The sequence below is a fragment of the Helianthus annuus genome, chromosome 9 (assembly GCF_002127325.2).
Source record: "Helianthus annuus cultivar XRQ/B chromosome 9, HanXRQr2.0-SUNRISE, whole genome shotgun sequence".
In the NCBI taxonomy this organism is placed as follows: Eukaryota; Viridiplantae; Streptophyta; class Magnoliopsida; order Asterales; family Asteraceae; genus Helianthus; species Helianthus annuus.
In genome coordinates this window covers 174016382-174086932 of record NC_035441.2, presented here as the reverse complement: position 1 = coordinate 174086932, position 70551 = coordinate 174016382, and the positions used below count along the sequence as shown (strand labels likewise).

Sequence of the window (70551 nt, the reverse complement as noted above, 5' to 3'; positions counted from 1 at the left end):
GCGAGTCGCAACCGCGTGGTCTCGAGTCATCACGCTGTGGTTGCGAGTCGCAACGGGTGATTGCGAGTCGGTAAGCTGTCATTTTCACGTTCACGTGTTGATGCAGGTGTAATCAGCCAAATAGTACAATATAATCAGGCCCAAATCCGGAAATGACCAATAGAATTTCACTAACATATTTCCTAATCAGGCTATTAGTCAAATGTGGATCAAAATCACAAGGGTTTTCAATCTTCAACTATCATTCAAAGTGTTCTTCAAATATTCAAACCCATCTTCATCAAGTTCATAACATTTTAACCACTTATTCAATCAACACTATGAACAAGCATCAAAACACTAAGCATAACACATAACCCGGTTTTCATACAAGTCCGATTTCATGACATATGTAACCCGATTTCATGTTCATCAACATAAGTGGTTCAAACTTCATTTAGACACAACATATCACATCTTGCCATATAATATATGTTAACCGGTTATCAACATGGCGCATATTAGAATCATCATAAACATCAAGAACATCATGTAATCTCTAACTATAGACATCATCTTATGCATACATCCATTCAAGCACAAACACAACAAAAATTAACCATAAAAATACTAACCGGTTGGTGATGTGTGTGTGTGTGCCGATCCAAAGTCCAAATCCGAGAGTTTCTTGTGTCAACCGAGTGGATCCGAGAGTCTTGGAGATGTGTTTGTGTGCTAGAGTTCTAGTGGGAGAGAAGATAGAAGTGTGTGTGTGTTCTAATGTTCAACAAAGTGGTAACAAGTAACTAGGGGTGGTGTATTTATAGTCAAGTTCCAAGTGTGCACCCTTAGTGGGTTTCGAGTGGGGGTTCACGGCCCAAAGGCCCAACCGGCCACTAGGTTCTCGGCCCAAGGCCCAAAACCGATTACTATTCACTCGAGACCTCATGGTCTCGAGTCGGGTTCCTTGTTGTTTCGTGTCGGGTTCTCGGTTCACTTATAATACATATGAATATATACAATGCACACATAACAAACACATATCATGTAAAAAGGTTCACGTTTATCATTAAGTTCAATCGGCCAACTAATCACATAACATACAAGCAAGTTACAACGAAGGGTTCTAGATTTCGAGTTGTCACATCATCCCCAAGTTGAAAGAAATTTCGTCCCGAAATTTGATAGCACTCACTGAGGAAGCTAGTTAGGTTGCAAGGTTTTCCCGGTTTTCCTGGGGTGTCACATCCACCCCCCGTTGATCTGGAATTTCGTCCCGAAATTCCGTAGCTTCAGCCTCAGTAGCGTTAGTACTGTTCTCAAACAGTTGGGGATACTTTTGTTTCATCCGATCTTCGCGCTCCCAGGTAAACTCTGGGCCGCGACGTGAGTTCCAACGAACTCGAACAAGAGGTATTCTAGTGCTCTTGAGGACCTTAACATCCCGGTCCGTGATCTCGACAGGTTCTTCGACGAATTTCAACTGTTCGTCGATCGTGAGTTCCTTCAGAGGAACTACGTGCGTCTCATCTGACAGACACTTCTTCAGATTTGACACATGGAAAACGTTGTGAACTGCACCGAGTTCTGCTGGTAATTTCAGTCTGTAGGCCACCTTGCCTATTTTCTCGATGATTTCAAAAGGTCCAACGTACCGTGGTTTGAGTTTCCCTCGTTTACCAAAACGAACCACACCCTTCCAGGGTGAAACTTTGAGTAATACCCGCTCCCCAACCTGGAGCTCAAGTGGTTTCCTGCCCTTATCGGCGTATGCCTTCTGACGGTCACGAGCGGCCGCCATGCGTTGTCGTATTTGAGCAATCCGCTCAGTAGTGTCTACCACATGTTCTGGACCAGTGATCTGACTATCCCCCACCTCTGCCCAACAGAGGGGTGACCGGCATTTACGTCCGTACAATGCCTCAAACGGAGCAGCTTTAATGCTGGTGTGGTAGCTGTTATTATACGAAAATTCCACGAGTGGCAGATGCCTTTCCCAGCTGTTGCCAAAGTCGATTACACAAGCGCGAAGCATGTCTTCTAGTGTTTGGATAGTACGCTCGGACTGCCCGTCCGTCTGTGGGTGATATGCTGTGCTCATATCTAAACGTGAGCCAAAAGACTTGTGCATTGCCTGCCACAGTTCCGAAGTAAAACGTGCATCTCGATCAGAGATAATAGAAGTGGGCACCCCGTGCCTCGAAACAACTTCCTTGAGGTATATCTCCGCTAGAGTGGAGAACTTATCCGTCTCCTTGATTGCCAAAAAGTGTGCGGATTTTGTGAGTCGATCCACGATCACCCAGATAGTATCGTTTCCGCGCTGGGATCTAGGTAGGCCAGTAACGAAATCCATGGAAATTTGCTCCCATTTCCATTGTGGTATCTCTGGTTGCTGAAGTAGGCCTGAGGGTTTCTGATATTCCGTCTTGACTCGCGCACAAGTCAAACACTTGCTGACATACGTTGCTATGTGGGCCTTCATGCTAGGCCACCAATACGTGGTTTTAATATCGTGGTACATTTTGTCCGAACCAGGGTGTACCGAGTAGCGAGATTTGTGCGCTTCATCCATCACAAGTTCTCGTAATTTGCCATAGAGTGGGACCCAAATGCGTCCTGTTACATAATAAGCACCGTCTTCCTTCTGTTCTAAGCGTTGCCTTGACCCGCGTAGAGCTTCTGCTCTAACGTTTTCTGGTTTCAGTGCTTCTATCTGAGCAGCTCGTATTTGCGAAGGTAGACTAGAATGTATCGTGAGTTGTAAAGCTCTTACACGCTTAGGCGTAGTGTCCTTTCGACTGAGGGCGTCTGCCACAACATTGGCCTTGCCCGGGTGATACCTGATAGAGCACTCGTAATCATTCAGCAGCTCGACCCATCGTCGCTGCCGCATATTCAGTTCCTTCTGTTTGAATATGTGTTCTAAACTTCTGTGGTCGGTGTAGATGGCGCACTTGGTTCCGTACAGGTAATGCCGCCATAGTTTAAGTGCAAAAACAACAGCTCCCAGCTCTAAATCATGTGTCGTGTAGTTCTTCTCGTGAACTTTAAGTTGTCGTGAGGCGTAAGCTATGACTTTATCTCGTTGCATCAATACACAACCAAGACCTTGAATTGATGCATCACAGTAAACCACAAAATCGTCTGTGCCCTCTGGCAGTGAAAGAATAGGTGCACTGCAAAGTCTATCCTTTAGATGCTGAAAAGCTAACTCTTGTGCATTTCCCCAATGATAAACAACGCCTTTCTGCGTTAGTAAGGTGAGAGGCTGCGCGATCTTAGAAAAATCCTTAATGAATCTCCTGTAATATCCTGCCAATCCCAAAAATTGGCGAATTTCCTTTGGTGTGCGAGGCGCAGGCCAGTTCTTAATAGATTCCACTTTGGATGGATCAACGTGAATCCCATCCTTGTTCACCACATGCCCTAGGAAATGGACTTCACGAAGCCAGAAGTCGCATTTCGAGAATTTTGCGTAAAGCTGTTCCTTCCGAAGGAGTTCCAAAATAAGTCGTAGATGTTGTTCGTGCTCTTCCTTGCTCTTAGAATAGATCAGGATGTCGTCGATGAAGACTATAACAAACTTGTCCAGATACGGTTTGCACACTCGATTCATCAAATCCATAAAAACTGCCGGTGCGTTCGTCAGCCCAAACGGCATGACCAAAAACTCATAGTGCCCATATCGAGTCCTAAAGGCCGTCTTAGAGACATCCTCTTCCCGAACTCTCAGCTGGTGATATCCCGATCTCAGATCGATCTTTGAATAGTAGCTCGACCCCTGCAACTGGTCGAACAAGTCGTCAATGCGCGGTAGAGGATAACGATTCTTCACAGTCACCTTGTTGAGTTCGCGATAGTCGATACACATTCTGAAGGTACCATCCTTCTTCTTCACAAAAAGCACTGGAGCTCCCCAAGGCGATGAGCTAGGACGAATAAAACCCTTATCCAAGAGTTCTTGTAGTTGCGTGGAGAGTTCTTCCAACTCTGATGGCGCTAAACGATAAGGTGCACGGGCTACAGGCGCGGCTCCAGGAGCTAAATCAATCTGAAACTCGACTTGGCGATGGGGCGGAAGACCAGGTAATTCCTCAGGGAATACCTCAGGATAGTCGCGTACAACGGGAAAATCTTCTAACTTCTTCTCCTTTTCTGTGGTATCAGTAACTAAAGCCAAAATCGCAGTGTGGCCCTTTCGTAAGCATTTCTGGGCTTTAAGAAGAGAGATGATGTTCTCAACAGCACTTCTCTTGTCGCCACGAATCATGAGAGGTTCACCACCTAAACCAGGAACACGAACGATCTTCTCGTTGCAAAGAATCTCTGCTCGGTGTTGGGATAGCCAATCCATCCCAATGACAACGTCGAAACTACCCAAGACAATAGGAATAAGATCGATAGAGAAAGTCTGGTTAGCGAGAATAAGCTGGCAACCCTTGACTACGTGTGAGGCTTCCAAACTCTTACCATTAGCTAGCTCGACAGTGTGCTTGTCGCTCAGGGGTGTAGGAATACGCTTAAGCATCTTACTAACTTCTAGTGACACATAGCTAGTATCGGCACCCGAATCAAATAAGACTGTAACATAAAAGTCGTCGAGAAGGAACTTACCCGTCACCACGTTGGGATCATTCCTCGCTTCACCTTGACCAATCACGAACACACGTCCCCTAGCACCATTGTTGTTGTTGTTCCCATTGTTACCATTCCCCTGATTGTTGTTGTTCTGGTTCAGTTGGGGACAATCCTTCTTGAAGTGGCCTTCAGCTCCGCACTGAAAGCACCCTTTGTTGTTACCCTGCTGCTGTCGCTGGTTCTGCTGAGGTTGCTGACGATTCTGGTTGACGGGGTATGCGCTTCTGCAATCCTTTGCAACATGACCAGGCTTGTTGCATCGATGACAGTTGCCCCTGGTGCATGGCCCACTGTGGTGTAGGCTGCAACGATTGCACTTGGGGTGATTTCCTTTGTACCCACCATGACTTTGACCACCAGACGATTGCTGACTGGGGCTCTTGTGATCGTCCGTCTTTCTCTGCTGAGACTGAGTTTGCACTGAAGTTGAACCCCTGCTTGAAGTTCCATCCCATTTTCGTTTATCCCCACTAGAAGCACCAGAAGTAGTTGCAGCACCTATGCGCTTCGGTAACTTGTTCTGCTCCACCGCTTGGTCAGTGAGACGGTGAGCCAACTGTACAACCTGCTGGATAGTAGTCAACCTCGCTGAAGTCACATGACTTTGGATCTCTGGCACCAAGCCCTTGAGATAGAGTTCAATTCGCTTGTAGGGAGGATCCACCATGGTAGGACACAACAAAGCAAGCTCATGCGATCTCTTAGTGTATGCCTCAATTTCTGACCCCGACATCTTAAGATTGTAGAACTCATCTTCCAGTTTGTGAATGTCGTCACGACTGCAGTATTCCTCCCTGATCATTTCCTTGAAAGTTTCCCATGGGGTGGCGTTGGCAGCAACCAACCCTAACATCTGCACCTGAGCATTCCACCACGTGAGAGCCAAACCCTCGAGAGTACCAGTAGCATACTTCACCCTGCGCGCTTCAGGGCATTCGCACATTTCGAACACAGACTCCAGTTTCTCAAACCAGTGTAGGAGACCTACTGCTCCTTCAGTGCCGCTAAAAGTCGTGGGTCGACAGTCCATAAAGGTCTTAAAAGTGCACACCGGTGCCTGAGCATACTGACCTAAGGTAGGTGGAAGAAAAGACAGAGTTTAACACAAAGGTTGGTTCACGAGAGTAGGATCCAAACGATCCTAGAACAATTTCGGACTGCAGGATATACCTCCTGCGCGTGCAGCTGCGAGCGCTGCGTCAATTCGCTCGTTGATCAAAGCCGTCAACTGGGCTTGTGTCATGTTAACGCGTCCAGACATGGTTCTTCATAATAAAAGCAATACGTGTGAGAGAGGTTCGCGAAAGCACGATAGTAAGACAGAGTAAGCACGCACGTGTTCAAACAACAGTAGCTATACTAATCAAGCATACCATGAGCAATGTACTACGCAACTAACAAGTAGGCAATATACATACATCATATTACCTAGAACGTCGAGCCTTGCATGAGGAGCGAAGTGTCGTTGTGGACCGTTGAGCACTAAACCGGTTATAGTCTGGTTTTAACAAAATCGTTTCTCCTTTATTAAAACCAAGTTCACTATAACCAATGGCTCTGATACCAATCTGTCACACCCCCAAAATCCCACCTGCGGAGTACTACCGCATGGAGGCGTGACTGACCAGGATCCAGCCACCAATCATACTGAACAAGCATATAAGTAGTTATAAAAGTTTAACCATCACGATTGGTGTTCCAAAACAAATAAGTTTATGTTGCAAGCGGAAGCATAAGTTTAAAGTTATAACATAAGTTCCAAAAGTTTCAAGTTTAACATAGTCTTGTAGCAATCCCTGTCCCACAACGATCCTCCTCCATGCAAGCTCCCACTGAGTACCTATGGTCCTGCAAAGCATGTAGTAACGAGTCAACAACTAGTTGAGTGAGTTCACGGGTGGGCGTTCGTTTTAGTTGTTTCGAAAACAGTTTACATTATCTGGCATCCTGCCGTGGGGGTTACCCCATAGTTTAAAAAACGTGACCAGTTCGTTCCCAGTTACTCCGGCACTCCGGCCGTGGGGGCTACCCCATGTAGTTATCAGGCATTTCGGCCGTGGGGGCTACCCCATGTACATCATCTGGCTCTCCAGCCGTGGGGGTTACCCCATGTGTATACTAGACTCGTTACCGTATCGATTGCTGACTGTAGTCATGTTTATGTGCCCTGAAAACATCAATGTCTATCATCATTGACGTGCCCCAGATCCATTAGTTCACGCCCGTCCTCTGCGGCACGGTGTGAGGCTTGTCAGACCTAAATAGCGCTATCTAACTAATGACCCGCTCGCCATTGGCCCGGCGATTAGTCGATACAAAAAGGAGGGACTTCGTGATAGAGTTTTAGTCTAGTACGTTTATCCGTCCATCCGGACGAGGAATCACATTCCTGAACCACTGACGTCCTACCCAATGGTAGACGAGGAACCCATGTTCCTGAATCCCATTCCCAACCCAGGGAATCCCATGCTTTGTAAAGGGTGTGAACTCACCTTGGTTTGCTCGGCAGTCAAACACAGAAAGTCAATCAAGTCGCAAGTAGTCAATAACGTCCTAACACGGATATATAATCAGATTCGAACCAAGTAGTGCACAAATGTTCAACACGTTTGGCAAGCACGTTTAGTAGTAACAGTTAACAGTCAACAGTAGCACATACGGTTCACAAGTTCAGCCCAACTACTTAGGCCCAAACACGTAAAAGCAGTTAACACAGAAGCCCATCAGTCTGGCCCATTAACTAAGGCCCAAAAGTGTGGTCTCGAGTCGCAACCGGACTCGCAAGCATGGTCTCGAGTCATGCTGTGTGTTGATCATGGATGGTTGCGAGTCGCAACCGGTGTCGCAACCGTAGTCTCGGTTCATCATGCTAAGGTCTCGAGTCGCAACCGGACTCGTAACCTGTGGTTTCGGCTTGTCCTGTTATGGTTGCGAGTCGCAACCGCGTGGTCTCGAGTCATCACGCTGTGGTTGCGAGTCGCAACGGGTGATTGCGAGTCGGTAAGCTGTCATTTTCACGTTCACGTGTTGATGCAGGTGTAATCAGCCAAATAGTACAATATAATCAGGCCCAAATCCGGAAATGACCAATAGAATTTCACTAACATATTTCCTAATCAGGCTATTAGTCAAATGTGGATCAAAATCACAAGGGTTTTCAATCTTCAACTATCATTCAAAGTGTTCTTCAAATATTCAAACCCATCTTCATCAAGTTCATAACATTTTAACCACTTATTCAATCAACACTATGAACAAGCATCAAAACACTAAGCATAACACATAACCCGGTTTTCATACAAGTCCGATTTCATGACATATGTAACCCGATTTCATGTTCATCAACATAAGTGGTTCAAACTTCATTTAGACACAACATATCACATCTTGCCATATAATATATGTTAACCGGTTATCAACATGGCGCATATTAGAATCATCATAAACATCAAGAACATCATGTAATCTCTAACTATAGACATCATCTTATGCATACATCCATTCAAGCACAAACACAACAAAAATTAACCATAAAAATACTAACCGGTTGGTGATGTGTGTGTGTGTGCCGATCCAAAGTCCAAATCCGAGAGTTTCTTGTGTCAACCGAGTGGATCCGAGAGTCTTGGAGATGTGTTTGTGTGCTAGAGTTCTAGTGGGAGAGAAGATAGAAGTGTGTGTGTGTTCTAATGTTCAACAAAGTGGTAACAAGTAACTAGGGGTGGTGTATTTATAGTCAAGTTCCAAGTGTGCACCCTTAGTGGGTTTCGAGTGGGGGTTCACGGCCCAAAGGCCCAACCGGCCACTAGGTTCTCGGCCCAAGGCCCAAAACCGATTACTATTCACTCGAGACCTCATGGTCTCGAGTCGGGTTCCTTGTTGTTTCGTGTCGGGTTCTCGGTTCACTTATAATACATATGAATATATACAATGCACACATAACAAACACATATCATGTAAAAAGGTTCACGTTTATCATTAAGTTCAATCGGCCAACTAATCACATAACATACAAGCAAGTTACAACGAAGGGTTCTAGATTTCGAGTTGTCACATCATCCCCAAGTTGAAAGAAATTTCGTCCCGAAATTTGATAGCACTCACTGAGGAAGCTAGTTAGGTTGCAAGGTTGGAAGAAAAGACAGAGTTTAACACAAAGGTTGGTTCACGAGAGTAGGATCCAAACGATCCTAGAACAATTTCGGACTGCAGGATATACCTCCTGCGCGTGCAGCTGCGAGCGCTGCGTCAATTCGCTCGTTGATCAAAGCCGTCAACTGGGCTTGTGTCATGTTAACGCGTCCAGACATGGTTCTTCATAATAAAAGCAATACGTGTGAGAGAGGTTCGCGAAAGCACGATAGTAAGACAGAGTAAGCACGCACGTGTTCAAACAACAGTAGCTATACTAATCAAGCATACCATGAGCAATGTACTACGCAACTAACAAGTAGGCAATATACATACATCATATTACCTAGAACGTCGAGCCTTGCATGAGGAGCGAAGTGTCGTTGTGGACCGTTGAGCACTAAACCGGTTATAGTCTGGTTTTAACAAAATCGTTTCTCCTTTATTAAAACCAAGTTCACTATAACCAATGGCTCTGATACCAATCTGTCACACCCCCAAAATCCCACCTGCGGAGTACTACCGCATGGAGGCGTGACTGACCAGGATCCAGCCACCAATCATACTGAACAAGCATATAAGTAGTTATAAAAGTTTAACCATCACGATTGGTGTTCCAAAACAAATAAGTTTATGTTGCAAGCGGAAGCATAAGTTTAAAGTTATAACATAAGTTCCAAAAGTTTCAAGTTTAACATAGTCTTGTAGCAATCCCTGTCCCACAACGATCCTCCTCCATGCAAGCTCCCACTGAGTACCTATGGTCCTGCAAAGCATGTAGTAACGAGTCAACAACTAGTTGAGTGAGTTCACGGGTGGGCGTTCGTTTTAGTTGTTTCGAAAACAGTTTACATTATCTGGCATCCTGCCGTGGGGGTTACCCCATAGTTTAAAAAACGTGACCAGTTCGTTCCCAGTTACTCCGGCACTCCGGCCGTGGGGGCTACCCCATGTAGTTATCAGGCATTTCGGCCGTGGGGGCTACCCCATGTACATCATCTGGCTCTCCAGCCGTGGGGGTTACCCCATGTGTATACTAGACTCGTTACCGTATCGATTGCTGACTGTAGTCATGTTTATGTGCCCTGAAAACATCAATGTCTATCATCATTGACGTGCCCCAGATCCATTAGTTCACGCCCGTCCTCTGCGGCACGGTGTGAGGCTTGTCAGACCTAAATAGCGCTATCTAACTAATGACCCGCTCGCCATTGGCCCGGCGATTAGTCGATACAAAAAGGAGGGACTTCGTGATAGAGTTTTAGTCTAGTACGTTTATCCGTCCATCCGGACGAGGAATCACATTCCTGAACCACTGACGTCCTACCCAATGGTAGACGAGGAACCCATGTTCCTGAATCCCATTCCCAACCCAGGGAATCCCATGCTTTGTAAAGGGTGTGAACTCACCTTGGTTTGCTCGGCAGTCAAACACAGAAAGTCAATCAAGTCGCAAGTAGTCAATAACGTCCTAACACGGATATATAATCAGATTCGAACCAAGTAGTGCACAAATGTTCAACACGTTTGGCAAGCACGTTTAGTAGTAACAGTTAACAGTCAACAGTAGCACATACGGTTCACAAGTTCAGCCCAACTACTTAGGCCCAAACACGTAAAAGCAGTTAACACAGAAGCCCATCAGTCTGGCCCATTAACTAAGGCCCAAAAGTGTGGTCTCGAGTCGCAACCGGACTCGCAAGCATGGTCTCGAGTCATGCTGTGTGTTGATCATGGATGGTTGCGAGTCGCAACCGGTGTCGCAACCGTAGTCTCGGTTCATCATGCTAAGGTCTCGAGTCGCAACCGGACTCGTAACCTGTGGTTTCGGCTTGTCCTGTTATGGTTGCGAGTCGCAACCGCGTGGTCTCGAGTCATCACGCTGTGGTTGCGAGTCGCAACGGGTGATTGCGAGTCGGTAAGCTGTCATTTTCACGTTCACGTGTTGATGCAGGTGTAATCAGCCAAATAGTACAATATAATCAGGCCCAAATCCGGAAATGACCAATAGAATTTCACTAACATATTTCCTAATCAGGCTATTAGTCAAATGTGGATCAAAATCACAAGGGTTTTCAATCTTCAACTATCATTCAAAGTGTTCTTCAAATATTCAAACCCATCTTCATCAAGTTCATAACATTTTAACCACTTATTCAATCAACACTATGAACAAGCATCAAAACACTAAGCATAACACATAACCCGGTTTTCATACAAGTCCGATTTCATGACATATGTAACCCGATTTCATGTTCATCAACATAAGTGGTTCAAACTTCATTTAGACACAACATATCACATCTTGCCATATAATATATGTTAACCGGTTATCAACATGGCGCATATTAGAATCATCATAAACATCAAGAACATCATGTAATCTCTAACTATAGACATCATCTTATGCATACATCCATTCAAGCACAAACACAACAAAAATTAACCATAAAAATACTAACCGGTTGGTGATGTGTGTGTGTGTGCCGATCCAAAGTCCAAATCCGAGAGTTTCTTGTGTCAACCGAGTGGATCCGAGAGTCTTGGAGATGTGTTTGTGTGCTAGAGTTCTAGTGGGAGAGAAGATAGAAGTGTGTGTGTGTTCTAATGTTCAACAAAGTGGTAACAAGTAACTAGGGGTGGTGTATTTATAGTCAAGTTCCAAGTGTGCACCCTTAGTGGGTTTCGAGTGGGGGTTCACGGCCCAAAGGCCCAACCGGCCACTAGGTTCTCGGCCCAAGGCCCAAAACCGATTACTATTCACTCGAGACCTCATGGTCTCGAGTCGGGTTCCTTGTTGTTTCGTGTCGGGTTCTCGGTTCACTTATAATACATATGAATATATACAATGCACACATAACAAACACATATCATGTAAAAAGGTTCACGTTTATCATTAAGTTCAATCGGCCAACTAATCACATAACATACAAGCAAGTTACAACGAAGGGTTCTAGATTTCGAGTTGTCACAATTGATTCAAGTGGTTCAGATTTTGAATCAGATCAATCCTACAAGTGGTTAATCAAGGTCATTAAATTGAACTTGAGTTAACTACATGATTTGATCCCCAGTACCTACAAATGTTTGGTAAACAAACTAATTTTTCCGGAAAAACCATTTTGATTAAAATAAACTTAAGTGTTTTGAGATCATAATGGGAAAATAGTTTGTTGTGAGGGGGAGTTCTGATTGTTTACGCCATGTGGATGGAGAATTGATGCGATTCTCATCAAGTTGTCAAATTTTGTACAGATCGTTTCAAATTTTCCCAGAAAATCAAAATTGAAACATATTTTGATTTTAGGGGGAGTAAAATTTTAAAAAAATTAGAAAATTTGAAAATGTCAAAAACATCGAAAAATTAAAAATGAGTTTTGGTGCAAATAGGGGAAATGATAGTACATCAGCTAGACTGGCACAGTACGCTAAAGATTTGTAATGTATAAATGCAATTAAGCAGTCTCGTTATAGATGTGTCGATAGGTTTTCACAGAATTAGTAGATCAGTTTGGGATATAAACATAAATTTCACTTACGTCTATGTGGGGAACACCTCCAGGATATATAGGTAACCCCTGAAATCCTGTTTGAAGGGTCCCGTATTCTGAGATACTAGGTCTTTATGCTCAGTGATATCTGGGGTATTATCCCGGGACTTCTGTTGTATGGAAGTACTGACCTAATCCCCGGATAATACTTTCTGCAAAAAGCTTTGAAATATAAGCTAGCCCTCAGCAATCTGATTAAACAATAAAATTGATAATCTTTGCTGTTGTAAAAAAGATCCTCTAAAGGGGACCCACCTTAAAGTCGAAGCCGTCATCTCTCTGCGTATACGGAAGTATCGACCTGAGCTCTCACGGCCCTCGCACCTACCCCTTTACAGATATCAGCTGTGGTATACTCACCTGTAAGACTGAATACTGGGGTCTGGATACAGGAGTATATACTGAGGTGGGACACATGTAGATGTTTAAGTTCTAAAACACTAAATCTGTATCCCGAACAGGTTGAACATTTTGTGAGAATTTAAGTGGATCAAAATATCGACAATCAACGCGAACTGTTTAAAAGCTTAAAATGAAATAACAGCTTAACGGTGCTAGTGTCTAGTCAGCAGCTGATATGATCCTCTTGCACGAACTCACAAAAATATGTTTGTATATATTTCATTTCTGCATTTTAATTGTTGTTTTTGCATTTGTGTTTCATATTTGAAAAATCCAAAAAGATTTTCGACAACTGATGTTGGAGAGCTGAAATTCAAAATCTCAAAGGCTAAACAAGATGAATAGTTGGTTTGGTTAAAGTGATTTGAAATGGTTAATCAGATTTTGGAAAGTTTAATAAATTGTTAAATGTGAAAAACTCTTGAATATTCTTAAATGATTAGTTAATTCATTAAGTTGAATCACAATTGTGTTTGTTTGTGATAGATTGTTTGAGTTGTGCAGGTTTCTGATCCTGTTGCTACGGAAAGCCAGGAGATACATCAGAACCTGAGAAGAAGTTTGATGAGATAAAGCCAGGAGTTGATTTCAATGGTGATAACGATTTCCAGACGGCGATCCCAGCATGATGATAGGGGGAGTCTGATGAAAGTTAGAGCCAGAGAAGGATCCAGGCATATGATCCCAGGCAGAGTTCCTGAAGAAGACTGATCGAAATCGATAATGTCATGTTGAAGACTCTCACTGAAGATTCCGTCAACATTCAAGGGGGAGTCTGTTGGTGCAGTTGTCTGTCGACTACATCTTAGTTCGAGTCTTAGGCTAGGGCTGATTGTATAGTGAACGGAAATCAAGAAATCATGTTTTGGATAGGTCCGCTTATATGATCATATGATAGGAGGTCCGCTTATACGGACATAGGAGGTCCTCTTTTATGTCAGGTCCTCTTTTATGTCAGGTCTGCTTTTATGTCAGGTCCGCTTTTATGTCAGGTCCGCTTATACGGGCATGTCCATATAAGCGAACCCTGTTGCCTATATATAGGGGACCATATGAGCGGATCTGCAGTGTGTTTTTGAAGGTGTAACGGCGAAGCCCTGCCTATTTGTCTCCGGATCTTGTATATTTGTCAGATAATCAATAAAAGAGACGTTAAGTAGTGAAATCAAGCTTTAGGAAGACCGAATCAATGAATTCCGCCTCTGATTCTGTCTAAGTGCTCTTCTGATAGACTCGTCAGGTCGTCAAACGTTCCTATAGAAAGCCCACAAAATGGAGTTACCTTGTCCATTAAGACTCCTCTCCTTTTGTAACGGGCGGGAAAACAGCTAGCAAAGATAACAGGCTTCATTTAATGCTCGATAAGAATGGGATCTCGTCTGAAACAATGTACTTCTCCGGCTGGAGCATTAATTAAGGTGAACATCTCGCCGTTGGGGGTCAGACACGTGTCTGCACCCCCCGAGAGCCCCCAAAAACCGTTAGATCATATGTGGGAGATATCTAGTGGGATAAGGACCGGCTGTTATATAAGAGCAAGCATGACGGAACAAAGGCAGGTATCATCTCCAGAACTATCTCATTTACTACACTCTCATTTACTCATCTCTCATTAATTCCGACCAACATTCTCCTACATTTAATACACACACACGTATTAATTAGATTCACACCAAAGAGGAAACCTTCCGGTGACTATACTCATCGGGAGAAGCTCCTCTCATTTTCCGGCAGGTTTACTTATTCTCACGCCGGAGCTTGGTCACGGATCCCCCTCCCGGGGTCCCCCGTGACGAGGCTAACGGTTTGTTCTTTTGTAGCAACGAAGATAAAGGCTCTTGACGTCAACGAAGATCCATCTAACGTCATCCGGGAGTTGGGTATTCGACACGACTCATACCAATGTTGCATTATTTTGTTATCCCCAACGTTTTTTTACTATCAATAAACTTGCAATAAACACTACTCATCTGTCATACCAATGTTGCATTATTTTGTTATAACATGCTAACTTAATAAGAAGAGAACAACCCACAATTTGAACTTAACATAAGTTGTTGATATCCGACCATCAACATTGTGTTTAACACATGTTGGTAGTGTCTCCTATGAAAGGTGGTTATCATTGTTTAATTGCAACAAATTATTCCTAACAATGTATATATAATCAAGAAAAATATTCATTAAGATATATCATCTTTATGTCAGATTAATTGTTGTAATCATTACTATATTAAATAAACATATAACTATTTGACGTGTAAACTATCCGATGTATATTTATTTAACAAGTATTACAATTCAACAAATAATTTATTTTATACACAATTATATTTTAACTAGATTATAGTCCCGTGTATTACACGATTTTAATAATGAAAACTACTTGTTTGCACAACACAATAAGACGCGTAGATGTACATGATAATCATCTCAAAAACTTGCAATCGTTTGCTCATAGTAATCAATATCCAACTTGTTTCTAAAGTGCTTAATCAACAATTCTTTAGGAAGCTTTGTAATTCCATTATGGGTTAACTTTGTACAATAGTAACCAAGTTTCGAGAGTGTTCTAATTAGGTCACTCATAATTTTTTTGTTCCAATTAGGTTATTCAAGTTTCATTTGATGTTTCAATCCTAGATATTTTACCTAAATAGAAGGTCATCCATCCTACATGACATTTATTTAGGTTTTTTATTTAAAAAAATTTGTTGACATGGCACATAAATGGCAAATGGATTAGAAAAAAATGCGAAATAGGTTTATTTTTTTTTTAAATTGTAGAAAAGTTAAAAAATGCGAAAAAATTAAAAAATGTGATTTTTTTTCAAAATATCTAAAAAAGTTATAAATGAAGATAAACAACTAAGGATATAATTTCAACGATTTGTAATATTTGATCCTTTTGGGTTTTGATTTTGTTTTGATTTATAATATTTCTTTTTTTTTTATTCCATGTCATCATGTTTTTTTTTAAAGTTAAATAAGTGCCAAGTAGGACTATGACCTGCTATTCAGGTAAAATCTCTAGCATTAGAACACCGAAATAAAGTAGAATGATCTAATTGGAACAATAAATTTTATCAGTGACCTAATTGGAACACTCCTAAAACTTCATTAGTATTCTGTGGCATATTCCCATTATCTTTACATCGTCTAGCTAAACAATGAAAACATATTTTTATAGCCTATAAATTTATTTTCCTTTATTTTGTAATACAAATTAACCTATCTTGTCTCATGTATAATTTAAAAAACTGTTAGCCTATATTAATAAATTATTAAGCTATATTGATAAACATAAAAGTTTTTTTAATAAAAATATTAAATTGTTTAATCACGTAATATGGTCAAATATGAAAAATATTTAAACTCATACTTGGGTTTACATTTGATTATTCTCCATAGTAACTGAAGGTTTGTTTCAAACACATCATGTTGTTTATCATAATACTTAAAAATTCGTAGTTTCTGCATTTTTTGGCAATTTAATTCAAAAGTATCATTACCATTACTATTATAAATTATAAATATAACAGAATTTAACAGTTTTTAGTAAGTTTTAACAAAAAAATATCATTCATATAATTTTAAGAATATATTTGAAGTAGGAGTGGATATTAAGGTAACGATTTTAAAAGACGCAATATTGTCATTATATGATATTAACATGATTTAAAAAATAAAGAAAAAAAATATTGATTAGAAACGATTTTTTTAGGGATGATATGATATTGACACGTGACATTCTTTAAAATCGTGTATTAAAAGTAAGATTTGTTCTTCTAAAAGCATAGAAAACTTGTACGTAAATTTTGTTATGATGTAACATATATAATTTATTTTGTACTGATAAGAGTATTCACAATTATTATATTTATGTGAGTGACTTAATTATATTATAAGGATTGATTGTGAGTGGTTGTGAATGAAGGAGAAAGAAAATGTTACTGTTTATTTGTAAACATACAAGAATACTATTAACCCATATACCTTTTTAATATTTTTGAAAGTGATTGTGAGTAGAGGAAGGAGAAAATGTAATGATAAATGTATAAAAAAATTATTTAATTAGAAGGGAGAAAGAAAAATTAGTGAATTTTAGTGTAATTATATGGATAGGGGAAAAGAATTCAATGTGAATGCTCTAAGATGTAAACAAATATGAAAACCTATAAAAATTTTAACGGTGTACTATTACGCTAAAAGTTGAAAAAATAGTATATAATAACGTTATCTCCAAAAAATACAACACTTCTTAAACATAAAAGATAATAGTAATACTAATAAAGATAATTGATTTTCTAAAAAATTAAATTGAAGGAGATAAGTTTGATTAAATCTATTAATCCATTAAAGAAAATATTAATAAAAAGTGAAAGATTGTGGGAGAAAATGACATGTGATATTAAATGGAGACTTTTATTAATATTTAGATTAGATTAGATGTGTATTTGGTTCATGTGTATATAACCAACTATAGTGAATTAATATCATTATAAAAAGAATCTCTTGTATTATTTTGAGTTGATTAGCTATTTATTTGTATTTAAACAATAAGTTATGAAAATTTTAAATTTGAAAGCCTAAGAAATATATAGAATAAAAGTAGCATTAAATCCAAACAAATATACACCGGATTCTCGAAGGCATTACATTTAAGCCTAACTATGATATTTCAATAAAAATTCTGATATGTGAAATAATTAGATGATCACACATCTCATGGTTATGGATATTATCATTTTTACATAAGAATAAGAATAAAAAATATATAAAAAGCTGAGATACTTCCTTCTTTTCTGTGTGTCCACTACTCTAGGGCTGTAAACGAACCGAACGAACATGAACAAGGCCATGTTCGTGTTCGTTCGTTAAGGAAATTAGCATGTTCGTGAATTGTTCATGAACGCATGCCAAACATAAGTTTATGTTCGTGTTCGTTCGTTAAGAAAATTCAGTTGTTCACGATCAGTTCGTGAACACTGGTCTCGTACACAAACGAACACAAGCAAATAAAAATGAACGCAAATGAACATTTAACTTGAAAATAAAATAATAAAAACATTGTTATCCTTAAACATTGGATATAACTAGATAAATACAACCATCAAATGATAAATCAAAACACAAGAAGTCTACTACACCACCAATCGATGAATCAAGTTTAACTAACTTACACATAATTATCCCCAAAAATGTTTTAGAATGTCCAAATTTTAGCTAACAAAGAAACAAATAGGGTTTCAAGTTTTCAATATGTTTAGATAAATGGTTTATTATTTATTATTTTTTTGATATAATCAAACACACACAAACGAACGTAACCGAACATATTACCGAACGTTCACGAACGTAGTCGAACGAACGAGACCTGTGTTCGTGTTCGTTCGCCAAGCTAATCGAACGAAATTTTTTGTTCATGTTCGTTCGTTAAGCTAATCGAACGAACATAAACGAACTTCCCGCCGAACGGTTCACGAACTGTTCGCTGAACGTTCGATTCGTTTACAGCCCTACACTACTCCAAATCTACAAGTGGGCCATCTTTTATCGTACAAAAGGTGTTGTGCTCTTTGTTCTTTGACTTCTTTCTTTGTAGAGTTTGCACTACAAATTAGTAATTATTTTATTGATTTTGTAAACGAGTATCAACAAAAGAGTTAAATGTCCAGATGGTCCTTATGGTTTTATAAAATAACACCTATAGTTCTTAATTTTTGGAAATTACATTGGTGATCCTTGTGATTTGACAGTTTATTACTCGGATAGTCACTGAAGTGGATAGAGGTTAGTTTTCTCCGTTAAGTCCATCTGAAATTATTTATTTATCCCTGGCTTTTATTAAAATATAAAAAAATCACACACACATTTATAAACACTCACAAACACACACACATACCTTGACTCTCTCTCTCTCTCTCTCTCTCTCTCTCTCTGGAAAAGCCCTACCAGCACCACCACCTGCCACCACCCTCACACCACCATCCAACCCCACACCACCACCTAGTAAATCCTACTCGTGACACCAGACAATCACAATCCAGTGTCCTAATTCCTACAATACATCACCATCACGACGTACGTCGCATTGTTAGATCACTTCCACCACACCGATAAATCCTACTCATGACACCAGACAATCACAATCCACAAACATCCACTTCACACGCAGCTAATCGCCACAAATGGCCCACCATAACCCCATTCACTATCTATTCCCCTCTGCATAAATACCTAAAAATCTTCCCCTCGTTACCGCACCGAATCCAACCCCTAAACAACACAATGGCGAGAGTAGATCTCGACGGAAACGTCATAAAGCCAATGACGATATGCATGATCGGTGCCAGAAGATTCATCGGCTCGCATTTGTGCGAGAAGTTGATGTCGGAGACGACGCACACGGTGTTGGTTATTGATGTGTATAATGATAAGATCAAACATCTGCTTGAACCAGACTCGCTACCGTGGAATGAACATATTCAGTTTCATCGGTTGAATATTAAGAATGATTCTCGCCTTGAAGGACTTATTAAGTGCTCCGATCTGGTAATTTGTTTTTGTTGGTAGTGGTGATGACTACGACGGGGATGTTGATTGCCAGATTTGAAGCAGGTGGTGGTGGTGTGGGGCAGATGGTGGTGTGGGGTTGGATGGTGGTGTGAGGGTGGTGGCAGTGGTGGTGCTGGTGACGATAGGTGGTGGTGGGGCTTTTTCTTGAAAGAGGGAGAGATAGAGAGAGAGTCAGTGTGAGTGTGTGTGTGTGTGTTTGTGAGTGTTTATATATATATGTGTGTGATTTTCTTATATTTTAATAAAAGCAAGAGGTAAATAAGTAATTTCAGTTGGACTTAACGGAGAAAACTAACCCCCATCCACTCCAGGGACTATCCGAGTAACAAACTGTCAAACCATAGGGACCACCGGTGTAATTTCCAAAAGTTGGGGACTATAGATGTTATTTTAAAAACCACAAGGACCATCCTGGTATTTAAAGTCTCGACAAAACAACTGTTGTTTTGCACTTTACCTAAACTACCATTTGGTTTCACGGTTTATCGTTGCTACAGTTTAATTTCACGATCTAGGCTAACTAAGCTTTAAACACGTAAATTTTGACACAATGTTAACTTCTAGGACTAAAGTGTAACATTTTTAGACTATGTTAACAGTGCCACTTAGGTCGTCAATGACCGCTACACCGCGCTCCTCAGTTAACCGCGGTAGTGAATGGGGATTTCGTTAATGGATGGTGGAGCCCACCCCAATCGAAATCAATCACATGTCTTGTGTTATTTATTTTTATTTTATTTTATTGGTATTGGGTGTTTCATCAACCCATAACACATTATTAACAAGTATTTAGTTAATGGTCAAATTATTATGTGGAAGTGATGTGGCATTAAGTTTAGGTAACCCATAACACATAGTATAAGTAGATGGATTCTAGAACAATGTAACATGTAATAAGGATTAAGTGAGCTTAGTTTCATACCATGCATTTTATTAACCGGCAGGGGCGGATGTACATTAGTGTAAGGGGTGGCGTCCGCTACGGCTTGGCGTTCACGCGGTAGTGTAAAATTAGTGTAAATTTTGGAAAAATTTGACGTTTTTTCGATTTCGTTACCGCTTATTTATAAAACGTTACCGCTTGGCGCGAATCCTAAATCCGCCACTATTAACCGGTGCACATTAATGTATAGTCTGGTTTGAGTGAAAGAAACCGATTAGTGTGAGAAAGTTCAAGAAAAAAAAAACGATTTTGAAACCATATCGATAACTAGTTCAACCTATTTCACTTTTCTTAATAATATTGTGATTTGTGAACACTTATTTGTCGAGTGCCTTAAAATCTTCATTTTACGATAAGAGTGACAAATATTATATTGACTCCTTGTAGCTCATTAAACATCTCATTTTGCAGCCAAATATAACCTTTATAATCGCCATGTTTTTTTTTTTTTTTGAATTATAATTACTATGTTTTTTTTAATCACTAAAATTGCACATCACGTTATTTAATAATAAATTCATAAATTAGTGATCTAGTGGTATGGTGTTAAAACTGTTGTATATTTTAATTTTTGCTAGTACAGTGTTAGATAATATTTAGGTAGTAATTTAATAGCATGATTATGTTAAATCACAATGTTTCTTGTGTTAAAAACTATGTGGTCATATGGAATGGATCGTTTCCCAATCTCTAGTTAGGTAGTTTGTTTACTGACTGGCTTGAAAGCTTATAAGTTATAACCAAGGTCTCCTAAATTTGGGCTTTAATAATGCAACGAATCATTAACTTATTTCTTTTTAGTCCTTAGGATGTTATGTCTTTTATATTCTGGTTTTGAATCAGACTAGACTAGACTGAAAGACCTATTTTAACAAAGCATATGATGAGTTGATGACCCAACAAGTGTTTATACGGTCCAAAACCATATATGACGACCAATACGCGGACCAACCATTATATGTTGTTTCTTATACTTCGGTTTTGGATTGAACCGGACTAAAATAAGCGTTTTGGCAAAAAAAAAAAAAAAACAAAAGACTGATCGAACAAAGTGTTTCTTGGTGGGCCGGAGCAGGTGAGGGTGACATGCTCGTACAAGGTATGTGAGAAGAGATTGGGGGGGGGGGGGGATGCTTGAATCGTCCAAAAGCCTAGTGATGACGGGTTTGAACCCGCGACCCCATGGATAGGGACACGAGCTTAACCATCACGATATCCTTTAAGACCATGCATAGTGGTCTTGTGAAATCTCATTTCATATCCAACCACGTGGGGTACACCGCCCCATGCATATGAAAAGGGCAAAGTTGGTGCTCTTCATAGTATCACGCGAGAGATTTGATTCATACAGTTCACACCACTACATCATTTTGGGAGTAATTTCACCCATGCTGACGGGGATGTTACATTACGAATTTTGCCCCTTCACATGGCGAACCACTACTCATGGTCTAAGCAAAAGTTGTTACTTGTAGCGTATATAATAATTCCTTTGATATTTTCTAATGGGGCGTTTGGTTCGCGGAATGATTTGGAATTAGAATTGGAATTTGTATAGGAATTAGAATTTGATGGAATTGGATATGGAATTTAAACATTCCAATTGGAATTGGAAATTGTTGGAATTGGAATCTCAATTCCATTTTTGTTGTGTTTGGTTGTCAAATGAATTGGAATCCACCACCTCGGCACCCACAACCACCAGTTCGGGTCGAAGCGGTTCGATTCGAAATGGTACCGGTCGAAACGGTTCGCATCGAAACGGTTCGGACCGAAACGGTTCGCGTCGAAACGGTTCGGATCGAAACGGTACGCGTCGAAACGATTCGGATCGAAAGTGTTCGCGTCGAAACGGTTCGATTCGAAACGGTACGGGTACGGGTCGAAACGGCGATTCGAAACGGTATGGGTCGAAAGGTACGGGTCGAAACGATTCGATTCGAAACGGTTCGCGTCGAAACGGTTCGATTCGAAACGGTACGGGTCGAAACGGTTCGCGTCGAAATTCGATTCGAAACGGTACGGGTCGAAACCGTTTGCGTCGAAACGTTACGGGTCGAAACTGTTCGCGTCGAAACGGTACGAGTCGGAACTGTTCGCGTCGAAACGGTACGAGTCGGAACCGTTCGGATTGAAACCAGTATGGGTCGAAACGGTGTGGATCGAAACGATCGAAGATTATAATGAATTTACTTTAGTTCCTTCACATATAGGAAAGATTTTGAATTCCTTTAGTTAAAGGAATTTAAAGGACTTCATGCCTAATTCCAATTCCAATTCTAATTCCATTGTCAACCAAACACATGAAGATTGGAATTGGGATTCCAATTTCATCAAATTCTGTGAACCAAACATCTTAAGAGATGAAATTCAAATTTCAATTCCTTTAAATTCCATTGAATTCCTGCGAACCAAACGCCCCTAAGGATTTTTTTACTGAGCTTAAGCAAGGGTAAAGTAAAAACAGCATAAAGTGAGGGTAGAAAAAAAACAATGATCTGGAATCCAGGTTGGAATGGAAGCTAATTATGACCAACACAACAAACAGGTCAAACATCCCAAAAGCGTTTCAATTGCAATCAACCTGCGGAAACCCAAATTCACAATTTTCGTCCAACATATTTCGATTCTTGTAACGCATACTTGAATATTACAATTCCATCTTCCCCCTTCACCACGCCTAATTCAAAACCCTAGAACAACCCATTTCCCCCTTTCTCTTTGTTCGGTATCTTGAATGAATGTATGTTCTGTTCTTACGAAAATACTTTTAATATTATGGTTCTTGTACAGCATAATCAATTTTTTTCAAAGTTTCATCAGAAATATAGATTTTTGTGAGTTTTGGCCTAGGTTAACTGAATGGATTTTTTCAGCATATCAGACATTATTAAGGATACCAGAATTGAATTATTATTAAACATTGTTTTGGTCTAGTCTCAGATGAGATTGAGATTGATCATCAAGAAGTATTCTTTATTTGATGTTTTATATTGTTGTAGATGTCTACTTGTTCAAGTAGCGGCAGCAGTTTCGCATTGGACGATGAAGAGTTATTACAGTTTGAGACTAGATGTAAAGAGGTATGTTTTCTGTTCATGTTATTAAAGATACCCGTATTTTTAAAAATAGCATTCATCTGTTGTTATTGAATGTAGTTGAGAGTAGAAAAGGACATGCTGAAACAATCAAGCGCTCAACTCATCCGAGTAAGTTACCTTATATTTGCTTCTTCATTTATATTAATTAATACGGAATTTGTCATCTACAAGACATATTGTATATTGGTTGGTTTTCACATTTTCGTATGGAAACGTAATGCACAAGAAAGTTTGACCCGGTCGTTGACTTGCTACAGAGTCTAGAGTCTCATGCGAGAACATTATCTGAAACTCGATCGAACGAAAAGAAGCGTATCCAAGATTTGGAAAGAGAACTGAGTAACTGCTCCCAGGAACTAGGTAGTGACCAATTTTAGTTCCAACTTTATTTAATTAATAATTACGGTGCCTAGCAGGTGCACTCTGCTGACTGCAGGTGTATGGTTGTACTGTAGGCTTGACTCATTGCAATGCACCTCGCAGATTACTTGCAGGATCAGTTGACCACACGGAACACCGAGATAAACCGTATGAATGATTATATCCACAGTCTAGAGTTGAAACTCAAAGCAAAAGAAGATTTGGATGGAATTGTTAGAAATATAGAGCGAGAATTGAAGGCTTGCAAGTCAGAGAATTTAGCTCTAATGGAGAAATTAGAACACAGAGAGCACGAGTTGCATAATTCAACATTATGTATAAATAAGTTAGAGGAATCTATTACAAATATTGCTTTAGATTTCCAATGCGACATAGAAAGCATGAAGCTTGATTTGATGGCCATGGAGCGTAGCTTTTGTGAAGCTAAACAAGTACAGAAAGAAGTTGCTCAAGAACATCGTAAGATGCAGGAACTTACTAAAAACTACAAGATTCAAATACGAAATGTTACACGATTAGCTGAGGAAAATAAAGAATTGAGAGAGAAAGTTAAAGTGTTTGAAAGCAATGCAGATTCAGAAAACAAGATGAAGAAATTAAATGAATATGAAGCTCAAATACATGAATATGAACTTCTTGTGAACCAGCTCAAGGTACGTTACCATTAAGTGAGAGGAAATTTTAAACACGTAGCAGTCGTTGTTAAATTTTGTCTCGTATTGTTGGTAGGAACAATTAAAAGAAGAAAAGTTTAAGGCGAATGAAGAAGCTGAAGATTTAGCTCAGGAAATGGCTGAGTTAAGATATCATTTAACTGGATTGCTTGAAGAAGAATACAAAAAACGTGCGTGTATAGAACAAAGAGCTTTACAAAGAATAACCGAGTTAGAGTCACAGGTACTAATATAACTAGTTTAAAGTCTTAATTTCATAACTGCACTATTCAGTATTCAATTAGCCTGTGATAATATTTAATCATTCTATTGCTGTCAAGATTGAAAAAGAAAGAAGGAAAACGTTTGCTGATCTCCGAGGTCTTCCAAATGCTTAGCAGCTGATTTCCAATAATGAATGATCATATTGAGTATCCTTTAGAGGTTAGTAGTTTTAATCAAAAACTGCAAAAAGATCAACCATATTAATATGTGACTAACTGACTATCACACGTGCAATATAGTTGTTTCATTAAGTAATCCATCCCTTCGTTCAATGACAATTTCGATTTACTAAGAAACTAATGACATTTTTGTCTTTCACAACTCTACTACGAAAGGGTAATGTTGGACAAAACCAACCGACTTTCAACATTTCTTTGTAGCGGTTATGTCCTTTTTTTTTAATTGTTCAAAAGATCATTTTGACCTGCTAACATGGGATATAACCACAATACAAGACAAGTTAAGGGACTGAACCGCTAAAATCTTTGTTAAATTTAACCAACCTTAGACCATGCGTAGTGGTAGAAGGTTATAATGCCCCCACCATGGGGCGTTTTGCGCCATGTGGCGTCCTAGTCAGCAAGGGGGCATTATAGCAAAAGTGGTGTAGTGGGTATAATGCCCCATAATGCCCCTTACAATTATTAAAAAAAAAAAAAAAAAAAAAAAACCTTTTTAAAAAAGCTGAAGTATCCCACATGGTCTCTTCCCATTGGTCAACACTCACATGGTCTCAACCCACATCAAAATCTTGGGCGTTTTAAAGAACACGCTGGAACAAAATTTTTTCAAAAATTTTAGAAAAAAACGCCCCCTGTAATGGAGGGGTGGGCGTTTTCGGGCGTTATTTTTGAAAATTTTTTAAAAAAAACGCCCCACTACACATGGTCTTAACACATACAATTTTGTTCAATATAAATATATAGTGTTCAACAAGTTAAAAAAAGATAAGGGACTCGGACTAAGCCACTAAAATGTCCATTAGCTTCAAATTAATGCAACTTATTTGCCTATTGTTATTGCTAAAAATTGGTGATATAATTCAGGCTCATGGCATTTTCTTAACAGGTGCTCAATTTTGAATCAGACATGTCAAAAAGGTGGATCTTTGATGCACCAGAACCAGTGAACCACCATGCAGAAGTGAAATAGTAAAGTTGCAGAGTGCATTAGATCAGTATATATCAATTCTTGTGATAAAATCCAGAGTGATATATTAATATAGTTGTTTTTTTTTCTGGGTGAAGAATAAGAATAGGGTTGATCAGATCAAAGGAAATGTACAGATTTGGTTATTGGATCTATGTGGCTTTTGTTTTTTGATAAAACTTTACAAAGTAAATTATTTTCTTGGTCATTCAAGAATCCAAATATTTTCTACATTTGATAAAACTAAGCACATAATTATTTTGTGCATCAAATGTACCACAACTTCCAATTTCTTTGATAGATTCTAAATTATTTAAGTTCCATTAATTTTTTTTTAAATGTGAATTAAACGCCCCATTATGATTGGTTTGAGTTTTATGGTTAAAGGAGTGGTATTTCATATCTGAATGATATCTGTTGTTCCATGTTAATCATCTGGTAATGATGATCAATATGTATAAATAGTTAAACAAAGATTTATATGGAAATGTGTACAAAAAAATATTGTTATGAGTATGTTGGGTCCATGAATAATCAAATCGTTATTGTTTATTTTAGCATTAACAAAGTTGATAGAAATGTATCTTTCTTATGGCTCAATATTAATATATTATCGACATCTTTGTAGTGATCATGATTCATGAATAAGAAAGCAAAGATATTTGGATTCTGACATCACGTTTTTGAAGTTAGTCATTTGATTTTGTAAATATTTTATTTGAGATTTCTATTAATTGTAGTGAAGGGGACCTAGGCCGTCTCTGAAAATGATAAATAAATTTTGGGTCTCGTGCGAGATAAAAAATATGGCCCTGAAGGGGTGTGGTCCCAGATCTCGCGTCAGCACGATCGCGAGTGACCATTACCCTTATCAAAACCCCCACTAGCTAACAATCTACCTGTATCCGTGCGGGAACGCGCAGACACAGTGGTTGAATCCAATCTGCCCAATGATGGAGGAGGACTTACCTGGAATATGAGAACGGTATCGTGATGCGGCATGGCACCGCATCCGGTGTATGAAAACGGAAGTATTCACAGCGATGCGGCCTAGCACCGCATCCAGTGAACACTTCTATCAATACAAGGGAGCTGGATAACAGCAACAGTCACCACAGACGACGATGCGACTTGGCACCGCATCTCGCGTATTTCTTGATCAAAGAGTGGGACGCGGAAACATCTACAGTTACCGCAAACAGCGATGCGGCCCGCACCGCATCCTGTGCACTCATCAAGTGGGACTGACACCACAGAGCAAGTAGCACCAATGGCAGCGGCCTGTCAGGTTTACGTAAGCGACAGACTGACGTGGCTTCACCTCCACAGCCGGCATACCTGGCACACCTGCAAAGGTGCAGCATGTCGTCAGTCTATCCATCCACCTCCTCCTTCACTCCTCGGCTATAAATACCAACCCCAAACCAGGTTTGAGGTATCTCTTCACAACTCTCTCACTACTACTACTATCATACTTTGCTTCCCAAGCAGACTACTGATTCTCACGCCAGAGAGTGGTAATAAGGAGCACCCCCCACCCCAACCTCCTTGTTACGAGTCACGGTTTGTTTCCTTGCGCAGGAGATCAACCAGCAGGCGATCCAGCCAGCGATCCTCGAGAGGAAGGGATTAACCCTTCTTGACGAGACCAGTGTGTTAACCCTGCCCGGTTAACCATTGTTTCATCATTGGCGCCCACCGCTACTCTTAAACACTTTTTGTACCATCCCTCTCCCTCTCAAAAGATCATGTCTGATCGTCCGAATAACACTACTGGGGATAACCTAAACCCCACCAACTCAGGGACTGCGAGGATCATTCCTCCAATCCCAAATCCTGGCCACATTGGCACATCAACGCAAAGGGGTCCATCCCTAACGTTCGGACACGACCTATCACAGTACGCATCTGTGGTCCCTCCGGACATGGACCCTCACACCTGGTATGACCAGCAGGCAGCCCTGCTGGCCGCAACATACAACCGAGCTTGCGCTGAAGCGCAAGTACAAGCCGGGCCTACCCCGACACCACATACACCTGCGGTTCGTATTTTACAATATGACGGCAGGGCATGATCGGAGTGTCGCGCTCCGGTCAAAGATAAGATTTATAAGCCCAAATTACCCTTAACTATGTGTTAGTGGTAGTAAGGGGTCGAACCACAAGGAATGATAGTGTGTATTGGCTACAAGATGATTATTCAAACTCTAGGGAAGTGTAACCCCCGTCTTCAATGTCACTATTTACAATTGTACCCTTTGTTCTTTTTCTTTTCAATTAAATTTTCTTCTCAAATGAACCTTCCCCTACTTACTTATTCGTGTATAGATTAAATACAAATAAGTCTTAATATACTAAATATAAGAAATGAAGGAAACTTTCTTTTTTCCATCTACTAAAAACAGGAGTTTTAGTTGAAAAAAATGTTTAATTACTCTTGTAGAGCAATTATACAGAGTAATTATATAATTTTCTTTTATCTTTTCATTATTTTTTTTTAGATTTTGGGACTTAAATACATGTTTAACTAGATGGGAATAAATTTTTCAAAAAAATAAAAAAATAAAAAATTCTCTATTCACTTCTCACGTTCAGCATGTTAAGACTCATTTATACAACAAGACCAGAAGGTGTGGGCAACACCCCATCCATGTCACCAAATTAAATCCCCTTAAAGTTTAAAGCTCACAATACTCCCCGGAGGCGCTAAAGAGGGGCTCCATTGAGGATTTCATTATTCCACTAACGAGCGCTAGAGAGAGTTTTTAGTAGGTTCTATGTGCATAAACCAATCAGATTTTTTCACTTTTAAAAACTTGTACGTTATTATTATTAACAAAATAAATAATAAATAAAACTTTTTTTATTCAAAAATTGATGTTTTACTTCTTGAAATATTGAAGACTATTCTTGAAATATTGAAGACTATTTAGAGGTCCAGACTGCATCCTAGGCGTTACTCGTTGCCTCGTTCTTCTTTGTTTATTCCTTGCAGAATCTTTTTTCATATCCATCCAATTCCCCCCACTTTCTACTTGCTCCTGTCCTATCTCTCTCCCAAATTTTACATTATAGACTTTCAACTTCATATAAATTTCGATCGCTACCCAAATCATATTCAGGTTTCAATTTATCTGGATATTGTTAGTTTCTTGATTTATGCTGCTGTTATGTTATATTCATGTGGCCTGGGTCTTGTTATTTTTCTCATGGGTTTTGCTTGCTGAAAAATTGAAATTACTTTTTAGGTTTATGATTTATCTCTTCTTGTTTTCACTTTGTTTGGTAATCTAATCTTTGATTTGGTGGAACTGTTGTGGAACAAGTCAACACTAACATCATCATTTGATTTACTTCATCTGATTTTTTTTTTAATTATTTTTGGTGCCTAATTCATATGGGTTTTAGTATGTTATGTTTTCTTTGTTTGGTTAACAAACAATCTTTGATATTAGTATTACCATAATATTATATGTTTATAACTCAACAGTTCAACACCAATATGAGAAGAAAAAGGTCAAACTCTATATGATCATCTAATTCTAACCACTTGTCTTGTTTTTCATACCTTTTAGGACCCGTGTTATCGTGCATAATCAAGTATGTTTGGGCACAAGAAACTTCATTTTCACAAAGCTGTTAAAAACACAGTTGACTCACGAGTCCCAAGTCAACCTAGCTCCAATCCGTTCGATTCTGATGATGAGATTGACAAAAGATCATCACTAAAACCGTCGAAAAGAACTTCATCTGACCCTTCTTCAATGACCCCTAATTCAAGCACCACTCTTTTTGACGATAGCGAGTTTAACAAAGGGACATTGTTTCCATCAAGAAACAAGTACAAGAACGATTTTGTTGATTCGGGTGGTATAGAGAACCAAAGTGTGCAAGAACTGGAGCACTATGCTGCATATAAGGCTGAAGAGACTACAAAGGCGGTGAACAACGCGTTAAAAATTGCCGAGGATATTAGAGAAGGTGCCACCAACACGCTGATTACCTTGCACCAACAGGGTGAGCAGATTACTCGAACCCACATGGCTGCAGCTGACATTGAGCAGGACCTCAGTCGGGTAAGTAAATGGCTCGGTTTTGTTTCAGCGTATTATGTCTTGTTGGTCTGATTTTCTTTATATAGGGGGAGAAACTCTTGGGAAGTCTTGGGGGCATTTTTTCAAGGACTTGGAAGCCTAAAAAGGGTCAGACAATAAAAGGACCAGCAATCATCAGAGGTGATTAACCAAAGTAAAATCATAATGTCGCTTCATAAACTCTTTGTAAGTTATGCCGGTAGGAAGATCTTTTAGTAATTAGTGTTTTAGTGAGCTTTGGTAATTTTGCAGATGACCCTGATCGAAGAAAAGGCAACCATTTGGAGCAAAGAGAAAAACTTGGACTTGCAACGACCCCAAATAAGGGACCGTCACGTCAAGAACTCCACTTCCTGAATCTGCAGATGCAATGCAGAAAGTTGAGGTATGGATATCCTCAAGTCACGGACTTTTGTACCCTCAACTAACAATTGCTCTTGTGAAAAAAAAACACACACACACACACACAGAGCTTTTTGCAGAAATGGGTAATTTGGACCAAAAAAAGTTGTTCATTTGTTTGTCTTGAATTCTCACAAACAACCACTAAACACAGGTGGCTTAGTCCTAAACATGGTTTTTGTCGGTTGTAGGGTGACGTTAATCTCTTCTAGTTCATCGAGGTTTCTTGAAACTAATATCTTTCTCTCTTATTGTAACAATAACAGTATGAGAAAGCAAAGCAAGATGACGGTCTCTCTGACTTGAGTGACATACTGGGAGAACTGAAGGAAATGGCTGTTGACATGGGTTCGGAGATTGAGAGGTTAGTGTTTTCTGAGAGGTTACTAAAGTCTGCATTACTTGTTTCATGTTTTCTGAAAGTTATTTCATGTTTTGCAGGCAAAACAAAGCCCTCAATCCTCTTCAAGATGATGTCGAGGAGATCAATTTCAGAGTGAAAGGTGCCAATCAACGCACTCGCCGGCTGCTTGGGAAATAGATCGATTAGTGATTTCAGTACTTATGGAGATTTTTTTTCATCCATTTTCGATTCTTAAACGGTAATTGTGCCATGTCAAAAGTTACCTTCTTAGTGATGATGATTACTTTGTTATGTAATATATTTTACAATCCTAGAACTTTTTGATCATCTTGAATTAGTGTTTGAAGCAAGTCAATTATACTCCACTTGTTAGTTGTTACGGTTAATCAAGGTTGACTTTGTTGATCGAAGATAGGTTGCACCTCTCACTATGGAGGGGAGGAGGGTTTGAAACTGAATAAACTGAAAACTACACCGAATCAGATTCTTATGCGTTTATTCGGTTTGGTTACACACTTATATTATTCGGTTCGGTTAGGTTCGGTTTTCTGTTACAATCGACTAACCCGTTAAAACCGACAACCAAATAGATGAACGTTCACCTCTAGTGTTGCACCTCTCAAGACATGGTACATGACATGAGGTCGTGGAGACGTAGAATTAAAGTTTTAAAGGCCAGGCTACAAATATGTCTTATCTTTGTCTTAGGGGCTTAGATTCTTTTACGCTTTAGGTGGAGTGGAAGTCGCTCTGGATGCAATATCTCTATCCGAGTGGATAGGGTGTCGTTTGGTTTGTTTATTCGGATTTCAAGTTCCTCAAGTCGGGTAGAACGGGTTTTGGAATTCGTACCGAATAGTGACCCTACGAAGGTTCGGTTTATTCTCTAATCAGGTTTATCAGTGTCGGTTTAATCATTATTCAGATGGGTAATTATGATCAACAGCAATGATCGATAGGTACAAATAGAAAGTTCGAATCTTGCTTATCAAACGAATCGGTGAGAACGAGAGACATCAAAATCATGTATAAATCCACATATAACTATCATAATGTATAAAGTTAGCCTCTCATAATGCAAAGTTGCTTGTTTAACACTAAAAAAGTCTCATCTACCTAAGAGTCTAAGACCGAACAATAGGATTAGCATTAGTATGAGTAACGGTATTAGCACCTACGTCTCGTCATCAACGCAACATGATATACAAAATTGTATTTACAAAATCTCAGTTTCTGAATATCAATCCTTGGCTGCCCGGCCTTGTCCGCGTGGCATTTTCTTTGATGCCAAATCTTCGACATCCTTGAGCTGATAATAATGAGGTGCAATTTCCACAAGCCACTCGGGTTTTAGCTCGCTCACTTGTCGCATGTACTCCTTAGTTGTCAGCACTAGCTCGTGGTAAACCACCCACCTTGGAAGTACCTTAACAAGATAAACCCAAAACATCAATATAAACACATACGACTTACAATTCTACATGTATATCAAAACACTTATTGAATGTATTCAAATTTGAAAATATAAAGACAAACTACCTGAGCCAAACCAGAGCTGGGGTGAATATAAACAGTTTGTGGATGTTTAACAGTTCTGTAAGACCCGTTCTTTTGCATCTTTGCTGAGTGGGGGAAGTATCCTGAAAAACATAAAGAATCGTTCAGTACATGATAGTGGTTATAGGCTAACTTATAAGTAATCTTAGTCATTCCATTATGTACAACCTGAGGTTATGGACTTCTTAATTGCTTCCAAATCGCCAGGGTTTGATTGTAACTCGATTTCAACTCTTTCTAAAAGCCCTTCCAGTTGATCTCTTATGTCTCGTGCACGCTTCATACTCCTCACCTGAATGTAATTCTCATAGCACCACTGAGTAGAAAAGTTCGTTTCTTTCCACGAACTGTAAACCTACAATGATTACGGTTACCAACAAAAGATTAAATGCTGATTTATAAGAAATGTTAATGTTTAAATGACAAATTTATATATTTACCAACATACCTTAAGCAGTGCTATGTGATCTCCGACGTTACCCATATGAAAATTCAAACGAGCGTTATCCGCATGAACTTGTTTATCTTTTGGACGATAGAAAATGGAACTTCCAATTGACAACATAGCAGCAATTGAAATGATCTCATCTGAGCATTGATACTTGTCAGATGCAACAATCATCTTCGACAACATTGGATCAAGCGGGAATTCCGCCATCTTTCTACCCACTTTTGTCAATTCACCGTGTTTATTGAGTGCACTTAAGGCAAAAAGCAGCTCCAAAGCTTTGAGTAATGCCTCAGCTGGTGGTGGGTCCATAAAATCAAAATTCAACAAGTCATGAATCCCTAGACTCTTTAAACTGAGAACAACATTAGCAAGGTTGGTTCGTTGGATCTCTGGGACCGTGTTATCATCCAAATCGTTAAAATAGTTGTAAGCGGTATACAATCTAAAGCACTTCCCGGGCCCCGTTCGTCCAGATCGACCCGCCCGTTGATTTGCAGATGCTTTTGAGATAGGTGTGATGAGTAACGATTCCATTCCCGTACGAGGGTTGTAAGACTTCATCTTCACAAAGCCCGGGTCAATCACGTATTTGATACCATCAATCGTTAGTGATGTTTCCGCAATATTCGTAGCAAGAACCACCTTGCGGGCCCCTTCAGGTGTAGGCTCAAATATCTTTGCTTGAAGTTCTGTCGGGAGATTTGCATAAATGGGGCATATTATCAGTTCGGCTATTTTACTCCCTAATCCTCTCGTTCGGTGTTTCAGGATCTCTTCGGCTGTTTCTATTTCTTCCTGACCAGTGAGAAAGACGAGTATGTCGCCATCGCCAGGTGGCTGAGTAACGTGAATCTGAAGAGCAGTGACGATCGCAGCATCCAAGTAATCAGCTTCTGGTGCTTTGGTGTAATTAATTTCTACAGGATATCGCCTTCCTGGAATTTTAAAAATTGGAGCAGAATCAAAATAGTCGCTGAATTTCTCTGCATCAAGAGTGGCACTTGAAATGAGCAACTTGAGATCGGGACGAAACCGCGCTATATCCTAACAGAAAAAAAGAATGTGGGTCAAACTATGTAGAGAGAATATTTTATAACCAACAAAAAAAATGATTTTGCTGCCCAAATGAAGCCTTGAAAATATGCTAGGGCCTGAGTTTTAGTTATACCTTAACTAAACCGAACAAGATATCGGTTGACAATGTTCTCTCATGAGCCTCATCCACCATCACTACACTGTTTACAAGTTAATAAATAGCAGTTAGAAAAATGAGTTAACCTGCTAATACAAGTTAATAAATAGTGAGTTGGGTCAAACTGAGTCAACTTTAATGAGTTGGGTCAAACTGAGTCAACTTGGTGTTGGGTGAAAAAATGAGTTAACCTGCTAATACACTAATAACCGGTAGCAAAATTGGTGTTGGGTGAAAAAATGAGTTGGGTCAAACTGAGTCAACTTTAATACAAGAGTCTAAATGGGTAAGGTTGACCTGCTAACGAATTTATGCTACTTTTTAAGCCACTTGACCCAATTCTACTTCAGGTATAATTTTGGATTTTAACAATGTAATCCGTAGGTAGGATATAAAATATTAATCAAATCAGCATGTGATAAAGTAAACACATTGAAAGATAAGTCATAAAAAACATTAACCAAATCAGCATGTGATAAAGTAAACACATTGAAAGATAAGTCATAAAAAAACATACCTGTAACTTGCAAGATCGGGTTCACCAAGAAACTCTCGTAGTAACATGCCATCAGTCATGTATTTCAGTACTGTCTTGTCAGAAGTACAGTCTTCAAACCGTATTGAATAGCCAACCTGAAACCATATAACAAATACTATCAGAACTACCATATTACAGTAGAGCATATTTCTACAAAATTGTACAAAACAATGAAGCATAGTAGCCTATTGCCAGATACTTGAGGTAAGTTTCTATTATTAGTAATCCATGGGTAAATATGGTCACTAGACGTTAAAGTTAGGAAATTTAAAAGCATTTGGCATAATATATAGTGTGTATTATCAAGAATACATGTATTCTTAAAGTTCATGCCAGTTAAATATTACTAATCAGTAGCCATGTGATGAAAATCACATATTTTGCGTAAAATCCTGTTACAGTGAAGCATGTGCATGCATGGAAGTAAAAAGATAGTGGGAATGGATAAACATTTAAACAATTTTATCTATTAGATACTTTGTATAAGCTATTGTAGTTGTTTAACCAATGTAGTAAGTTACACATTATCTTTATGTAAGCAAATTTGTAAGTAACATCCTCTATGGTATAATCAAACTTTCGTATATGATGATTTTATAGTCAATGAATTGTATATAAAAGTTCACAATCAGCATCTTCTAGCATAAATGAAGTTGAGATTCGTAGAGAGAGAAGTAGATATTTTAACACACTTAAGTTCTAACACACAATACATACCTCATGCCCAAGTTTGACGTTCATTTCTTGAGAAACTCTAGCAGCAACACTCATAGCAGCAACTCGTCTAGGCTGTGTACACCCGATCTGCATGAAATTAAAAAAAGAGATGTAAAAAAATCACGGTTTTAGTTATGATACAAAAATTCACCCGTTATCATATTTCCATAAAGCCATAAAGGATCCAAATCATGTTCTAAAAGAAGCATGCAATTGCAGAAAAAATGGCATGAAAAGAAGATATTTCACATCTCATCAATGGCCACAAACAAAATTAAAACCATCTGACTGAAAAACAGAATAATGAATAACATATTTCAAAAAATTAACAAGCTAGATGATTTGCAAACGTACCATTCCACGCTTAGTGTATCCAGCTTCATGAAGATATTGGGGTATCTGAGTGGTCTTCCCAGAGCCGGTCTCACCGACAATGACAAGAACCTAAAAAACATTAATCAAATATAAACCCAAAATCTTAAGCAAATAATTTTGGCAACAGAAAAACAACCAACATGTAATGCAAAGAGTTGAAGTAGACCTGATGATCTTCAACAGCCTTAAGCAATGACTCCCGATAGGGATATACAGGTAAAGTTTTTCTGTCTGCCTGAAGCCCCAACATAAAATTACATGTTAGAACAAAAATAATTCATCTAAAAAAGAGAAAAGGTAAACTAGTAATGAAGAGACTATACCAGAAGCTTCTCATGTGCTGATTTTGCCATAGATTTTTCCTGTTCCTCTTGATATGCTTCATTATCAACCTGCAAATTAGAGAAACTCGATAGATTATAGATTAGGCGAAGACCAAGAAAGAGATATCACACAATGATAAGTAGAGTACATACATTTTCACCGCCCATAACTTGACCCTGTATGAACTCGATCTGGTCCTCAAACACATAACTGTTAAGAAAAACACATAGATAATATCAATCACATCCATCAAATGCCATATTCATAACTCACAGGAAATATAATATAAAAGCTAAACTAAAAAATACATACTCATAATCTTCAGACTGCGTTTTGTTCTTTGACCCGTATTTTAGTGTTGCTTTTCCTGCAAATTTGGTGACTCGTTAGATAACAAGTTAGTGATTACAGGTTAAATATAACACCTAGGTAACTAGAACATAGTGAGCATACCAATCTGATGCTCCTCCCATGCTTCTTGTTCAGCAAACGGGTTCATCTTATCTCCATCTTTCGAGTCTCTGCAGTATTAGTAACCAAATTTATAATAATCTGAAGCAATATCATCAAGATAATGGAATGATGAACACTGGATTTTTACCTGTAGCGCTCCATAGCTACAGCAAATCTTTTCTCTTGATTTACACCACCCTCTTCATCATAAGCATCAGGCATCCGATACTGCATTGTGCGGTAAATTCAAAAAAAAAAAAAGTAGAAAAATAAGCACGTATAATTAGCAGCAACAATCTCAAAACATCTAGGGAACTATCGAGAAGCTAAAACTAACCTCGTTAATGTTATCATCCTCTTGAGACCGTTTCTTCACCAGGTCATATATTTGCTTTTTATATCTGTAGAAATAAAAGACTAGTATCAGAAAATGAGAAAACATAGGATAGCTATTTAGTGAAGCAATACCATCATGCACATAGAAACACGCTTTCATATGCTAAAGAAAGTAGGAAAGTAATAATGCACTTAACAGAAAACAAACATCACATATGCATACGTTTTAAAAAGATAGAGAGCAAAAGTTCGTTTAAAGTTATAGAAGTTATCAGAGTTGGATTACACCTTTCTGGCATTTTAAGTTTATCACCAGAATAACATATGACCAAAAAAAATTAGCATGGCATGAGCAACATGAATTAAGATGTGACATGTTCTGCTTATAAAACCAACTCATGAATTAGCACGTATACGTTACAAGTGCATTTCAGCTAGTATAAATTTCACCTAATGAAATTTTAAGAGAATTACCTGTACTCACGCTCTTCAGCTTCTGTTAATTTGACATTCCCAAATAGATACTGTTCATCTTCAAGATCATCTCTGAAATTGAAGAAAAAAATAGGTGAGCAAGAAGAAAACAAAATTATTATATTCATAAGTTAGAACAGTCACCATACACTTCCATCTTAATAAAATTCAATAGCAAACAATCTTTTAACAATACCTAATTTCCTCCAATTTCTTCTGCTCTCTTTTCTTAAGATATTCCTGCCTCGAAGCTTTCCTGAAAAGAAACAAAACAATCATGTTATTTAGGTATCACACTTGGTGTGACAAAAATTATAACTAAAATTCAATCATATAACAAAAATATTAAAAGGATTTTCTAGAAAAGCTCAATTCAGACCTTAAAGTATGCATGTCATCATCTGCCAGGGCATTGGCTCTCCTAATTGCCTCTTCTGTTGTCCAAAAAAAAAGATAATTATAACATTTTCATAAATTTCTGTGATAAAAAATTGTAACATTTTTATAAATACCTTCCTCCCTCTTGGATAATTTCTGCTCTGTCAGCTGTTAAATATAAGAAAAAAGAAGTTAGGGACATCAGCAGATTGCTTATTTTTTTCATCCAGCAATAAAAAAATATGCAATCACAAATGTCAAATGATCCCATCACAAATCAGGATCTTATTCTAGTCTGTGCAGTTATAGCGGTCCAAAATCAAATAGTGGTCAAGGACTGATATCTGAGATATAGGTTATCGCGGTGGGATATCGGTAAGGTTTGTCTACATCCCACCCTCCCCAGACCCCCCCAATAGCTTTGCTCTTTGTGGGACTTACTGGGTACTGTTGTTGTTGTTGCGGTGGGATATCGGTGATTTTACATCATGCAGAATTTATATATACATATATAAAATGTAAAACATATATAATATTAGTAGTAATATCAAAACTCAAACTCAGAAGTGCCTATATTTGAAACATAATCTAATCAAGCAAGGCATCCAAAATAACGGTCGATATCGGTCAAAAGTCGGTCAAGTATCGGTCAATAGCGCCGATAATAGCGTTCCGCTATTCTGGACTGCTATTTTGGAAGAGCCCGAGAACCGCTATCCCACCGCTATTGACTGCTTAGATTCTAGTAAAGGGTTACATGTAAAATAGACTGATTAACTGATACTTAGAGCAAACCTTTGTCGTCCTTGCAGCGTCTTTTTCCCTTAGATGGCGCTCCAACTCCTCTCGTTCTTTTTGGTCACGCAGCCTTTCTTCTTCGGACTTTAACAACAATAGAACTTTGGAATTAATATTTGACCAACAAATTACACTAAATATCAGAATATTAACGATATGGAGTGACAACTAAATTGTGTTTGATGCCAAAACACTGATAATATGTCACTACCTCAGAACCATCTGATTCGTCATGGGTAACTTTTTGTTTCACTCGTCTTTCTTCTTTCAAATTTACAGCTCCCTGCAGCACCACATACAGTCATAATCAGTACCAATTATTACACGAGACACCAATACAGCAGCTTACAATAAAAATAACAAATCAATTTCACTATAAAAAGTACAAGCATTCATACCTCGTCATCTTCATCTTCTTGGATTTCACTCTTTTTTCTGAAACTTTTCTCCTTTTTATCCTTCTTTTTAGACTTAACAGAGTTGCCAGGTTCACCACCGTCGTCATCATCATCTTCCAGTAGCTTGTAAGTCCTCTGCTGCCGGGCTAGCTTTGCTGCAGCCTCTTCTTCTTGTCGATAAAGCTATTATAAAATATAATAACACTCAAATATCAAATAACGCGGACAACACTAACAGGCCATTTGAATAAATTAAAAAGAAAAAGGGGAGAAACTCACATTTGGCCCGGAACTCTTATGTTCAACCTTCCGAAAGATTTCATCAGCAAATGTGCGTAAGTCGTTTAAAGATGACACCTCCATGTCTTTAAGATTATTAAACACATCAGAAGATGATGAAGCTTTCTTAGCTGCAGAGAGATCATACAACACTAATCAAATATCTGTCCAAATCATGATAAAACAACATGACAGGCATGACAATTTAACAACAATATATGTCGAAAAAGAGGCTTGAAGATAACTTACATAAACTAATGACGTATTGAACCAAGGTAGGTTGTGAATATCCACATAGAGACATCAACTTATCGGATACCCAAGTCTTCAAGTCACTCCCCATTTCTAACTAACTACATACAAAAGGCACCAAAACACAATTATACAACTAGCTATATCCTCATATCATGATAGGTACAAAAAAAAACAGTAATGACGATAGTGCAGTAATCAAAATCAACAAACACACAAGACAACCTTCTTGTGGATTGCATTAAGGTCTCATCATCATAAAATATATGTGTGGATAATGAGCACCATGAAATAGTTAATCAAATTAAAAAAACAATTAGGGATTGGTAAGAAGTCGAGTTTGCCGAAAACCTAATAACGAAGGAACTTACCGAATGACTCTGTTGTGGTCGGTCGGAGCGTAAATTAGGTATTTGGATTTAGTAGAAAGCCCACAGATCCGGCAGTAAGGGTTCGCAAGGTTTTGAGGGTCGGAAGGAAGGAAGGAAGGTTACCCTTGAATCTTTGATTTTCAGAATACGCCCCTAAACCCTTTATTAACTCCTTTTTTTCTGTTTTTTTTTTAACGGCAAAGGTTACGTGTAAATTCACGTTAGATATGTCTAAAGTCGACTCTTCGATTGTCGTGAGACCGTACCTGAGGCGTGAGAATCGTATGGAATCCGTAAAGCGTAATCCCCCCTCTTCTCCCCGTCAGGTTCAAACCTATGATTAAAGCCTAGATTCGTCCCTATACCCAGACGTCCATAAAAAATAACCCAAACAGAAATCCGTAGATCTATTTACCACTAGACCAAATTCTCAGACCCTTTATTAATTCCTTTAAATTCTATTTTTTATCAAGTATATAGTTTCTTTTATGATGGTCTCTTCTAGGGGTGTGAATTTCTGACACGACCTGAAAACCCGACACAAACCTAACACGAAATTCGCGGGTTTAGGTTTAGTCTAAACAGGTTCGGGTCAGTTTCAGGTTGAACCCGCGAACCTGTTTAAGTTAACAGGTCGAGTTCGGGTCAACCTGGTCTGGTTGGCTGGTTGACCCGTTTAACACATTTATACTATATTATACTTTTTTACAATATATTTTATGTCATAAATTAAATGGGATGTGTATTTTATGCCATGTAACTTAATAAGAGAAATTAACATACATTTTATAATTTAAATATGATATTATTATATACATTTGTGTTTCTTAAGTAAATTTTAATTTTAATATATTAATTTCAGAAAGAAAAATCCGGTTGAACAGGTCGTGTTCGGGTCAACCCACTATACTTCGGGTCGTGTTCGGGTTCATATGTATGATATGATTTTCGGGTTCAGGTTTGTATGAAATTTTCGGGTTCGAGTCGGGTTAAACCCGCCAACCTGCGAACACGACCTGTTTATCACCCCTAGTCTCTTCTAGGTGATTTTGTATAACCAAGTCTTCGAAATTTTTAAGTGACTTGTTTATGAGCATTATCCTTGATACCAACATGAATGTTTTGTTCCAACCTTTAAAGCGTTACTAAGAAATGAGTTTTCAATAATTTAACAACTAAAATTAATAACTAAAGACTAGGTGCTGTTTGTTTTTTCTGCGGGAAAAGGTCTGTAGTCTGCGGACCACATCTGCAGACATCTACAGGAGAAGAGGTGGACTAAATGTCCGCAGTCTGCAAGGAGAAGGGGGTTTGTTTTTTATATATATAAAAACATCTTCTCACACTAAACACACACACCATCTCTCTGATCTCTCTCTCTCTCTGCCTCCCTCTACCAGCACATCTAGTGGAGGTGGGCGGCAGAGGTGGAGGTGGTGGCAGAGGAGGTGGTGTCTGGAGGGAGAAGAGGAGAAGGTGAGAAGAGGGAGAAGAGGTGTGCAGACCTTAGAAGACAAGGTTCAATGTCTGTTTGAAGCAGAAGTCTCGCAGACCTTTTTTAATGAAAGGTCTGCGAGAAAACAAACAAGCTGCAGACCCTTATGTCTGCGCGTGGTCTACGCGGCGCAGACATAAGAGGTTCTGAAGTGCTTCTAGCAAAAAACAAACACCACCTGAACTTTCAATAACCAAACTCACCAAAATCAATAATTAGTAAATTCAAGTTTCATTAAAATTTCACAACCAATACAAATCAAGTTTCATATTTTAAAGTTTCATGTTTCATTTAACATCAAATTTCACATAAACACATCTAATTAGTTCTATACCCGTCTACAATTGGTACAAATTAATAAGCAGGAACGTGAACTACTTCTTAAATCGCTTGGGCTTCCGCGTAATCTTCCTCGGCTAGTAACGGAAACTTATATCTTGTAATCTTGTCCCAAGGAAGGCTTCGTTGTGTTTCAAGCCGCGCGTGTCGGGTCAGGTGGGGTAACGGGTTCTGACAAAAATAGATTTGGGTCGATTTAAAAATCATAATTAGTCAATAATATCAATCAGAAAGCATATCCAAACACTATGTTTAACCTGGGATGATGGTATCTACTTGGAGGTGTTGGATCATAGCATGGGAAACTTCTGCCACGAGTTCTTATCCAAGTTCTTCATTTGTTCTCCATGTAGAATTGTTTAAACAAAGAACCAACAAACAAACTCGAATGGAAGCTTAGGTCAACTTCACAGCTTGGTTTAGGTTGGATTTACAACTTATGTCCAAATTCCAATTTTTATGTTCTAATTGTTTCTATTAAATTATAAACAAATTTATGTTAAGACTTTTTAACCAAACAAATAACTTATTATGCAAAATAAAGTACCAAATTCGACTCTGGTATTGCATCTCTACGTGTTTCAAACTTAAAAGTTTATAACAGTTGAATGAGGGTCATTGTTTGCAATCACACATTGTATAAACCAACCAACATGAGATCTTCAAATAACCTCAACCAAACCCAATCTTTGGATCACTAATCATCAAGACCAATGTTGACACAAGCTCAACCAAACTCGATCTTTGGATCATTAATCACAATGACAAAACTCAACACAATCTTAACCAATCTCGCCCTTTTGTTGTCAATCGTCATGATCAATACCAACAACCTCTTACCTTATTCGCAAACGAAAATAGATATTGGCATATAAGTCAACAATTTAGTTATTTTTTTTTCAGTGGGGGACATAACTACATGATTAATATTCTTAAGCAGGTGATGAAATAAAGAAATTGAACAGCATGTAAAGAAAAGAGTGTAAAGTTGCATCAGGTTCAAGTAGCAAAAACTATGTGAAAAGTGAAGAATGTTTTACCATACATCAAACCGATTTCTTTTATTTAAAATACTTTTTAATTATTTTCAACAAAAAAGTGATTACTAATACAAGTGTCACACGTTTCATTCAGAAACGAAATAAGTTTACTAAATTAACCTCAAATCTCTGAAAAAGACTTGACTGTCTTGAAACCATGATTCTCAGGAAGTGATCCATTTCCGGGCCGAAGTGATATCAGAACCTCCAAACCTGATACAGAAGTAGTAGAATGTCAATCACAAATAGTAGGTGATCCATGAATTTAGTTATCTGACCAAACCGGTCAGGTTGATAACGGGTCATATCATAGATAATTACATTAGATGATAGCAAATTAGAACCTCTTAGTGGCCTACTAATAAAATTATACTAGCTTATGATGATTTATATACTTGAACTAATTAATACTATAATAAGTGTAATAGTGATCTTTACCAGCTGCCTTTGCAGCAACAGCTTCTTGATAAACATCAGTCACAAATAGGATTTCTGATGGCTTATGAACTCCAAGTGATTCTGATATTTCAACATAACTTCTAGTTTCTTTCTTGTTCCTGTCATCAAGTATTATAAAATTAGTGTTTGTTCATGGACACGAAAACCAACAGTTCAGAAACAATAACATAAATTACCCGACAGTGGTATCGAAAAATCCACACAAGTAATTCCTCAAGTCCCCATAATCTGTATATCCAAATAGCAGCCTCTGTGCTAATCTGCTACCGCTTGAATAAATGTACACCTAATTCATTAATACGACCGTTTTCACCATTAAATCACTAAATTATGAAAAAAGAGACAAAAATTTTGCCAAAAGTAGATGCTAATTATAGGAACTAACCTTTATCCCACAAGCATGCCATTTTTCAAGAGCGCCAGGTACATCATCAAATACGACTCCTTTAAGTTCATTTTTCTCAAATCCAGTGCGCCATATGTGACCCTAAATAATAAAATTCAGCAACTTTGAATAAATATAATTAAGAAAGTTAAATTTGCTTACTTGCAACTGCTTTAATGAAGTAATTTTCCTGTCGGATTTGATCATTCCTTCAACATTAGCAACCAACGCAGATATCACCGCCTGTTTTCCCGCCTCGTCATACGGAACTCGAACAGCGCCCACAACCCCGTTCTGTAAATCATCTTCTACCTAAAAAACAAAAATATAATCACAACCAAATGTATATACAATAAACTAAACACATAATGATAATAATAATTAATAACAAGTAATGAAATTTACTTGAGATCGTAACAAATTAATATCGTCTTGAGTAATATCAGTATCATATGTTTCATCTAAATGTCTTTGAACATTGGTCCGAGCATATGGAAAAAGAACATCTGTCACAAATGATATCGGTGTGGTTGTCCCTTCAATGTCAAGAACAATACAACGCTGGAACAAAAACTGATAAATCATTAGGGGATCACAATGATTTAAACAGTTTTAGTTAATTTCAGTCTATTTAGGTAATGTAAGAGCCCCTACCTTTTGAGATGTGTTTGTAGTTTGACCACCTAAAAGCGGTTTGGATCTTTGAATTGGACCATGACTTGGTGTTGAGCAGTCAAGGCCTAATTGATGAAGTTTGATTGCAGCTTCAAATAGATAGTGGTAGCATTCAGACTGAAAGATGTACAACATGTACCCTCATGTAAATACACTAATAAATAAAAAAAAAAATACAAAATTAGTAAAAACAAAAAAAAATACAGACCTGAGTTTTGGCACTAATCCAGGAGTCACCCCATACATAAATACCATGGTTTCGCACCAGTACCGCAGTTGTTTTCGGGTACGCTTCAATCTGTTGATAATTGAGAAAAAAAAAAGTTTCTTAATTGTCTTCGAATTTAACCAAAACAAAACTAAATTTTGCAGATTGTTGAAGCAGAGTACAAAAAGAACATACTGCTGCAGCAAGAGCTTCAGTCAACTCCCTTTCATGAGCAGTGTTTTCTATTATCGGAACCACAAGCTCATCATAATAACCATGCCCTTGAATTCCTTTAATCATCTCCATATGAGTAATCTAAACAAACCAAACAAAAAGGCACAGAAACAATAACATGATTTCATAATCACCATTAATAAAATTACACAATACAATATACAAAAGACAAATAACTTACCCTAAACTCTTTTGCTAAAGGATCAAGCATAGTAACAAGACAAGATTCCATCCCATGACTATGAATTACTGCACCAGCATTCCGCATAATATAAGCCTACAAAACACAAAAACATCCATAAACCAAACCGAAACCGAAACTCAAAACGGATCAATAACGTAACGACCAATCACACTGACACGATCAAAATAACAACTACCTTCATGAAAAGAGGTGCACAATCTGAACATTTAGGTGGCTTGTGAGGGTAACCCTTAGGGAACGGAGTATACAAAATATCACCTTTAGACGATAACACATACATATCTTCTTCCACCATCCTTTCCTTTTGCACACCTATCATACAAACCCTAATTTCATCTTCTTCTAGTTTAACACTAGCAAAAGTCCAATTAACCCCTAATTTCTAACAATAATCACCAGACAGATGTTTTTTTAAACAAATTGAGTGAGAGATACGTACCGGAGGGGGACATGATGATGAGTTGGTCGGATTTTGGGATGGAATCGTCGTGGACCTTGGCAGTGATGCTTCCGCCGGTGCCGGAGACCCAACCGAGGGTGTAGAAGAGGCGGCATAACTCAGTGATGAGTGATTTGGTTTGTTTGACCTGAGATCCTTCCAGGTATGCCTGAGATGTTACCGCCGTGGTGACGCCGTTCGCCGCCATGGTGTACTCTGGTTGGTTGAAGATGGTGGTGACAAGAGGCTGCGTGACTTTTAGGCACGGTGGAGGTACCAAATACAAAAACGAACAGTCTGAAATTATTAATTTCTGAATCAGGGCATGTTTGGCTAAACTTTTCCACCCCAACTTATAACTTATTGACTTTTATAAGAAGCTAATAAGGAGATTTAGTGTTTGACAAACTTAAAAAGACTTTTCAAAATGACTTTTTGTATAGGAGAAAAAGTCATTTTTGAAAAGTTAGGATGTTGTAACTATTTAAGAAGCTTATAACTTTTCAAAAACCAAATTACTAGATTACCCCTGTCTTAACACTGCTTATATTTGCCCCTTATAAAAAATGTCCATTTTAGTCATTTTACATCAAGAAGCTAAGTCAAACACTTTTTAAAAAACAACTTATTGACTTATTGGTTTTTTCCCATCCCATAAATTAATCCAAACACTTTTTTAAAAACTTATTTTTAAAAAGTTATAAGTCAATAAGTCTTTTTCACAAAACATCCTTTTTAACTTAAATAAGCTTAGCCAAACATGCCCTCGGTAAGAGGTCTAATAAGAGCGCTAAAAGTTTATACAACTCTTTTTTTTTGTTTTGCATTCACGTTTTTGCTTGATAAACAAAATGGAGGTCAACCTTCTAGGTTACTTGTGCCATTATAAATGCAGTTCTTGTTGTTTAAGAATCAGTGGTTATGTATGACGTATACTTATACTATAACGGTTATTTTATGTGAGGAAGATTTTGGTTGGCATGGACAAGGTCTTGGCATCTAACACTATATTTTGTGGGACGGCGTCCATGGGCCTCATAGTGGTGGGGTGGGATCCGACCTCCCGAACTTTTCGATGTAGCGTCCGGTATGTAGTTTTCGTATAGAATTTTTGAGGTATATACGTTTTCAACCTCTCGGATTTATAATCTTTTAGGTATAATTTTAGGTCCAGTGACTTCCGAACCTCCGATCAGAAATCTCAAACTTCACCACTGACCCAAAAGAGCAAAGGCGATAAAAGACATCAAAAGAGGGTTTCGCTCATTGGGTCCCAAAGGAGAAAATTTACTTGCATAAAATTATGAGAATTATAGTTGCTTTACATATGTTATGATTTTTATACTTCAATAAAAAATCCTTATCCCATAAAAAGAAAGTATTCTAACTGTACTAGATCATTTAATCCAAAGAGCCTTTCGAAAGAACTGAGACATTCTCACATTGCACTTAACAAGGATGGTTATAAAACCCAAATCTCAAAACATGATATTGAATTTCCGGAGAACAATGTCAAAAACAGTAAATCACGCAGTAAATAGATTTACCAGTAAACTAACCCTGAAAAGTAAAAACAAAACTAAAACCCTTGTGTTTTGATGTGCCCATTATAAGCTGCAAGCCTCAAGGAGTGACAGTCCCTACTCTTCCTGCAACTTGATCAAGATCTCTTCGTCCATTCGATGTAATCTTCCTTCCACTGGTGCACATTATCACAAAAAAAAAAAATCAGCAATACAATTTTAACAAGTGTTATGCGCTCATAACAGTTAAGCTGCAAACACTGGAAGAGATTATGCAGCAAAAAGTGTGTTTCGTTAAATGAATACACCCTCAGATTTTTTTTAATTAAGATTAACGCGAAACAAAAGTTATACTCAGAACACTCACCCCTTGGAGTCAAAGTCAACAATGTTCATGGTCTGCAACTGCTGAAGAATGTGGCGTGCAACACCACCACTGCTCTTGCAGAAGTGAGGTGGAGCACTACCATTCCTTTTGCGTCCACCGTAGATTCTTTGGAAAGCACCGACACCAAGCCCTCCCCTCAGATAAATCTTCCTTGCCATGGAAGCTTAACAAAATAAAAAAAATTACAAATATCAGCAGGGTAACTTTTAGTTTCACAACATCAAACGTACAAAATCTGAAGTATGAAAGAAAGCTTACCAGCTCGGATGTAGTACCAGTCAGGATCATATGGTGCAAGCTCCTTGAATGTAGCTGTCTTGACAATATCGGTCCAGTGTGGAAGCTCCATCTGTCAAAAAATGACAGCAGAAGAACGTGTGAGCATAAACCGATTATAAAACTCTAGCTTAAATAACTAAACTCACAAATATATAACAACGCATAACACGTGGGCTCTATATATGACTTCTTTCTCTCAAATTTATTCATTTAATCTAGTGAATAAAAAAATATCACTGGCTGTTACAAACATATAAAAACAGTGACTAAAGCAATTTAAAAAATCCTATCCGATTCTAGTTATCATACTTACTCTTGATTTAACTATTTGAAGTCTCAACAAAAAGGTTGCATATCAAATCATTTGGCACATTTAGTTATATTAGAGTGGAAGACAAACTCTAAAAGCTCATCTAACTAAATGCAGAATCAGTCAATAAACGGTTAAACTCAACGAGTTAAGATTATATACAAATTCCAGAAAAATCAACCTACAAGTTCAGACTATGTCAACCTACAAGTGCCACGATTACAGGCATCATATACAGGCTATAAAACTCGTAAAACAGTGTAATATAATGATAAATGGACATACTGGCATTTAAAAAGGACATACTGGCATTTAAAAAGACAAATGCATGAATTTAGGGCTGCAAAATGCATGATCGCAAGTAGATCATTCAGACATTCACCGAATATATAACAAATCATATCCATCAAACAACGCAAATCACAACAATCTGATGATATGATATCGCACACATGAGAGGCAGTTTAAGATCTTAAACCAATCAGATTGGAAAAGATAGGAGAAAAAAAAACCTTGCCGGAGCGCTTGAGGTGAGCGGCGTAGGCCTTCACAAACTCATGAGGTGAAACGTCTTTCACAGTTCTAGCCGTCTCCATTTTCAGGCTGCTGCTGCTGCGGTCCTACGGCGGAGACGTCGTCGGCGAGGGTTTGCGTGTGTTCAGTGTGTGCGGGTGTAGAAGAGCCCAGATTGGCACTTTAGGGTTTAATAGCGTTTGTGAATTTGCAGGCTGTACCACCAGATAGTGTTTGGGCTTTCGTATTCATAACCTCCTGAGGCCCAGTTAACATGTGTAATTTTTATATTTATTTATGAAAGTAGAATTGATTTCCCGCGTTGTGGGGTCATATTTTTTTAAAATGATTTGAGCGTACGGGTTTTTTTCTTTTTTTTGAAATGGCTTTGATGAGAAAAGTGATATGTATATGTAAAAAAAAAATTAATGGGATATACCCATACAAACATCAACATAGGTTCACTTACAAAACTATTTTTAATGTTTAGATTACTTATTAGCCCGTTGTCATTAGGTTTTGGACCTCCTAATACCCAATTTCGTTAAGGCCTAAGGACACATTTTTTCTAGCTCGAACAGGGTACACGAATTCTTAGGGCTGGTCCTGAGTATTCCAATTAAGAATATACATAAGTATAACAGAGAAAAGAGTATTTCAATATAAGAATATACATAAGAGTAGTTTTCGAAGTTTTAAGGTTTTGACGGATACCGTATTGTGTGAACTTGAGCATTTGGACATGTTTACCGTAATCAAAACCGTATATATTGATATATTTATATAAATACAATAATTACTATTGTTAAAGAGTTTTTAAAAACTTGAAATTGCATAACCTTAGGATACAATAATTACTATGTTAAAGTTTTTAAAAACTTGAATCTGTATAACGTTAAGAATACAATAATTATATAATATGAAAGATGAATGTCGATGACAATAAGACAAACAAACTTTCTAATTTACAAAACCACTTGTGCTTTTGAAAACCTTCAAACAACTTTATAAATTGTCATTTCAACCCTTAAGTTTTAACTTTTCAAATTTACCTTATGTATTTTAAATTTTTAGCTTAAAAATGTATACCCTTAAATTACGAGTCAGTGACAATAAGATAAAAAAAACGAACTTTCTAAATTTACAAAACCAGCCCTTATACTTTTGGAAACCTTATAACAACTTTATAAATTGTCATTTTCAACTCTTATGTTTTAACTTTTCAAATTTACCACATGTACTTTCATTTTTAGCTTAAAATACCAAAAAAAAATCTATATTCTCACGTGGTTATTTTTGTGTATGTATTGATATAATTTAACGTTTCAACGTAAATGATATACATATTCAACCCAAATCTTTTAGTAAACGACACATCAACCCCTAACTTTTGGTATTTAGCAACTTTGACCTCCTGTACGAAATAACTTCACACCTCATCTTCACTAATACTTCAATTTCAATTCCTTTGTTTAAATTACTTTTACGTCTTTACACCGCAATGTGCGAGATATTATACTATTTTTGTCAATGCCTAACCACGTTAATGTTACTAACGTGTCACATCACGCGTGGGCCCTATACGTTAACAAAGTCAAAAACGCCTGTAACAAAGGCACAAATGTGACGTTGCCGCCGCAATGCGCGGCACAGGTTAATAAATCTTAAATTGAAAGGTCGGTGCCAACCACCTTTCAGATTTGACAAAAATCACCCTTTAACTTTTCCAAATATACAAAATTCACTGCTCAAATTTCTAACTTGATAAAAATGACTCTCCTACTTTCCAACTTGACAAAAAGGCCCCATACATTCTAACTTCTCTTTAACCCTCAAACTTTTGATATGTAACCCATTCTACCCCAAACGTTGCTATAATGTCAGAGGTAACCCTCTTAACTTTGAAAATGTCATTTTGAACCCCTCAAGTTTCTAAAATTTCAAGCTTACCCTAAAACTAATTTCTTAAGTTTTTATTTTCATGGACATGTTGATATAAAATTCAAGTTCGTCTACGCTTTAGCATAATTTTGTCTGAAAATGAGTCAGGTCAATTATAAAATGTTTTTTTATGTATGTTTTGAGTTGGACTACGATTTAACGTAAATTCTATTTGAAAACAAATCAGGTCAAATGTAATACGTTTTGATTCGAAGGTAGAGTTATCATACAATTTGACATAAATTTAGTTCGGAAACGAGTTTGGTTGATTATAGTCTATATGTTATAATTTCGTGTATGACGCCGCCGCAACGCACGGCGGGTAAAAGAACTGGTTACTATGCTAAGTAAAAACTTGAAATTTTTAAAATTTATCATTATTATTAAAAATATGTTTGAAATAACATTTCAAACAAGTTTTGTAAATGAAATATAAAATTAGATAGGAAACAAAACATGTGTAGTTGTATACTACACCCACACACCACCTGTTTACCTGTGACTGTCAAAACTATCTTTCGTCACTCTCTTTGCAAACTCTCCTCGGTCATATCGCCCCCTTCATATTTAGTTTAGTTTAGTTTCTCATCTCTTTCTCTTTCTCACCGCCCCCAAATCTATACAATTTCTTTCTCCTCCCCCACCCCATTGCAATTCAACAACAATGGCTTCTTCTTTCACTCTTAATTGCCCCAAAACATCCGCTTTATTGCCTCCTCCTCACCCAACCCCTAACCAAAACTCCAAGCACCGTAGCAGCAGCACCTCTGCTGTTGTCTTCCAATCGGATTTCAAATCCAACCGCGCATTGATTGCCGGATCCTCTTCTCTAGGGTTTCAGGTATTGTCTCTTATCCTTTTTCTTCTTTCTTATCACAGATTTAATGTACTTCATATTTTGTAAACAACTGTAGCTAAGCATACTTCTGTATACGGAACTTTGTTGTGATCTGTAGACTGTAGAATGTGATCTGTTACGGAATTATGAGATAAGAAGTTACCAATCGATCCAATTATTAAATTTGTTGTGGTTATATTGGTTGATTTCAGCAAGCTTTCTGTGTTTTACCAATAAGGAGCTTTTCAAAGCAATTTGATTGGTAGTGTATGAGTAAATCTTGATAAGTTTATATATTTTAGCAAGTTGGGAGAAAAGTCACTTTATCGCATATAATATATATATATATATATATATATATATATATATATAGCAACTCGTTTGACCATCAGGAAGCATTTCCTGAAGTTAAGTTCAGTGAATCGACCTATTTCTTATTCAGTCTTTTGACCTTTGGTGATGGAGCTACTTCTTGAGGGATATTTGCCAAGTAATTGCATGCGAAATTGATACACTGTTAGATTAGTCCTCGGTTATAAAGAGTCGTATGTGACACCTAATTTCAAAGAAAGGGGGTTCATAGGCTTCTTACTTCCATTTTTAAGTGATGACAAAAGTTTTGAAGTGAAAATGCACACACCGGAAAATCAAAGTACTCTGCTATAGCTTTGGTTTATATTTCTTCTGGTAACAGTAATAGAAAGCTTTGTGTGTGCCTGCCTGCCTGCCTGCCTGTTCACTCAGCATAGCATTTAACAATTTCTTCTCCCATACATATTTGTGTACGCATGTCAATATCTTCTCAGGCTCTGCAGAACGTCGTTAATGATCTTTTCTGTTTTTCTCCTACCAGTTGGTTTACTTGTTTTAGAATAGCTTTTCATTTGATCCACCCAGGGTGTAAAATTTGTGTATGGTTGATTATTTTAATATTTCAATTTATATAATCAAGTTGATTAATATTTTCGATGTTTTCTTATTGATTGTTATTCTATGTAGTCATCTAAGAGGAACCAGAATGATGTCTTGCGAGTGTCTGCTCAGCTTAACGAGGTGAGCTACAAGATATTATCAAGTGCATAAATTAATCACTTTCTCTAGTTGTAAAAATATTTTTCTTTGTATCTTTAACCTTTTCCGTCTCTTTTTCTCCTAAGATTGCCCTTGAGAAATCATCAAATTCCACACCAGCTACAAAGAAGGCTGAGGAATCTATCAAGACACCCGAGACCACAGTCCCTGATGCTGCAACAATCACTGCATTTATGAATCAAGTGGCAGGGCTTGTACAGTAAGTCGATCCATTACTTGTACATTCTCTAATAAAGCAATAACCGTTGTTTATATAAAATGTATGTTCAACTTTCCTTTTGGATATTTCAGACTTGTGGATTCAAGAGATATTATGGAGCTTGAGTTGAAACAACATAACTGTGAGGTCCTTATCAGAAAAAAAGAAGCTTTGCCTCAACCACCAGCTGCCCCTATGGTGATGATGCAATCTCCACAACCTCAGGCTATGTATCAATCACTACCACCTCCACCACAGTATGCACCCGCTTCTTCAGCGCCAGCTCCTTCTGCATCTGCACCCGCACCACCCTCACCTACCCCTGCAAAACCAAAGTCCTCTCATCCTCCAATGAAATGCCCCATGGCTGGAACATTCTACCGGTCTCCCGCTCCAGGAGCTCCAGCATTTGTCAAGGTATGTTGATAGTACAGGTGACAAGATGGGCCGTTTGGACAACAGGTCAAAATGATCGGGTTGGATTGACTCACAAACACTCTTTTGTTTGTTTTAAATTTTGTTGTGAATATATAACCTGTTAATATGGTTACAATAAATATACTTAGAGCCATGGTTATAAAAGTCCCGCCTAGCCCCGAGTACTCCCTACAAGGTAGGCTGCCGAGGCCCGAGTATTGTTCACCTAGGCCAATTACTCCCCGAGTAATCTCCGCCTAGGCCGAGTACTCTCAAATCCGACTAGGGAGCGCCTAGCGACTTTTGCAACCATGCTTAGACTTAGAGTAATAATCTAAATATTTGCATAAACGATGTGGGATGTTGTATGCTTTATAATTAGACTTTTGGGTAGTTTCTTGATTATCAAGGGAGGTGTTGATTTGCTGTTTTAAGTTTTTTTTTTTTTTTTTTTTTTTTTCTAATATATGTTTTCCAGGTTGGAGACAAGGTTCAGAAAGGCCAGGTTATTTGCATTATTGAGGCCATGAAGTTGATGAATGAGATTGAGGTAACTTACACTTCTGTTCTTAGTTTGAATTACTAGCAAGAACGTAGATGTTAATGTTAACTTTTTAAGGTGTTGTTAATAGATGAAAAAAATATGGTGGAAGATTTAAAAATAAGCTTTCAGATATATGAGTCTTTAATCAGTATTTAAGTTCCAGCCTTAATATAGATATAAATGTTGTTACTGACTTTCTTCTATCATCATCTTCATAAGTTCATAATCATTATTATTAATCTTGCTTTAAGCTAGGACTTTGACCAACTATTCACTCAGCTTCTGATTTCAATATCATGTGGTGCTTTCTATTTTCATTTTCATCTAAGTTGTCAGTGATAATGACCTATATATAAGCTTAAGGCTGTTGATGTTACACTTTTCTGCTTGTAATAGATTTATATTCTGTTTCCATTTCTTGATTTTGATCTTTCATCAGAGTTGAAAGATCAAGTTGCCGGATTGAAAATTGTTAATATATTATCAACCCTACTTCACGAGTTCACGTGCATATGTTTATTTCTACTAAATAATGCTTTGCCTTGACAACATTTTTGTTTTTGGAAAAAATGCTTTGCACCCCATGCCCTCATGATATCTATTTGAATCTTCTTGCCTTACGCCCATTCATAAACAAAAAATGGTATGCATAACACCGCACTTGATCTTCATTCCACAATGTTTCCTGACATAGACAAATGTTAAAATTACCCTGGAAAATATAGCATTCGTTTTGATTTTACTACATTATTTCTGTCATCTTTTAGGCTGATCAATCTGGAACAATAGTTGATATTCTTGCTGAGGATGGAAAACCTGTTAGCCTGGATACGGTATATTTCTTCTTTCAATTTAATCTTTCTTTCTGCGTCTAACGGTAATATCTTTTGTGTTGGTAATTAAACGACCATTCTTGCATGCAGCCTCTGCTTGTTATTGAACCATGATGAGGAGCATGAAAGGAGTCGATACAAATCAACTTGAGCCTTTTTAGTAGACTTTTGTTTGTCGAGTAATTCTTACTTTTTGTGTGGGTGGTTTTACTGTAATTTTGTTTGTTCACCTTCTGTTTAATGAGTACAATTGCTGATTGAGTGTATAATTGAGTAAAATAATCTAGTTGGATTGCTGTTTTTGGTAAGCTTCATTTAATACTTTTTTTCTTTATCTTGGTCACATGCTTGTTTGTTTATGTAATGAATCAAAATAACACAAGACTTACCTTTTAGATTAACATAATTGGTATAAAGAAAAAGGTTTACTAATTTCCACTCATTAAAACAAACAGTAGTAAATCAAACAACTTGTAAAACACAGACAAGCCTCTAATCTAACATACAAGTAGTAAACCAAGCAACTTGTAAAACACAGACAAGCCTCTAATCTAACATACAAGAAGTACACAGAATCAACAGAATGCCTTCAGACTTGACCATCTTTGCTTTTCAGTTATTCATCCATTTCATCGTTGTCATCGATCTCCTCAATCTTCATCCTCTTCACAGCCTGTGCAGCATCACTGCGAGTCCCGCCATTAGCATTCGAGACCTCAATCAGTATATCAGACTTCTGCCCTGTTGCAGCATTCACCAACCCACCATTCTTTTCCACCCTGTAACTCAACCCATCCCCATTCACGCTTGCATCTATATACACTGTTGTGTTTTCATCAATTTCTTCTTTAATCAACATCTTCGATAATTCAGTCACAACCCTCTTTTCCAGCCACCTCCTGATCGGCCGTGCCCCATAGACCTACAAATTTAAAACATGTCAGCCCAAATGATCATTGCATACAAATGCGTAAACCAATTATAATCAGTCGACAAGATTTTGACACGCACCGGATCATAACTCTCGCTTAATATAACATCTAAAGCGGCTTCTGTAACTCCCAAAGCAATACCCCTCTCAGCAAGACGAGCAGCCACATCTTTCATCTGAAGTCTAGCAACTTTTCTTAATTGATCATGAGAAAGAGGATCGAAAACCACAATCTCATCAAGCCTGTTCAATAGCTCCGGTTTAAAGTGCCTCCTCACCTTTAAGTGATTGTAACTTATTAGTAAAACCATATAATATCAAGATCTAGTTACTTTATATATACATAAGCGAAGAGCCGTATGCTTACCTCTTGCATCACCATTTCACGAGCATTGGCCATTGTGGTCTTCCCAGACAACCCTTTTAACAGATATTCAGCTCCAAGATTGGAAGTCATGATGATGACTGTATTGGTGAAGTCAACAGTCCGACCTTGACCGTCGGTCAACCTTCCATCATCCAACATTTGAAGTAGTGTGTTGAAAACTGATTGATGGGCTTTCTCTACTTCATCAAATAATACAACACTGTAAGGTCTTCTCCTCACAGCTTCAGTAAGTTGACCACCTTCTTCATGACCGACATAACTGAAAAAGAATCAATAGATGCACACATTTTAATCAATGCTATTCATCTAACATATGAAAGCAGACAACGACTAACTGCAAAGGAATAAATATACTTACCCAGGTGGAGCACCGATTAATCGGGCAACAGAGTGTTGCTCCATGTATTCAGACATATCAATCCTAATCATGAGTTTTTCATTATCAAAAAGCTGCTCTGCAAGAGCCTTAGCAAGCTCCGTTTTCCCAACACCGGTAGGACCCAAGAACAGGAACGAACCGGTTGGCTGTTGAGCCCTTCCCAAACCAGCCCGAGACCTCAAAACTGCCTCGGCGACAGCACTAACCGCTTGATCCTGTCCCACTACTCGCTGATGCAACCTGTCGGCTAAGCCAATAAGCCTCTCTTTCTCATTGGTTCCAAGCCTAGTCACAGGTATACCAGTCCACCGGCTCACCACCTCAGCAATCTGGTCCGGTCCCACCGTCTCTGTCAGCATTACATTTTCATCTGTCGTCCCTTCGAGTTTTGCTATCGCGGTCTCCACCTCTTGAATCGCTCCATATTTCAAGTCTGCAGCTCTTGCTAGATCATATCTTCTTTCTGCTTCTTGTAGGGCCACCAAAAGCTCTTCCCTTTTCTGTTTCAGCCTTCGAATTTCGTCAATACGTTCTTTTTCCTTCTTATATTTCATCATTAGTGGTTGAAGTTTATCTCTCAAGTCATCAAGTTCTTTTCTCACCTGAAAGAAAAGCAACCAGTTAGTACATTAGCATACTGTAACTTAAAATTAACCGAAAGATCAATCTTTCTTATCCACTTCATAAACTTACTTCAACAAGACGAGCTTTGCTTGCTTTATCCTTTTCTTTCTCCAAAGCATGAAGCTCAACTTCCAACTGCATCCGCTTCCTTTCAAGATTATCAATTTCTTCCGGTTGACTATCTAGTTGCACCCTCACATTTGCACATGCTTCATCTACAAGGTCAATAGCCTTATCCGGCAAGAAACGTCCTGCAAACAAATTTTCCACATAAATTGTAAGTATCATCACTACTAGATAATGTCTAAACCTCTAATTCAAATCAACCAACGAAATGAATCATACCCGTTATGTATCGGCTTGAAAGTTGAGCAGCGACGACAAGAGCACGATCAAGAATTCTAACACCATGGTGGCCTTCATATCTCTCTTTCAACCCTCTAAGAATGCTAACAGTATCAGGAACACTAGGTTCAGCCACCAAAACCTGTTGAAAACGTCTCTCAAAAGCCGCATCTTTCTCCACATACTTCCTATACTCCTCCAAAGTAGTTGCACCAATGCACCTTAGTTGACCCCTAGCAAGCATAGGCTTAAAAAGATTCGCAGCATCCATGGACCCTTCGGTTCGCCCCGCTCCAAGAACAAGGTGAACTTCATCAATAAACAATATCACCTTCCCTTCAGCTTCTTCCACTTCTTTCAAAACCGCTTTCAACCTCTCTTCAAACTCACCTCTATATTTAGCTCCAGCAATCAGTGCTCCCATATCCAACGCCACAACGCGCACATCGCTTAAATTATTCGGAACATCACCTCGTAGAATCCTTTGAGCTAACCCTTCAACAACAGCGGTCTTACCCACACCAGGTTCTCCGATCAAAACCGGGTTGTTCTTTGTTCGTCTAGATAGAATCCTAATCACTCTCCTGATCTCCTCATCGCGTCCGATCACAGGATCAAGCTTTCCGGCCTGCTCCACGAGATCACGACCGTACGTTTTAAGCGCTTGGAAGTTAGTATCACCAGAAGCACTTTCCACTTTCTTCCCTTCTTTACCTCTAAGCTTTTCCACCTCACTTTTCACCCTGGATGCACTCACTCCAGCTTCTTTCAAAAGATCCCCAATTTGTGAATCTTCAAGAAGCCCTAAAATCAACTGATCAACCGCCAAATGAGTGTCGCCGCGTGATTTTTGCAACGATTGAGCTCGGCGAATCGTTTTGATTAAAGAAGTACTTGCTGGAACTTCATCAGGTGCAGGGGACTGTGAAGGGAGTCTTTTCAATGCTTGATTGAAAACCCTCTCAGCTGAATTACCAGCCTCTTCACCACCAGCATTGCTAATTGCTTGTCTAAATATGCCGTTCGGATCAGATATCAACGATACCGCGATATGCAGCGGAGTGAACTGCGCATGTCCAGCGTCCATGGCTAGTTCATGACCTGAAGCCAATGCCTCATTTGTCTTGTGTGTGAACTTGTCAGGATTCATTTCTGATAGTAAGTTTTATTATAAACCTACAAACACATGAACACTAACTTCAATAATTCATGCTATATAAACAAGATAAATTATTAAATTATATTTACTGATACACATACACATGAACCCTAACTTCAATTCATGCTATACAAAAACAAGATAATTATATACTGATAGTAATTTCTATAAACCTACAAACACATGAACCATAACTTCAATAATTTATAAAATACATAAAAGTATTCATCTAGTTCATTAATCTGATGAACTTAAATTTGCCTAAATTATCAATAGCTTAAAAGTTTCCATCCAAATAACCTAATGACACTTAAAGTTTTCGATCATGATGAACTAATAATAAGTTAACAATCTATACGATTAATAGGACATGCATCATAATGAAGGGATGTAAAAGTGAAAATTTCATACCTTGAATTGCTAGTTGAAGAGAGTAAGAAAACTGAATGATCGTGCGAATTTATTACAGAGGGAATTGTCGAATGTATGTTTGATTTTCTAACTGAGGGAGGAATGAAGGGGGATGAGGAGATGATATATACATACAGGGGGCAATGAGAGACATCTGGAATGGGACTCCACTCCAGTGAGGTCTGGAAACTACCACACGTATTCCAGAATTTTCTTAGTTTTTTTACACCTGTCACCTTTATAGCTTATTCATTAGTTGCAAGATAACTCTTGAAACATTAAGCTACTGGTTGGGGAAAAAGTTGGTGTTTCTTGTGATGCAGTTTTGACTTTCACTCTCTCCATTATTTTTTGCGATCTAGGTGAAGGGCGAATACAGGTGGCGCCAGTTTGTCTTGGATGGGAGACGAGGTTTTACTGCTTATTCCAATGTCGTGCCTTCGAGAGGTGGAGGTTGGGTTTCCGCGTATCTGGGAGAGCCAAGGGACTAGCGGCGGTCGAGTAATCGACCTTGACCACAGCGCCTGGTGTCACGGTAGTTGACACGTCGTTCCTTGCCGTTCAGAAAAAAACAGTTGAAACATTACGACAGCATTTCACTTCGTCTCCAAGCATAACGGGGACCCAATATGTTACAAGTCTCTCTAAAACTATTTTAGTATAAGTAAAATTAATTAGTTAGATAAAATCAAACATTGGAGTTAAAAGGGTATTAGAAGTTGATCTCCTTCAAAGACAGATTTGATAGTGATCTATTGGCCTTCTGCTGTGCTTGTGGGGACTTTGCTTTTGTTGATTATATGGTTTTAGTGGGGTCTATACGAACATCCCTACGCTACTAATCAACGTTTACCCTTTATTGATTTGATATTATAACTATATGGTCGTATATGTTTGATAATTAGTTAGTGTTGTAATAAAATGTTATACACTCGTATAGCTTTTGATTGGTGTATTGATGTGATGGTTAGGGATGCCGTAGGGTCTCCTTTTCAAAGGTTTGCATATATTGTCGGTTTTTATTTTAGTATCAGTAACAATATAGTTTCTGTTATGAATTATTGTATATTTATTGTGTGACTATCCACTTGTGTTATGACTCTCCATATACTTAACTCTCATCTCTCCATATACTTAACTCCCATCTTGTAAGCCTATAAATAGAGGCATATGTAATCCCTTTTAGATATCAATAAGAATAAGTTCTTCAATTCTTCTTTCTATCTTTCTCTCTATGATCTTCTACAATTCTTGTTTACATACATCATATATTGGTTGCTATTAGGCCATTGTTTTGTAACACGTTATCAGCACGAGTTACTTTTGATGATGGATCACATTATCATAAGTTATGTCATTAATTTGTTATTGTTATCATCTTAAATCTCTCAAAGAATCCATATTATAATTCATACAATTTTGGATAGATTGAGATTTATATAACTAATATTGTTGTGTTTTCGAATCTAAGTAAACGAGCTTAAAGAAATGCTACAAAATTTTAGAATGTAGAAACTGCTTCATATGAGTCGACCGTCCAATTGATTTGTCACGTTCAGTTTTTCGTTGGTTTACTTCAATGGGTCGATGCCAATCTTATGTTTGTTTTTGTTGTTGAGATATCATAATCAAATAATCCGTTAAAAAGTGTTTAATTTCATCTCATATTGTAGTTCATAACTTTTGGATATACCACTTTGCATTGTCTTTATTATTGTGTTATTTTGACCAGTTTGATATGATGTGGGTTTCTTTACAACCATGAATATTTATTGTTTGATCGGTTTAAAACCTACTCGAATTTCTTTTAAGTTTTCTCATTGGAAAAATGAAAAAGTTTCCATTAGTATTATTAAATTAGAAGATGATAAGTTTCCATTAGTATTATTAAATTAGAAGATGAAAAGTTACCATCGGTATTATTAAATTGGATTTATCACAACATATAAATGAATATCCATTATCTTAGTTTTTTTTAATTGTAGTATTAATATGAAAAGTTTCAATGAATGGTTTCAATTATTTAATTTTATTATATTATTTAATGAATCTTGCTTTATGTCTATATAATTAAGTTATTTGTGTATGGCATATAACTCAGTATTTTTGTTCTCAAGATATACTTTATCTTACTTAAGCTTAATTACTTTATACTTTTAATTATGGGATAAGAACTCGCTATCAAGCTAAGCATCGTATTTATTTATTGTATACAAAATTAAATCAGTATATTATTTTAAAGGTCTTTGCTATTAGATAAACATGGAGTTGTATTCTCACACATATATTAGTTTCTATCTTATGTTTAGACAAAATATGTAACTTTAGAAAATTATTGTTAATCTATTTGTCTTGTTTGTACATTAATAACACATGCCTTAAATGATAAGAATGATCAAACCATATAAACATATTCTAAGTCGATATTAGCTTTTATTACACGTAAAGCGCATTTTTTCAAATTGTTGATTCATGAACCAAAACTATTTTATAACATGTGTTAACTGAATTGCATAATATTTCAATATCAACTAAATCAACTAAGAAGTTTATAATTGTGCATGATATTATCACATATTATTTGGTGTAACTAGTAGGTTTCTTTATTTCGTATTGAATATACTTAATAGATGTTTCTATTTTTTTTAATGTGAGAGCAACAAATATTATTATAAGATATGCATGTGATTGGTTATGACATGATAGGTTAATACATAATTTGTATATTTTGCTTGAATGTGATGACATATTATTATTTCATAAGGTTTTATTATAACCTTGTTTTATTTGATGACATGTTATAATGTTATTGTAACACCTCGAAAATTCCTGTCCATTAGAATAAAGACACGTGTCATGTGTGACAGACGTGTCAGAGAAACCGGATTTTAATAAAGAGATATGTGGTAGGATTTCTAATAAAAAGGGGCATCATGTATTTAAAATACCTCTGAACGACCCAAGGGCGACACGTTATTAAATCACCTCTGAGCGACCCGACATTTTTTTTATAAATCCCAAGATCCTTAAAATCAATTGATGATCATCTAATACGATAACCGGTTGCTCTCGAATAAATAAAGTTTCATCTTTATTAAGGGCTATGGAATTATAGGTTGTTACTACTCCTAATCTAAATAAAATCCTGGTTAATAAGTTTTGTTATAGTTTGGCCAACTTCTATGAAAATCCAAGACTCATCCTTGGTAATCTCCGTCAAATTTTCAAGACTCTTATGAGTTAAATGGGATGGGGAACATGTAAGAGTCTTCCCTTCATGCAATGGCTGTGTAAGTGGTCCCACAAGCTGCAAAAGAAATGCATGTTTCGAATTTTGTGGTTGCATGGTCAAGACTTAAAAGTTTGCAAACTTTTGTCTTCTGGCCATCGCTTACGGACCGCAAGGCCCTTGGCTTACGGTCCGTAAGCAGGGTACCTGGGAATGTTCCGCATGGATCGGTTACGGACCGCAAAGCCTTAGGCTTACGGTCCGTAAGGTGGGCACCTGAACCATGTTTCAGTAAAGTCGGTTACGGACCGCAAATCATGTAGCATACGGTCCGCAAGAGGTCCTTACGGACCGTAAGGCCTCAAGCTTACGGTCCGTAAGACCGTCGCTGGCAGTATGTTTTGGACAGCTGCCTGTCCAGCCCTTTAACCGACTTAAAACGTAAAATTCTGATTCTATGGGCTTCCTAGGCAGTATATAGACCCTTAGGGACATTTGGGTTGATCTTGTAACTACCCTAGAGTTGCTTGGCATGATCTTGGGGCATTGGGTTCACTATAAATAGAGTTCAAGCTTGTTCATTTGAGACTTGCTCATTTGGAACCTTGGCTAAAGAATTTCTGGAGCTCCTCTGGTCACCACCTCACTTTCTTAGGCTCTCTAATCCATCTTAGGACTCTTGTAAGTGTCCTTAACCATCTTTAATCGTTTCTAGCTTAGTTAATTAAGTAAAAGTCAAACCGTCGTAATTAAAGTTTGACTTCGTGATTAAGCATAATGTGCTTTGTCTAATCACGAATTAAAGATACCTTTAGGAAGGTAATTAAGTGGGTAACAAACCCTTAAAAGGGTATTTCCAGATTCCCACTCTAAGCATGTCAATTGTCGAGTCAAAGCTAATTATAAAAAGTCAACAGAATGCTTAATTTCGAATTAACGCATAATTAGCAATGTAGGTTGTATGTAACCTGTTTGAACATGAATATAACTTGGTAATAAGCAAAAGAACATGTTCCAACATGTTCAACTTGACAATTTTCTGTTTAGACCCGGTTCGGAACCGAAAGTCGCATAGTTTGACTTTCGCTTTGACTTTCAGTTCTGACCCGTTTTAGTCAAGATTAAAAATACCTTAGAGCTACTTTTGAACCTATTAATATGTTAGTATATCCTCCTGTGATTATACAATGTGGTTCATTAGATATCTTGTTCATATGCATGTTTCCGTTAAATGCCCATATGTTGACCATTATGCCCGAATGTCCAAAAATTATAATTTTTGAAAATGTAAAAGGGTAGACACCTTAGTTACTGAAATATAAAGTTGTCCCCAAAATTTGACATCAGTTTGAGGTATAGATTAAGAGTTATGCTCATTAGCGTAATTAGAAGCTTTCTTAATAAATAATTAGCGTATTTAACGCATAACCTATCTAAACCCGAATTTATACCAAAACTTTATACCCACTGTTATATAATAATATTTTGGGAATTTTAAAGATTTTTATCTATTTTTAGGCTGAGCATAACTAGAGGTTCTAAGCTTATTTCGGCTTATGCCGGTTTTACCCTTTACGGTCATAAAATGAGTTTTACATAACCTTTTGACCCCAAACCTTTTCCTACTGATTTGTTATATTAAATATGATATTTTGAGCCTTCTGGAAATATAAAAATATCAGCTTTCCTTTTAAAACCGGAAATGGCTCCAAATCGCCTTTTTAGGCATTTTTACGACATAGTATATGTCAGAACGAGTTTATATATAAAAGGTCTAATACCTACTGATATATTTTATAAAAATATATATTATAACAGTAGACTAAAGTTGGAAACTCAGATTTTCCGTTTTTACCCTTTTAGCCTATGTAAAATTACCAAAATGCCCTTATGAGGCGTAAATGGCGTTCAAAAACATTTGGGGCGTATTTGGACATACCTTACTGATATTACAATATATTTGGTGCATATAATCTCAGGAAACTTGCATATGACTTATGTGGTTACTCGTTACGCACTTTCGCGTTCGGATCGGTTTATGTGACTAGTTCACGCATATTAGCCGAAACGGGTCAAACCATATCATCTAAGTCTCAAAATTCAGAATGTGTTTAGTTTACCCATATTATACAAGTATCCAAGCTTGTAGGGTCTAAATCACATTCCTTCCCGGTTTTCGCATTCCTCGCGATTAAACCATACTTATTCTTCGAAACTAACCGGTCTAAGCTTAGGCTATGTTAAAAGACCCGTTAGGATTCTAATAGGTTATTATAACCTTCGTTCCAGAATAGGAGCCCAGTAAAAGACACGTGCATTTCTGAATTTGTGGTTATACTTGCTCAGGTAAATACTTTTAACTTATTTTCCCTTATACGGGCTTGGGGGTACGGTATATAAAATACCGCTTGGTCGGGCGATTGACCCCATCTCATTAGTAGTTGGGTATTATCAATGGGACCCGTTTAAAAACTTGGTGTTGTTTGTTTTTATGCCTTTGGGAGCTTAATGACCATGTCCCGGATATCCTTGGCATCATTTTTGGCCACGACCTTGACACCCGGGTGTAGGCGTACACCCGGTATTATGTCCATTATTTCTAAGGTATTAACGTTGGCTTCCCGCCGCGGACTTATACCATGTGGTGTGTCATTTAACCTTAAACCCGATACGACTCGGGCGACTGAACGGTTAACAAACATGTAAATCTTTTACAAGTTTAACTCTGATTAATTATTCCCAAGTTATAAAATGTTTTGTGCCTTGTGCATTTAAAACAAATTTTAAATATTTTCAAAATGAGTCAGTTAAATTGTATTTACCAGTGCAAACTGACGTATTTTCCCCAAAAAGATTAAGTGCAGGTGCTATACGCAATAGGCTGGTTTCTCCTTAGCATCGTAGAGTCTCGCAAGCTTTTGGGATGCATGTATCTGTTGAACAATTTCTTTCTTTTTCTTCGATCCGCCTGTGGATCTATTTTGACTGGTTGTGATACTTGATATTACAATTAATAGTTGAAATAAATCTATTTTCATTTGCTTCCGCTGTGCATTATAATTTGTGTTGTTTGACATATGATGATATCAACTACGTCACGTAATCCCCCACCGGGCCCACCGGAGACACGTGGAAATTAGGGGTGTGACAGGTTGGTATCAGAGCCAACACTGAGTGAATTAAACACTAGCCTTTTGTGTTTAATCTCAGTGCACAAATTGCACATTCTTCGAGTTCCAAGTCTAGACATTGAACATAGGACAAACTCTGCTTTGTTTTATTTTGAGTCTTTTATTATATTGTTGTTATTGTCTGATTATTTTATGCAGGTCATCATGCCACCCAGATTTCTTCGCGGTAGAGGCAAAGGACCCGTGTCAGGACATGATCACGAGGCCGGGCCGTCGCATCGACGTACTCCTTCCATCACCATGAGCACCAGCCCGCAAGAGCCATGGAGGCTCTATGTCGAACCCGGAAGGCGATCAGTATCCCTTAGCTCCTCTCCTTCGTACCAACACTCATTTGGGCCCCATTCAGAAAACGAGCCCAACAACCAGCCGCCAGCTTTCATACCTTTACAGAGATCCAACTCTCATCATTATTTTGGCGACCCAACACCCGTTTTCCAAAGCCGATTTAACCCGGCTAACCTTCTGCCAGAACCCGTGGGTTTTAACCCACTTGGACCGGAAGACCACTTTTCAGGGGAAAACGACATGGATGAGGATACTGACCCCGTGGAGCCTGCATCAGGAATGCCGAATCATCCCATTGAGATCTCAGATGGGTCATCATTCCATGGATCGCCATACCGCGGACCGGACAGTTTTATGGAGAAATTCAATCAGTATGATTGGTATTTCACCCCGTCTGAGCACTCGCATCACGAGCAGCAACAGGATCCTTCGGTGGGTCATCAATTTGTGGCAGTCACGCCGCCGCCACCACCGCCAGTAGAGCAGCAGCAGCCTCCGGAGCCACCGAGGCGAAGAAGGTCGAACGCACGGATGTCCGTGTGAGGTGGAGTTCGGATTAGTACTCCTCAGCCATCAAGTGGCAGCCATTATCCGCCACTTCAGGAGGAAGAAGACCCATATAATGGTGGTCCGTCAAGCCCTATACCTGTCACACCCCCAATTTCCACGTGTCACCGGTGGGCCCGGTGGGGAGTATCGTGACGTAGTTGATAACATCATAGTCAAACAACACAGTTTATAAATGCACAGCGGAAGCAAAAGATAATATTTTACAATCCGAATATAAAGTAATATCAAGTATTACAACGGATAGTAGAGGATCCACAGGCGGATCTTAAAAATTAAGTATTGTTCAACAGACTTTAGACGCCTAGAATTTGCAAGATTCCTTATTAACGCCCTGAGCAGCTTCCAGCCTATTACGTACTTGTACCTGTCACTTAGACTTTGGAAAATACGTCAGTTTTCACTGGTAAATACACTCAACTGACTCATTTGAAAAGAGTTTATGAAAATTGGTTTAGGCGCACAAGGCACAAAACTATTTTGACACTTGATTAAGATGCACAAGGCAAGATTAATCTTTTATACTTGGGACAAACTATATCTCATGTTATCAGTTTTACATAACTTGCTCTACATACGGGGCCCGGTCCTAAGCCGGTTCAAGATTAACCGACACACCACTATTCCCCTATTGGGAATCCCTTATTGGGTATAATCAAATAATAAGCATAAAGCATCTGTCAGGTGTATGCCTACACCCCGTGCTTAGGTCGTGGCCATTGCAATTAATGAGTCAAGGATATCCAGGACACGGTCGCATTAACCCCCAATGTTTCAGTCAAGCAATACGAATTAAAAAGAGGTTATTTGAATTTCCCGACACATTGGTCTTCGAATCCCATACCTGACCATGCGGTATTTATATTACCGTATCCCAAGCCCGTAATAGGGAAAATAAGTTAAGAGTATTTACCTGAGCTAGCTCCTGTCTTAAATAGCAAGAATTATAATAACTCAGCCGTATTCACTTAAGTAAGCGTAGGTACAATTTTACCGGAAGGCTCTAGTCTGGAACGATGGTATAAATAACCAATTAGAATACTAACGGGTCTTTAATTAAGCCTAAGCTTAGACCGGTTAGTTTTAAGGAAATATACGGTTCAAGCGCACGATTAAGCGAAGACCGGATAGAACGTGATTTAGACCTGACAAGTTTGAATACTTGTATAATATGGGTATACTAAATACATTCTGGATTTTGAGACAAAAATGATAACGTTTGACCCGTTTCGGTCAATTTATGCAAACTAGTTACATAAACCGAACCGAGCGCTAAAAGAGCGTTACGGGTAGGCAAAAGAGTCATATGCAAGTTCCCTGAGATAATATGCTTTAAATATGATATAATATCAGCAAGTTATGTTCTATTATGCCCCGAATAAATTTAAACTCAATTTATGCCTCATAAGGGCATTTTGGTCATTTAAAAAAAGAGTTAAATTGGAAATCTGAGTTACGGGTCTGATTTATACAGTAAATATGTTTAATTCGACATATTATAACAGTAGGGTATGACCCGTATACAAAACTTATTATTTAAAATCAAACTATGCACCGTAGGGGTATTTTAGTAATTTCGCAAGGGCTAAAAATGTCAAAACTGGAAATCTGAGTTCAAAGACTTATACTTACTGTTAATATATGAAAATATGCTAAATACATCAGTAGGTATGAGTCTTATATGTTTAATATGAGTATAACGCTTACTATGCGCTAAAAACGCTAAAAATGCGATTTAGAGCCGTTTCCGGGTTTTTAAAAGAAAGCTGAGATTTTTATATTTCCAGAGGGCTCAAAATAATTTATTTAACAAATAAAATCAGTAGAAAAAGGTTTGGGGTCAAAAGGATTTATAAAACTCATTTTATGGCTTAAACGGTCAACACCGGCATTAACCGAATCGACTTAGCGATCTATGAAACGATCAGCCAAAAATTAAATAAAAATCTTCAAAAATCCCAAAATATTATATAACATCAGTGGGTAAAAAGTTTCATATCAGAAAGTGGCCTTAAATAGGCTATACGCTAAATGCGCCGTTTATTTAACATAAAGATATAGTTTTACGCTATCGGCCATAACTCAAAATCTGGACCACCAACTGATCTCAAATTTTCGGTGCAAGTTTATAAATTAATAATAAAGATTTCTACTCTTTCACTTTTCCAAAAATCACGTTTTATATCAAAAAGGGCAAAATAGTCAACTTTAAGCATAAATCGGAAACATGCATATGAATCGGTTAAGCATAGACTCAAGATGTAAAAATTCCAGAGAGTTAAACTTAAATGAAATGGTCAAAAATAAACTCTAATACAGATCTCAAACATGCATGCATGGATCCGAATCGAGAGTCAACGAAAAAGTCGTTTTATAAGACTTTCGGTTCCGATCCGAGTTTATACTAAAGATTGTCGAGTTGATTATGGTAAAACACATTCTTATATTCATTATAAGTTATTTTTGATGATCAAACTGATTGCATGTCATCTACACTACTATTTATGCTATATTTCGCAAAAACGATTTCTGTTGACTTTTTAGAAATAACTTTGACTCGACAATTAGCATGCTTAGAGTGGGAATCAGAGAATACCCTTTTGAGGGTTTGTTTCCCACATAAATACCAACATATCAGTGGTTTCAATTTGAGAAATGACAGAGTAAAACTCGTTTAATCGAAAAGTCAAAGTATAAGAACAACGGTTTGACTTTTAACAATTAATCAATGCAAGAACGAATTATAGAATGTTATGAAGGCTTACAAAGGTCCTAATGAAGCTTAGTTAACACTAGGAGGTGGCCTTGTCGTTCAGATTTGCTCCAGAAGTGCCTTGAGAGCTTTTGCAAGTTTTGGGTGTTCTTGATCACAATGCAAGTGCCAAAGAAATGAGCTTTTTGATCAACTTATGGAGGAATTCAGATGTATAGAGAGCTTCTCAGTAGCCTAGGCATGCAAGGGATTTGATTGGTGCAAAATGGAGGTGATATGAGCTGTTTACCACTTCAAATTCGGACCCAAATTGCAATTTTCGCGAAATTCTGATGCTGGCGGGGTCACGCGGCCCGCCTAAGGATTCCCAGGCGGGTCGCCTGGGGTCTGCAGGCCCAAAATTGTTTCAAACTTGGAAGCTTTGGTCCCTGTCCTTGCACGCGATGCTTTGGCTACTTATTTTGACTCGTAAACCCCCAAACTTGGTTTCTAAGAACCTTGGGACATTTACCAACATGGTAATGTCCTCGGATAACTTTGCGCTCAACCGAAAAGCCATGAAATTCGACATTGACGCTTTTAACCCCTCAAGCACGGTTTTGGCCATAACTTTCTCATACGTTATCGAAACTTCATGAAATTTTTACCACATATTCTAGTGAGTATATTTTAGCATTACAATGCTTCGGGTCTGCCAAAAGTTCACTCAGAGGTATAAATTCAACATGTTGACACTTTTGGCCCCTATAGTTTGTAATTCCTCACTTTTGTGCAATTTCCGCGTCGTATGATCCTTGAACCATCCGTTTAAGGTTATAAACATTATGTAGGGTTGTTATAGAGTCTATTTATCCATTGTTGACACTTTGGACCCTTACGTTCCATAGTTTTCACTGTTTGTCAATTTTAGTCCCTCTAAAGTATGTTTTCACATACCGGAACCTTATGACACGTGTCAAGACATTATTGGACGGAAATTTTCGAGGTGTTACATCCTCACCCCCTTAAAAGAAATCTCGACCTCGAGATTTACTGAAACAAATGGGGATATTTTTTTCTTTCATCGTGGATTCCACTTCCCACGTATATTCGGGACCTCTACGGGTATCTCATTTGACCTTGACAATAGGTGCATGCTTCCTTCGAAGCTTCTTTACCTGTCGATCCTCAATCGACAAAGGTTTTTCCACGAACTTCATACTCTCATCTATGTGTATATCTGTATGCGGTATAATCAGTGATTCGTCAGCGAAACACTTCTTCAGATTACAGATGCGGAACACATTAGGTATAGCGCTAAGTTCTTCAGGCAAGTTTAACTTATAAGCAACTGACCCGATACGTTCGACAATCCTGAAGGGTCCTATGTACCTCGGGCTTAGCTTGCCTTTCTTACCAAATCGCATCACCCCCTCCCAGGGCGATACCTTATGTAACACTTTATCACCTACATAGCAGTGAAAATCTTTACGCTTTGGATCCGCTTAACTTTTCTGCCTATCCCTGGCAGCTTTCAAACGATCGCGAATCTGAACGATCTTGTCTGTCGTCTTGAAAACGATTTCTGGTCCTGATAGTTGGACATCTCCAACTTCTGCCCAACATATAGGCGATCTACACTTCCTACCGTATAAGGCCTCAAAAGGCGCGGCCCTAATACTAGTATGGTAGATATTTTTATAGGAGAACTCTATCAAGGGTAGGTGGTTATCCAAACTGCCACCTAAATTAATCACACATGCTCGAAGCATGTCTTCCAATGTTTGGATGGTATGCTCACTCTGTCCGTCTGTCAGCCAACCGTTATGTGATAGTGCTTCTTGACTTATTGGCGGAACATATCCTTTAATCCTTAGGGTGCAATACATCGTGAGCTCCACCAAGCTCCTTCAATAGGTTTTAGCTCATAAGTTATTTGATCTTGATATATTCGATTACTTCGAATGATTTCATATATTCAGAGCTTACTAGCCTGACAATTAACAGATTGGCACACCTTTCCAGGGTGATATCTTTTGTTGAACCTTATTTCTTAACAAGAACTTAGGAGGTTTGCTATTTCCATGAATCCTTGATTCTCTGCCGAATACTGGCAACTTATAGATGGTTATGGATTTGCTCGATCTTATTCGCTGTTTCCAAGGCAACTTTTAGATCCTGATAATTGGACTTACCAATTTTCTGTCTAGCAATAGATGTTTAACATCTATCTATACAAGGTCTCCCAAAGGAGCAGCGTTGATACTTATATAACAACTATTACCGAAAAGCTTATCTTAAGGCGATATGGTTATTCCAATCACTGCTTGACTAATCTCAAAGAATAGTTGTTCCTTACAGCTAGTCGAATAAATCGACGATCCTGGCAGCAAATTGGGGATTCCTAATTATTGCCTAAATAGGGTTGCGGTAATCAATGCAT

The 70551-nt window shown here is 38.0% G+C and overlaps 6 protein-coding genes and 1 pseudogene across 10 annotated transcripts; 3 read left to right on the top strand and 4 right to left on the bottom strand.

Moving 5' to 3' along the window:
• Positions 1–22739: 22739 nt before the first annotated feature.
• LOC110879637 (protein CROWDED NUCLEI 2) lies at positions 22740–26003 on the top strand. Of its 4 annotated transcripts, none has more exons than XM_022128150.2 (8): positions 22740–22954; positions 23229–23309; positions 23385–23435; positions 23585–23687; positions 23811–24361; positions 24438–24605; positions 24703–24805; positions 25715–26003. In XM_022128150.2, exons 2-7 carry the CDS (start codon positions 23229–23231, stop codon positions 24757–24759), a joined length of 1011 nt encoding a protein of 336 aa, XP_021983842.1. In that variant the 5' UTR covers positions 22740–22954; the 3' UTR covers positions 24760–24805; positions 25715–26003. The 4 variants fall into 4 exon arrangements, with proteins under 4 accessions (XP_021983842.1, XP_021983841.1, XP_035833780.1 ...); XM_022128149.2 differs by having other exon boundaries at positions 22740–22965; XM_035977887.1 differs by having other exon boundaries at positions 22740–22969; positions 25734–26003.
• A 2741-nt stretch (positions 26004–28744) lies between these two features.
• On the top strand, positions 28745–31015 carry LOC110879638 (annotated as a pseudogene).
• A 652-nt stretch (positions 31016–31667) lies between these two features.
• On the bottom strand, positions 31668–39694 carry LOC110879639 (pre-mRNA-splicing factor ATP-dependent RNA helicase DEAH1). Its single transcript, XM_022128152.1, has 25 exons — positions 39549–39694; positions 39175–39278; positions 38926–39056; positions 38647–38829; positions 38460–38531; positions 38246–38332; positions 37585–37618; positions 37452–37506; positions 37269–37328; positions 37073–37144; positions 36600–36663; positions 36411–36490; positions 36263–36330; positions 36122–36176; positions 35962–36019; positions 35809–35877; positions 35652–35720; positions 35465–35554; positions 35111–35197; positions 34373–34488; positions 33832–33898; positions 32661–33707; positions 32381–32567; positions 32195–32295; positions 31668–32081 (listed from the first exon to the last, which is right to left on the bottom strand). Exons 2-25 carry the CDS (start codon positions 39266–39268, stop codon positions 31896–31898), a joined length of 3132 nt encoding a protein of 1043 aa, XP_021983844.1. The 5' UTR covers positions 39269–39278; positions 39549–39694; the 3' UTR covers positions 31668–31895.
• A 2722-nt stretch (positions 39695–42416) lies between these two features.
• Positions 42417–45324, bottom strand: LOC110879640 (probable bifunctional methylthioribulose-1-phosphate dehydratase/enolase-phosphatase E1 1). Of its 2 annotated transcripts, none has more exons than XM_022128153.2 (12): positions 45028–45324; positions 44764–44900; positions 44565–44660; positions 44345–44464; positions 44150–44239; positions 43921–44058; positions 43672–43839; positions 43429–43578; positions 43267–43368; positions 43058–43167; positions 42861–42979; positions 42417–42635 (listed from the first exon to the last, which is right to left on the bottom strand). In XM_022128153.2, the coding sequence occupies exons 1-12, from the start codon at positions 45233–45235 to the stop codon at positions 42544–42546; spliced, it is 1530 nt and encodes a 509-aa protein (XP_021983845.1). In that variant the 5' UTR covers positions 45236–45324; the 3' UTR covers positions 42417–42543. The 2 variants fall into 2 exon arrangements, with proteins under 2 accessions (XP_021983845.1, XP_021983846.1); XM_022128154.2 differs by having other exon boundaries at positions 43672–43827; positions 45028–45322.
• Positions 45325–46470: 1146 nt separating this feature from the next.
• Positions 46471–48233, bottom strand: LOC110879642 (40S ribosomal protein S19-3). Its single transcript, XM_022128155.2, has 4 exons — positions 48040–48233; positions 47197–47287; positions 46918–47101; positions 46471–46726 (listed from the first exon to the last, which is right to left on the bottom strand). The coding sequence occupies exons 1-4, from the start codon at positions 48121–48123 to the stop codon at positions 46651–46653; spliced, it is 435 nt and encodes a 144-aa protein (XP_021983847.1). The 5' UTR covers positions 48124–48233; the 3' UTR covers positions 46471–46650.
• Positions 48234–50479: 2246 nt separating this feature from the next.
• Positions 50480–54223, top strand: LOC110879644 (biotin carboxyl carrier protein of acetyl-CoA carboxylase, chloroplastic). Its single transcript, XM_022128157.2, has 7 exons — positions 50480–50822; positions 51819–51872; positions 51977–52110; positions 52203–52527; positions 53006–53077; positions 53839–53904; positions 53995–54223. The coding sequence occupies exons 1-7, from the start codon at positions 50646–50648 to the stop codon at positions 54016–54018; spliced, it is 852 nt and encodes a 283-aa protein (XP_021983849.1). The 5' UTR covers positions 50480–50645; the 3' UTR covers positions 54019–54223.
• An 87-nt stretch (positions 54224–54310) lies between these two features.
• On the bottom strand, positions 54311–58345 carry LOC110879643 (chaperone protein ClpB1). The gene is made up of 7 exons (XM_022128156.2): positions 58142–58345; positions 56572–57747; positions 56296–56477; positions 55582–56204; positions 55203–55482; positions 54916–55113; positions 54311–54826 (listed from the first exon to the last, which is right to left on the bottom strand). Exons 2-7 carry the CDS (start codon positions 57719–57721, stop codon positions 54521–54523), a joined length of 2739 nt encoding a protein of 912 aa, XP_021983848.1. The 5' UTR covers positions 57722–57747; positions 58142–58345; the 3' UTR covers positions 54311–54520.
• Positions 58346–70551: the final 12206 nt, after the last annotated feature.

Bases quoted from the DNA above. Each gene is read 5' to 3' on its own strand.
- LOC110879637 (XM_035977887.1), top strand. The intron at 23,310-23,384 runs GTATGTTTTCTG...TATTGAATGTAG, and splicing joins TTGAGACTAGATGTAAAGAG to TTGAGAGTAGAAAAGGACAT. The intron at 24,606-24,702 runs GTACTAATATAA...ATTGCTGTCAAG, and splicing joins TAACCGAGTTAGAGTCACAG to ATTGAAAAAGAAAGAAGGAA.
- LOC110879639 (XM_022128152.1), bottom strand. From the start codon at position 39,268: ATGGGGAGTGACTTGAAGACTTGGGTATCCGATAAGTTGATGTCTCTA. The intron at 38,532-38,646 runs GTATGAATGCTT...GTGGTGCTGCAG, and splicing joins AAGAAGATGAAGATGACGAG to GGAGCTGTAAATTTGAAAGA. The intron at 37,507-37,584 runs GTATTTATAAAA...TTTGGACAACAG, and splicing joins ATTATCCAAGAGGGAGGAAG to AAGAGGCAATTAGGAGAGCC.
- LOC110879640 (XM_022128153.2), bottom strand. From the start codon at position 45,235: ATGGCGGCGAACGGCGTCACCACGGCGGTAACATCTCAGGCATACCTG. The intron at 44,661-44,763 runs GTAGTTGTTATT...TGTGTTTTGTAG, and splicing joins GTGCACCTCTTTTCATGAAG to GCTTATATTATGCGGAATGC. The intron at 42,980-43,057 runs GTAATTTATGTT...ACTTGATGACAG, and splicing joins TTTTTCGATACCACTGTCGG to GAACAAGAAAGAAACTAGAA.
- LOC110879642 (XM_022128155.2), bottom strand. From the start codon at position 48,123: ATGGAGACGGCTAGAACTGTGAAAGACGTTTCACCTCATGAGTTTGTG. The intron at 47,288-48,039 runs GTTTTTTTTTCT...ATTTTTTGACAG, and splicing joins ACCTCAAGCGCTCCGGCAAG to ATGGAGCTTCCACACTGGAC. The intron at 46,727-46,917 runs GTGAGTGTTCTG...AATGTGCACCAG, and splicing joins GTTGACTTTGACTCCAAGGG to TGGAAGGAAGATTACATCGA.
- LOC110879644 (XM_022128157.2), top strand. From the start codon at position 50,646: ATGGCTTCTTCTTTCACTCTTAATTGCCCCAAAACATCCGCTTTATTG. The intron at 50,823-51,818 runs GTATTGTCTCTT...TATTCTATGTAG, and splicing joins CCTCTTCTCTAGGGTTTCAG to TCATCTAAGAGGAACCAGAA. The intron at 52,111-52,202 runs GTAAGTCGATCC...TGGATATTTCAG, and splicing joins CAAGTGGCAGGGCTTGTACA to ACTTGTGGATTCAAGAGATA.
- LOC110879643 (XM_022128156.2), bottom strand. From the start codon at position 57,721: ATGAATCCTGACAAGTTCACACACAAGACAAATGAGGCATTGGCTTCA. The intron at 55,483-55,581 runs GTAAGTATATTT...ATTCTTTTTCAG, and splicing joins TTAATCGGTGCTCCACCTGG to TTATGTCGGTCATGAAGAAG. The intron at 54,827-54,915 runs GTGCGTGTCAAA...TTAAATTTGTAG, and splicing joins TAAGCGAGAGTTATGATCCG to GTCTATGGGGCACGGCCGAT.